Source organism: Saccopteryx leptura, chromosome 6 (genome assembly GCF_036850995.1).
Source record: "Saccopteryx leptura isolate mSacLep1 chromosome 6, mSacLep1_pri_phased_curated, whole genome shotgun sequence".
NCBI classification, from domain to species: Eukaryota; Metazoa; Chordata; class Mammalia; order Chiroptera; family Emballonuridae; genus Saccopteryx; species Saccopteryx leptura.
The window spans coordinates 67,791,270-67,855,631 of NC_089508.1; the positions used below are offsets into that span (position 1 = coordinate 67,791,270).

General features: G+C 42.6%; 1 protein-coding gene across 3 annotated transcripts; it reads right to left on the reverse strand.

Annotated features, from left to right (window-relative positions):
• Positions 1-8,044: 8,044 nt before the first annotated feature.
• On the reverse strand, positions 8,045-51,443 carry MAPK6 (mitogen-activated protein kinase 6). Of its 3 annotated transcripts, none has more exons than XM_066341390.1 (6): positions 51,277-51,443; positions 26,565-27,750; positions 24,604-24,748; positions 17,887-18,051; positions 12,845-13,046; positions 8,045-10,611 (listed from the first exon to the last, which is right to left on the reverse strand). In XM_066341390.1, exons 2-6 carry the CDS (start codon positions 27,117-27,119, stop codon positions 9,510-9,512), a joined length of 2,169 nt encoding a protein of 722 aa, XP_066197487.1. In that variant the 5' UTR covers positions 27,120-27,750; positions 51,277-51,443; the 3' UTR covers positions 8,045-9,509. The 3 variants fall into 3 exon arrangements, with proteins under 3 accessions (XP_066197487.1, XP_066197489.1, XP_066197488.1); XM_066341392.1 differs by having other exon boundaries at positions 51,263-51,443; XM_066341391.1 differs by lacking the exon at positions 51,277-51,443 and adding an exon at positions 50,605-50,754.
• Positions 51,444-64,362: the final 12,919 nt, after the last annotated feature.

The window sequence follows — 64,362 nt, forward strand, 5'->3', positions numbered from 1 at the left end:
TGGTAAGCAAAGCAGTAGAATGCGGTTTTGGGTTTAGTTTGGATCTGACCCTGAAGCATGTGTGCTTAAAGACTTCGCAATACCGCAAAGTTCAATGTCTCATTTGGCAGCTGAGGTCATCTCTAAGGTTCAAGTTAGGTAGGAGTGGGAACGGTAAGCACAGTCAGAAGCGAGGTCCAAGTATACAGACAAAAATGGATCCAAGTTTGTGGGTTGAGCTGGGCAGGAAGAAACAGGCTTGGGCTAGAGTGAGAGCCCAGGACCCGGCATAGCAACAAGGGCTAGGCGAGGCTCTGCAGAGGGGGACAGGGTCATGGAAGGTCAATGTTCTGCTTGGCTGGATTTGTAACACAACCACTGCCCCCATCACCAAGGCAGGAAAGGTAAACATGCAAACCTTTAGAATCTGCTGGACCTCTACATTGGAACTGAGCCAGGGATCCAACACAGGTGATCAAACACCCCTCTTCTGTAAGATACTTGTTCCATATCAACCACTGGAAGAGCTCACAAAGATTCCCCTCTTCCCTGGCTTATTCAGGGAGACTGCCCCAGGCACTATGAGGAAAGAGCCGGTGAGTTCACACTGCTCTTTCAATGTAAACAATCTTGGGGTTCCAATACTTCTGTCTCTACCAGTCAAGTGGTAAGGGTGCACCCAATGAACACGTAATTTCATTCTCAATCTGCTTAAAAAGCACATTAATGCACCCAGTCCAACGTAACTGTTATACTGGTAAAGTCTAATCATTATGACAGGAGTTGCTGGGTGGATCCTGGTCACAGCGCATGTAAGAGTTTGTCTCACTATCTCCCCTCCTCTCACCTGGAGGGGGGAAAATATATATATTATATATTATATATATAATACATATATAAATGGATATACTGCAACACAGCAATTAATGGAATTAGAGCTGTATGTATCAACATAGTTAGATTTCAGAAACACTGAAAATGAAAACTGCAAAAAGATATGAAAAATATGCCATAACATTTTAAAACACAAAATAGTATGTTTACAAAATCATATAAAGTAAATAATAAAACCATGCATGAGAATGATAAGCAGAATCAGAAAAGTATCTACCTGTGAGGAGAAAGGCAGAGAAATGAGATGTGGGAGGTTTCACTAAGGGGGTTAGCTGTATTCTGTGTTTATCTGATGAAAATCAAAATCAGATGAACTGACAAAGGAAGTGATGTATACTTTTCAAAAATTCATATTTTCGGCCTGACCAGGCAGTGGCGCAGTGGATGGAGCGTCAGACTGGGACGCAGAGGACCCAGGTTCGAGACCCCGAGGTCACCAGTTTGAGCATGGGTTCATCTGGTTTGAGCAAAAGCTCACCAGCTTGAGCCCAAGGTCGCTGGCTTGAGCAAGGGGTCACTCGGTCTGCCGTAGCCCCTGGTCAAGGCACATATGAGAAAGCAATCAATGAACAAATAAAGTGCTCAATAAAAAATTGATGCTTCTCATCTCTCTCCCTTTCTGTCTGTCCCTATCTATCCCTCTCTGAGTCTCTGTCAAAAAGAATTCAAAAAAAAAAAATCTTATTTTCTATATGCTTGAATCTCATTAAAAAAACAATGAAGAAAGTCAGCCCTCAACACAAGGGTTTATAAAAAAAATTTTTTTATATAAAAAAAAAATTAAAAAAAAAAACAACTAAGGGGGGGGGGGCTCCAAATTAAGCTTAATATCCAAGCTTCAGAAATAGCTCTAAAATTGCGATTGCCAAGCAAACCTATTGACAAAGACCATACCAAAAGTCTGAAAGCTTCATAGCAGCCGGACATTCCTCTAAGTCAGAATCAGTCATTTAAAAAGTAAATTATTTTTGGACATACGCAATACAATATCAATCTAATGGTATATGGTCCATAAAGCCTTTAGAACTCCAAAAACCAGTTAGGAAGTCACAGTAACCCAGACAACCTCAACGCCAAAAATAGATACATTGAAATGGGTAAAAAAAACTATTTCATTTCAATCATGTCAGCCCCTCCCCCAAGCCAGCATAGCTCACGATTAGGAGGAAAAGCCCACCTCACAGCTTCTTCCTAAGAAAGGAAAGAGAAGAACTGTCCAATGTGCCAGGCTTTGCGAAGGCTCCCCAAGAGACTGATTTCAGTGTGACCTGACTCACAGCACTAACCTGGATGCCTGGGGACCACTGGGAAAGGTGAGCTCAGTAAGTTGTAGTGCCAGAGAACCCGAACTGTTTCCGATACCAGAAGAAGCAAGAGACTACAACCTTCAGAAAAAAGAAACTGTCAAGTCTGTTGGAGGAAAGACATCTCTAAGGTTCGAGTTAGGTGCGTTAGGGGAGTCACACATACAAATACAGAGATGACACATCCCCATAAAAGGTTTGAAATGCTCCAAGAATTTCTAGCTGGGATGCTTGGCGATGACCTTCCCCAGTATAGAGCCAGTGTGTAAACACAGGCAGAAGTAGCTGTTTTTACAAATGCAAAAATCACAACAAAAAATGAGGCACATGATGAAATAGGGAAACACGGCCCAAAGAAACAAAATAAATCTCCATAAACTAGCCAAAAATAAATGGAGATTAATTACCTGACAATGAATAAAATATTCAGTTTAAAGAAGCTCAATGTGTTACAAGAGAACACATAAAGAACTACACAAGATCAGGAAAACAATACATAAACAAAAGAATATAAAAGACACAGAAACTATTAAAAAAATTGATTAAGAACAAAACTTGGCCCTGGCCAGGGAGCTCAGTGGATAAAAGCACTGACCCAATGCACCAGACAGAGGTTGCAGGCTGCACCTACTGTCAGGGCACATATGAAAAGCAATTAGAGTACACAACTAAGTGAAACAATGAGTTGATGCCTCTCTCTCTCTCTCAAATCACCAGAGGAAAAAAGAACAAAATGAATATTCTGCAGCTGAAGACAAGAACTGAACTGAACTGAAAATTTCACTATAGGAGATCAACGTCACTTTATTAAGCAAAAGAATCAGCGAATTCTCAGTTTATTTGAACTGTCAAATTCAAGTAAGAGGAACAGAAGAAAAAAGAATGAACAAAAGTCAAGAAAACCTCAGGGACACATGAGACACAATCAAGTGGACCAATGCATATTATTCAGTGAAAGAAGCCAGTCTAAAAAGGCTACATACCATAGGATTCCAACTCTATGTATGACATTCTGGAAAAGGTAAGACTATGGAGACAGTAAACAGATTGTTGGTGGTCTGGGGGTGGGGAGAAGGAAGGACTAATAGGCAGAGCACAAAGGATTTTTAGGGCAGTGAAACTACTCTGTATGATACTTCAATGGTGAATGCAAGCATTATTCATTTGTATAAACCTAGTTATGTACACCACCAAGAGTAAACTCTAATGTGAACTATGGACTTTAGGTGATAAGGTTATATCAATGTAGGTTCATCAGTTGTAACAAATGCACCACTCTGGCCTGACCTGTGGTGGCGCAGTGGATAAAACGTCGACCTGGAAATGCTGAGGTCGCCTGTTCGAAACCTTGGGCTTGCCTGGTCAAGGCACATATGGGAGTTGATGCTTCCAGCTCCTTCCCACTTCTCTCTCTCTGTCTCTCCTCTCTAAAAATGAATAAATAAATAAAAATTAAAAAAAAAAACAATAAAAAACAAATGCACCACTCTGGTGGGAGGCTATGCATGTGTGGAGGCAGTAGGTATACTGGAAACTTCTCTACCTTCTGCTTAATTTTGCGGTGAACCTAAAAGAGCTCTAAAAAATAAAGTCTATTTAAAAATAAAGATCTGCCTGAACTGTGATGGTGCAGAGGAAAGAGCGTTGACCTGGAATGCTGAGGTCACTGGTTAGAAACCCTGGGCTTGCCTGGTGCTAGACAAACAAGTGTGTTAGGCTTGCTCGCTTGCACTTTGCCTGATTGGTGCACGAGCACGGGGCAGCACCATGTGTGTATAGTCTATGTAAGGCTGCAGGTGCTTGACCTCAGGGCAGCAGATTATAAATTGCAGATTACGGCCCTGGCTGGTTGGCTCAGTGGTAGAGTGTCGGCCTGGCATGCGAAGTCCCGGGTTCGATTACCGGCCAGGGCACACAGGAGAAGCGCCCATCTGCTTCTCCACCCCTCCCCCTCTCCTTCCTCTCTGTCTCTCTCTTCCCCTCCTGCAGCCAAGGCTCCATTGGAGCAAAGATGGCCCGGGTGCTGGGGATGGCTCCATGGCCTCTGCCTCAGGCGCTAGAGTGGCTCTGGTCGCAACAGAGTGACGCCCCGGATTGGCAGAGCATTGCCCCCTGGTGGGCGTGCCGGGTGGATCCTGGTTGGGCGCATGCGGGAGTCTGTCTGACTGCCTCCCGTTTCCAGCTTCAGAAAAATACAAAAAAAAAAAAAAATAAATAAATAAATAAATAAATTGCAGATTGCGCCTGACCAGGCAGTGGCGCGGTGGATAGAGCGTCAGACTGGGATGCAGAGGACCCAGGTTCGATACCCCGAGGTTGCCAGCTTGAGCACGGGCTCATCTGGTTTGAGCAAAAAGCCCACTGACTTGAACCCAAGGTCGCTGGCTGGAGCAAGGGGTTACTCAGTCTGCTGAAGGCCCGCAGTCAAGGCACATATGAGAAAACAATCAATGTACAACTAAGGTGTTGCAACGCGCAATGAAAAACTAATGATTGATGCTTCTCATCTCTCTCCGTTCCTGTCTGTCCCTGTCTATCCCTTTCTCTGACTCACTCTCTGTCTCTGTAAAAAATAAATAAAATTAAAAATAAATAAAAATAAATTGCCGATTGCCTGCCACCATTGGGAGGGGCCATTGTTTGCTGGAAAAGGGGTTTTTCCTGAGCCTATTTTGCTTGAGTCCTGAAGACAGAGAGGGAAGTGGTTTTCCCTGTTACTTGCTCATCTGCCATTGTGAGACTCTAATAAACAGAATGGCCCACCACCCTCCAGCCCCACAGTTCCTCTACCATCTGCCTGAATCCAATATGAATCTGCACAGCCACAGCCAATGGCCTTACACATGGTCAAGGCACATACGAGAAGCAACCAATGAACAGTTACAGTGAAGCAAGTACTTCTCTACCTCCTCTCTGTAAAATCAATAAATAAAATCTTAAAATAATAAGACCTCAAATCAATAATCTTAATTTACATACCAGGGGTCGGCACAGTGGATAGAGCATCTACCTGGGATAAGGAAATACCAAGTTGGAAACCCCGAGGTTGCCAGCTTGAGCACGGGCTCATTCAGTTTAAGCACAAACTCACCAGCTTCAGTGTATAGTAGGCAGCTTGAGCATGGGATCATTGACACGACCCTAAGGTCGCTGGCATGAAGCCCAAGGTCGCTGGCTTTAGCAAGGAGTCACTGGCTTGGCTGGAGCCCCCTGGTCAAGGCAGGTATGAGAAGCAATCAATGAACAGCTACAGCTATGCAACTACAAATTGGTGCTTTCATCTCCCTCCCTAAAAACAAAACAAAACAAAACAAAGAAACTAGCATGACCAGTTGGTGGCACAGTGAATCGAGTGGCGGCCTGGGATGCTGAGGACCCAGGCTCAAAACACCAAGGTTGCTGGCTTGAGTATGGGCTCATCCAGCTTGAGTGTGGGGTCACTGGCTTGAGCATGGGATCAGGACATGACCCCATGATCACTAGCTTGAGCCCCAAGCTTGCTGGTGTGAAGCCCATGGCTGCTGGCTTGAGCAAGGGGTCACCGGCTCGGCTGAAGCACCCCCAGTCAAGGCACATATGGGAAAGCAATCAATCAATGAACAGCTCAAGTGCTGCAACAAGTGATGCTTCTTGTGTCTCTCCCTTCCTGTCTGTCTCTCTTAAAAAAAAACAAAACTAGAAAAATGAAAGTTTTCAGAAGAAAGGAAATAATAAAAATTAGAGCAGAAAGAGAAAAGAAATCAACAAATCTTTAGCCAGACTAAGAGAAAAGACTCAAATAAATCAGAAATGAAAGAGACATTACAACATATAAAAAGACTATAAGAGACTATAATGAATAATTTTATGCCAACAAATTGGATTATCTAGAAAAAGAAAAGAATACATTTCTAGAAATATATAACCTAGCAAGAGTGAGTTGTACGCCTGACCAGGCAGTGGCGCAGTGGATAGAGCGTCGGACTGGGATGAGGAAGGACCCAGGTTCAAGACCCCAAGGTCGCCAGCTTGAGCGCGGGCTCATCTGGTTTGAGCAAAAAGTTCACCAGCTTGGACCCAAGGTCCCTGTTCGAGCAAGGGGCTATCAGTCTGCTAAAGGCCCGTGGTCAAGGCACATGTGAGAAAGCAATCAATGAACAACTAAGGTGTCGCAATGCACAACAAAAAACAAATGACTGATGCTTCTCATCTCTCCGTCCCTGTCTATCTCTCTGACTCTCTCTCTGTCTCTGTTAAAAAAAAAAAAGTGAGTTGTAAAAAATTAAAAATCTGAACAAATCTATAACTAGTAAGGAGATTAATAATCAAAAACCTCCCACAGAGAGCCTGACCAGGCGGTGGCGCAGTGGATAGAGCGTCGGACTGGGATGCGGAGAACCCAGGTTCAAGACCCCAAGGTTGCCAGCTTTAGCGCGGGCTCATCTGGTTTGAGCAAAAGCTCACCAGCTTGGACCCAAGGTCGCTGGCTTGAGCAAGGGGTTACTAGGTCTGCTGAAGGCCCGCAGTCAAGGCACATATGAGAAAGCAATCAATGAACAACTAAGGTGTCACAATGAAAAAAAAACACACAAAAACCTCCCACAAAGAAAAGCCCCAAACTAGATGGCTTCATTATAGAAGTCTGCCAAGCATTTAAAGAATTAAACCAATCCTTATCATACTCTTCTCAAAAACTAAAGAGTAGGCCTGACCTGTGGTGGTGCAGTGAATAAAGCGTCGACCTAGAATGCTGAGGTTGCCAGTTCAAAACCCTGGGCTTGCCCGGTCAAGGCACATATGGGAGTTGAAGCTTCCTGCTCCTCCCCCCTTTCTCTCTTTCTCTCTCTCTCTCTCTCACTCCTCTAAAATGAATAAATAAACAACAAAAAACTAAAGAGTAGGGAATACTTCCAAACTTATTCTATGAGGCCAACTTTATACTGATAGCAAAATCAAACAAGGATATGAAAAGAAAACCAAAGACCAATATACCTGAATATATCTAAAATCCTCAAAACAAACAAACAAAAAACTAGCAAACTGAACCCCACAATACATTAAAGGATTATACATCACAACCAAGCAGGATTCCTGCAATACAAGGATGGTTCAATATATAAAAATCAGTGTAAGACAACATATTATCAAATTGGAGGACAAAAACTATATGCTTCTCTCAATTGATACAGAAAAAGATTGACAAAATTCAACAACTTTTCATGAAAAAAAAAAGAAAAACTCAACATAATAGGAATAAAAGAAAATTACTTCAACATAATAAAGGCCATATGAAAATCTGTATCTAACACACCTAATGGTGAAAAACTTCAAGCTTCCCCTCTAAGAGCTTGCCTATTTAAGGTAACTATATATATTTTAAATTCACAACATGTGATAATATTTGTCCAGAAAATATTTGCATTTTTTAAAGCTTGTGAATTCAGATGAAATCAATGAATACGTCTTAGGCAGGAAGAAGTCCAGGTAACAGAACAGGCTCTATACAAAGTAAAGATGGAAGGCAAACAGAAAAGTGAGGTTAAAGGAAGAATGGTTTTATATTTGGATAGGTAAAAGGATGTTCTTGAGCAAAGGAAAGATGTACTGTAAAACAAACACATTTAAAGTAGTTTCCTCTGACTGTGTAGCTCAAAGATTCCACACATCTTACACTGAGGTTTTGAAATATAGTCATGTGCCATGTAACATTTCAGTCGACAGACCGCATGGAAGTCAGTGGTACGCCATACAGCCTTAGGTGCATAGTAGCTATATCAACTAGGTTTCTAATATGGAACTCTACAATGTTCGCGCAACAAAATCACCTAATGACGCATTTCTCAGAATGTATCCCTATCGTTAAGTTGCACATGACTACAGAAATCTTTAATTTTATTTAATTATGTGATGGTTAGTAACAAAAGATTTTTACAAAGAGACAACCTCTTTCTTTTAAGCCTTTTAGCTTGATATAATTTAAACTATAGCCACAATTCAGACACTGAGAATTGGAACTAGAAAAAGATTCTGCTAGTAATGCTCATTCTAGCAGGTAATTTTAATTATAATTATCTAAAGAGTTATACAGGAGCCATATTTGCTGGCCATGTTTTATTTGTCCTTTTTCTTCAAACAGGATAACCAAAGATACAGACAGTATTCAATAAAATAAAATGGATGAAACAAATTCTAAGAGACTGCAATGCCACATGCTACATTTAACCTAATTTTATTCATGCTTGCCTTGGGATGGAAATAGATCATTCAGTAAAAACATACAGTAAAAACAAAATAAGTCTTATCATGTACAACTTTTAAACTACAATAATGATGTACCTTAATTACTTCCATGCACACAAGTCTAACATTACAGTTTTTTTAAAAAATAAACACAATTAAGACTTCTAGGAGCATTTTATAATAAAGTAATTCCTAATTTTTCTTTGTAGATAGATCAAGCACCTCCAAAATACAAATTCCTATACACAGTGAGCACTTTACTTAAAATGAATACTTAAGTAAATTAAGTACATGGACAGCCTCAGGATAAGCTGACATTATATATTCAGCTAAGTAGGCAACAAACCATAGTGCCAAATGGAAAAAGTATATTTGCAAATAAATTTCAAAAACTAAGTTACCTTTTTATAATTAAATACAGAAAATATACTGATTTACTAAAATAAATAAGATGTGATGTAGTAACACTTCACTATAAAGAATGCATACCAGAACATTTATTAATGGTGAGTGACTCTTATTAAGAATAGTTTACTACAATAAACGCTGGCTAAATAGAAGTGCATATTGTGAAGCACTATGGGTGGTATATGTTTTGCCACATACTTTTGTTACCTTGAGGTAGATAACACATGTGTACCAAATTCGGCATTCATTTTCAGTTGCTGCTGGTATCATGTGTTTTAAGAAATGTGTACAGTATGAAAAACTTGAAAATACTCATGAATGAAAAATGTTTTAGGAAAAAAATAGATATTTTCATGCAATTATGTACAGTCTCACTGTGTAAATTTCAAGGCAAGATTTTTGTTTCCTGTAAAACAGATCATTGTTCTATGAGAGAATGTTTTTTACTTGTCTTAGTGCATATCTGTTGTTTCCTCCTGCATTGCATTATTTTGCTCTATTCTTTATTTTGTGTGCAAACGACATGCCAGTTAAAATGAAAACCATCTCACATGTAGAAAAAAAGTCTGGATTTTAAAAACCAAGAACTAATAAAATCCTTTCTAAATGACACCATCAGATTCAAGTAAAAAAATGACTTAAACACTAGTAATAAAAAAGACAAACACATTTCATGAATACAAAGAGAAATGTCTGCTGAGTGTTTTAGTTCAGATGTTTCAGAATGCTGCTGTATGCTTTATGAGGAATCTGAGGGGAAGATTTCATAGCAGAAGGTGTTAATGTGGCCTGTATTGACTTAAGTGGTGACCCAACTGGACTGTGAAACTGAGGGATGCCTATGGATTCAAGCTGCTTGTTAAAGAGGAACTCACCACTGTTATTCAGAAATCCTTCCTCATTTCCTCTCTCCCCAAGCTTCCCATCTTCTATAGACTCAGTTTCTAGCATTTCAGCATCTTCTCTCCTACTAAAGAACTTGTCTAAGTAACTGGTATAAGTGTTTTCCTTCTCAATTTGTTCATCCTTCCTTACCTCGCAACAAAACTGATTTATGAGAAAACAGTCCTCCCCACCACCCACAAACTGGCTATCCCAAGAAGATTGGTACAAGGCCTCTAATTGAGCCAAATTTGCCATTCCCTTTTCCTGTTTTTCTCGGCTTACCGACTTTGGTATCAAACCTTTCAATTCTAGTTGGGTCACTGAGCTATTCAAGTCATTTAACTTATCAACAACATCAGTAGGTTCATGTTGTGAACTAAGCTGAATAGTTCCTGCAATAAAGGAATCAAAGTCAAATCCCTGGTTCTTTTCCCTTTCTTTTCCAGCCAGTTGCTGTGATGCTTCCTCTAGAGCTATCTGGGCTTTAACCAATCCATTCCTTTCACATTTTGACTTGCCTTTCTTATCAGATTTTTCTTTGCTTTGTTCTTTCCAATTGGAAAGATCTATAATAAGCTTGGGTTCATAGTAATGGTTAACTTCACTCTCTCTCCAAACTAAGTTATCTAAATATGATGATGACCTCATTTTGTAGTTACAAGTATGGCTACACTCTAGATCACAATATTTGTTTTCATGATGATCTGGGTACTGCCAACAAGGCTCAGTAGAGTAATTGGTATCAAAAGCAGGATCCTCCAAATACTTTTCACGATCACCATCCAAATATTTTCGAGGGTCAACCTGTCCTTCTTCTTCATCAGTGACATCAGACAGAGCTCTTGGGTCACGCTGAACTTCATCAATATCAAAATTGTTGTGTATTGGCCAATCATGATCTGAAAATTGACAATCATGGTACCTAAAAAAAAAAAAAAATCAAAGTATTGCTGTTAGCCCAGGTGTCTTATTTCCTTTTTTAAAATGTTTATTGGTTTTAAAAAGAGGAAGGGCCCTGGCTGGTTGGCTTAGCAGTAGAGCATCAGCCTGGCATGTGGAAGTCCCAGTTTTGATTCCTGGTCAGAGCACACAGGAGAAGCGACCATCTACTTCTCCACCTCTCCCCCATCTCTCTCTCTCCCTCTCTGTCCTTCCTCCCGCAGCCATGGCTTGAATGGTTCAAGCAAAGTTGGCCCTGGGCACTAAGTATGGCTCTGTGGCCTTGCCTCAGGTGCTAAAATAGCTTGGTTGCTGAGCAATGGAGCATCACCCAGGTAGAGGTTTTGCCAGGTGGAACCTGGCCAGGGTGCATGTGGGAGACTGTCTCTGCCTCCCCTTCTCTCACTTAATTAAAAAAAAAAGAGGGAGGGAGGGAGGGAGGGAGGGAGGGAGAGAGAGAGAGAGAGAGAGAGAGAGAGAGAGAGAGAGATAGATAGATATGGGAACATCAATCTGTTCATGCATGTGCCTTGACTAGGGACCAAACCAGCACTTTGGGACAATGCTCTAGCCATTGTCCAGCCAGAGCCCAGGCATCTTATTTTCAAATTCACTGAATGCCTTTTATGTGAAAGCACTGTGATAGGCCTATGAGGGAATAACAGAAGTCTAAGTCATGAGCCTTTCTCCTGCCCTACAGGAACTTACTATAATCTTAATAGATAGGTATAGTCTGTAACCATATAGAACAAAATGAGGCAATATTTGGTAATTACTGATAAAGTATGTAATAAAACTGATTCTTCCATTCTTAAATAAGACCAATTATCATTTCACATTTATTTCCTCTTCATTCCATTTTTCACACACCTCAAACACAACTGCAGATAACAGATGAATGGCTGGTATGTCTATAGTTTAATTCTACAAGTTTCACCCACAGACAAAACATTTTATGGCCACAAAATGCAGATTTCTAATCTCAATCAGGTCTCTTACAGAGCTTCATTCTACTGGTAACAGACACACTAGAAAGAGAGGAAGGTTTCTCATCACCAGTGAATAGGAAAAAAACCAAAAACAACTCTCCATATATATGGAGACACTAAATGCAGTGTTCTCTACTGATACATCACAGCAAGGTGACCACCCTGTGCCCAGATTGAGGCAGATGGAGACACATGTATGAAACTGTTGGGGATGAGAAGGAGAGAACAGAAGAGAGATTAGATGACTTAACTGAGTATGATAGGAAATGTAGAGATTAGAACACATCTGGGTGCGTATGGGAAGAACTATATTCATGTGGTAAAAATGTTCATATGAAAGAAAAAGAAGGTGGTTGGCAGATGAGTGTAAACATATGCACAAATACCTCCACATTCTAGGAGAAAAAAAAATGAAAGGAGTAAACAAACATTTCAACAATAACTCCTTTAATTATTAACTGGCAATCATTTTTCTTTTAAAGACAGAAATACTTAAAATCCTGAAGTTAAGACTGTCATTAGTGATTCTCAAACCAGTCTAAACACCAAAATCATCTGACAATTTTAAATTATATTGATTCATTATTATATGCCACCACCCCACTTTGAAGCTGAATTATATACCAACTTCCTTAGAAAAGAAGAACTCCTTAAAGGAAGGAGGCTGAGGAAAAGAAATTCTTTAAACTGTATAATAATCATTTTGATGTTTTATACTGCTCACACTAGAAAAGTTCCTTATACTAAATCTATGTTAAACATCCCCAAATTAATTTGTCATGAAAAAGATTAAATATAAATAAATATAATTGATATCCTAAGACATAATGAATTATATATAAAAATTTGAGACACTATAGAGATACCTTATTATATAAAGTTGAGCTTTCTCATCCAACATCTTAAAAAAAAAACCTGTGACACTCATAAAAGGAATAGTTAACAATGGTTTTAGACTTTCAACCTTCAACCCTCACATTTAAAAAGAACATATAATTTCATTAACGTGACTCAATGGCTTTGAAAATGTTTCAAAGTAGCATTTAGCTTTTCCTATTATGTATATCCAAACCAGTAACTATTAAATAAGTTTAGCAGAAACCCAAAGAGACTTTCACTAAATTTTTTTAAGAATTCTGATTATAATATACAATTTAAAATTAAAACTCATTGTATTGTGGTTTATTAAAAATACAATAAATATTTTTCTAATTTAGGATCAATTACCTTTCCCAGTTATAAATGTGACTATGTGTTTCATCCATAAGCAAAATATCATCAACTTCATCTTCAATATGGAAAGGATGTCTGGAGATCGGCTCGTCCGTTGGAAAGGAGTATATGCTCATGTAAGAGTGGGAGAGCGCTTTCTCTGCTGTCAGCCGGTCCATGGGGCTAAACGTCAGAATCTGTTCCAGGAAATCCAGTGCTGCAAAAGAAAGGGATAAAAGTCCTTAACAATCCTGAAAGTCCACCATGTATACAGGGGGACACAAGGACTATACAATTCAAAGGTAAGTTAATTTAAGTTTTGTCAGAGAAATAAAACTAGCTTACCTGATTTATAGATTTAAAATAAAAATACATTTATTTAATAAACATAGCAAAAATTTGAAATGTACCCTGATCTCATTTTATGGCCAGTTATAAAAGAAAAGGAATATATTAATTAGAACCATATGAACCTACCATTTTTGTCGTCAAAAATGGTCAAATAACAGCAATTTCATGTGGCTCAACCTAACAGAGATGTCCTAATCCCAGCTCTGCAACTCACTAACTACACTCAATTATTAGGTTACTTAAATTTGCTGAAATTCAGCCCTGGCCAGAAAGCTCAGTTGGTTCGAACGTTGTCCTGATACTCAAAACTCATTTAGTCCTGTCAGGGCACATACAGGAACAGATCAATGTTTCCTTCTCTCTCTGAAACCAGCCAATAATTTTTTTTAATCTGCTGAACTTCAGGTTCTTCATGTATAAAAGATATCTAAAAAGATACATATCTTATAAGGCATAAAAAATTCAAACATAGTCTCTAGTGCTTATTAAAGACTTTCTCCTTTCTTTCCCTCATCTCACCAGATGTGATACTAATTTGTTGATCTCTGTTCACACCAAGCTCAAACCAGCATCTCATACAATGCACTTGATCATTTTAGGGCCCTGGTGGAACTACCATACACCCAATTCTTCCCACTAAGTCTGTCAGATCTTCCTATGCTCCATACCCAGCCTGAACTACCTCCTTACTCAGTTCCTCACAAGCCCAAAGGTTGCCATTACACCACCACACATTCGTGTAGGCTTTTTATATCAATCTTCAACTCTGAATCATTTCCACCATCTAATATGTCTAGGTAGCAAAGAATACTGATGAAAGCTAGACAGAAAGCCACATATATTGTATATCAAATCCATACTGCAGAATTTCAATCTGGCCTTTGCTATTTTGCTCAGCCATGTTCCACATCATCCTTTCATGCTCTCAATCTTCTTTATCACTTTCAACAGATAAACCTACTTCATTCACATTTACCTCAATTCCTAATTCTTTATTATGGTCTGTCACATATCCTCTTATTCTTACCTTCTATCTCAAAGAAAAGATAGCCCTTCTTTCTAAAACTAACTCTAGAAAAGACCCTATTCCCATGATCTCATTCAACCCTTTAATCAGCCCAATAAGACTGAAGAACTCATTGAACTCATGTCCCTCAGTGACTCAGGGCTGAGTTTCCTTCCTATGCTCTCCCCCTCTATTATATTACCCTAATTTAGGAGGTCATTTCATAATACATCACGCTGTTCTTGGCTTTCCTTCCAAAAAAAAAAGTCAGTCTTAATTAGTCCAGGGCCCACGTGGCTCAAGGCAAGAGAGAGTTGAAGGAACAGTTATGGATGGCTGACCCAGCACAGTCATCATTCTCAGAAATAGGGAGGAAATATATTCAGCTACACAAGTGGAATATATTGTAAAATCCCTAGCATTTGGAAACTGTAGGCAGCAAATAAAAAGAGAAAAAAATAAGAAAAAAACTAGCCAGGCTAAACTCTCAGTGTATACATATATAGCATATTTCCATAGTTCTGTTGGATAGCACTGCTCTAAACCAAATGGGTCTATCTGCAACAATGGTGTTGAAGTGTGCTAAGATATAAAAATATGTGGTAAACTAAAGAGAAAGGGAGGATGAGAGGTGAGTGTGGAGGGAAATGAAAAAGAGGTTATTCATCTAAAGAATTAACCACAGAAGGGTTCCTAATAGTCTTAATGTGTTGATTCATTTAGAGCACATCTATGAAGTAAATCTTTAGTCTCAGAAACTTTAAACACTCTGCATTGCACTTGTATGTGAGTATAGTTCTGTCACTTGTGAATACCAAGGATCTTTGCCCAATGGTTAACTTAATGAATCCATTATCAAAGACACTCTTTAAACACATTATGAATAAATCCCAGTCATAAGCCAAATATATAGGTTAGTTTGTAGCTGACTGAGACATGGTCCCCACCCTAAAGAGTGTAGGAAAAAAGAAGATTCAAATTTAGCTAATTACAAACGTTCAACAGAAATACCCTGTATTTCTTCTAGCTTGTCTCTTTTGATAAGACAGAGCAATAGAGGGAATGACTCACTCCAAAGCCTAACCATCTCATCCCTAAGCAGTATCTTTCAACCTTGCCGAGCAGGGCCATACCTGTAGAGGGTTTTAAAAATACAAATACCTGCCCTGCTCCCCATCCCACCTCTGGATTCTGACTTAATAGTTTGTCTTTTTAAAGAGTTCCCACAGAAAACTCTGAGGCACAGTCAAGTACTATGTGGCTGCTATCCAGTTATGAACAGGGATGCCATGACAGTGGCTATGAAGTTAGAAGCCTGAGAGCAAGCAATGGAATCCAATTTGTGAAGATAGACCCAAAGAGCATAGGAACATAGAACTACTTAAAAGGAAGCCCACAAAACCTGCTGAAATTAAATACAGCTGCTTCCTTTTTATTTAGGCACTTACTATATGAGTTCCAAGCATATATGGGGGAGGGGGAAGACATCAATATGATTTTGCATCTAGTGCTTAACTACTTCTCAAAACACTTGCTACTTTAAAACACTTGGACACATACTCACCTGAACCATATAGAATGATCAGAATTGGCGATATGAATAATGAATGTATTATATAATTCAGAGAAAGTTTAAGATGTTTAGGGGACTATATATCCACTAACTTTTTGATTCATAACAGAATTATTCAATCCTGAGATCGATGTATCTTAATACAGTATAATTTTAAAGATGTAAAATACAATCAACACTTTTGGGGTTTTGTGTGTGGGGGTGGGGGGGAGAGAAAGAAAGAGAGAGAAAGAGAAAGCATCAATTTGTTGCTTCACTTTAGTTGTTCATTGATTGCTTCTCATGTCTTAACGGGATCAGACCAGTGACCTCAGCTCAACTTGAGCCAGCAACCCCTTGCTCAAGCCTGAGACCTTGGGCTCAAGCCAGTGATCTCTGGACTCAAGCCAGTAACCTTGGGGTCATGTCGACTACCCATGCTCAAACTGGTGACCTTGGGTTTTGAACCAGCAAGCTCAGCATTACAGGTCAACACTCTATCCACTGTGCCACCACCAATCAGGCAGACACAATCAACTTTTTTTTTTGAGAGAAAGAGACAGGAACATCAAGCTGCTCCTGTATGTGCCCTGACCAGGGAATCAAACCAGCAACCTCCACACTCCAGGATGACACTCTACCCAACCAAGCTATCCAGCCAGGGCTTAATTTTTTTTTTTTTTTTTTAAGAGACAGGGGAGAGGGGTCCTGGCCAGTTAGGTCAGTCAGTTAAGAGTATCATCCAGCCCTGGCCGGTCGGCCCAGCGTGTGGAAGTCCTGGGTTTGATTCCCAGTCAGGGCACACAGGAGAAGCACCCATCTGCTTCTCCACCCCTCCCCCTCTCCTTCCTCTCTGTCTCCTCTCTTCCTCTCCCGCAGCCAAGGCTCGATGGGAACCAAGTTGGCCCAGGCGCTGAGGATGGCTCTGGTTGCACTGGAACAACAGCAACAGCCCAGATGGCAGAGCATCGCCTCCTTGTGGGCATGAATGGTGGATCCCAGTCAGGCACATGTGGGAGTTCGTCTGCTGCCCCCCGCTTCTCACTTCGAAAAAATACAAAAAAAAAGTGTCCTCTCAAAATGATAAGGTTGTGGGTTCTATCCCCATTCAGGGCACACATGGGAAGCAACCAAAGAATGCACAACTGAGTGGAACAACAAATGAACGCTTCCTTCCCCCTCCCTTCTCTCTCTAAAATCAATAAAAGTCAACCCCTGGCTGGATAGCTCGGCTGGAGCATGGTCCTGACCACGGAGGTTGCAGGTTCAATTTCCTGGTCAGGGAACATGGAGGAGCAGCTTGATGTGCCTGTCTCTCTCTCTCTCTCTTTCTCTCTCTCTCGCTCCCTGCCTCTCTCAAAAATAAAATATAATAAATAAATAAAATAAAGACAGAAAGGACGGAAGAGAGAGGGGAGGGGGAAGGGAAGCACTCAATTTTCATTCCACCCAGTTGTACACTCTTTGGTTGCTTCCTCTGTGTGCCCTGAATGGGGATAGAAGCTGCAATCTTGTTGTTTTGGGAATGACACTCAACTGACCGAGCTAACCACCTAGGGCCAACAAAGTTTTAATTCTCTCACGTTCCTAATTCTTTCAAGCTTGCACAAACTCTCTCTTTAGCACTCCCATCACCAATCCACAAACTCGAGTAATGTGTTTGCTCATTATGGAGTTTTGCTCATTCCTCCACCTCTTCCTGTCCTGAAGCCTTTGCCTCCCCCACTACACCCAACTCAATTCACTTTCTTATCTCTAAATCACATTCTTACCTACTCATACCTACACTTACTTATCATATATCCCACACAGAACTCCATTCCAGTTAAGTGAGAGCTAGGGATTCAGTATGTTCACCTATGGTAGATAATCAGAGATATAAGCTGGAAAAGTAAAAAGAGTTAGAACTAGAAGAGAGGGATACTCTTTTTCAAATCTGAAAAATTATCCAAAGGAGCAAAGAAACAGATCCAAACCTAAGTGCCAGGCAAAAAAAGGGAAAGTGAAAGTTTAAATGTTAGGTATACCTCAAGTATCTAAAGACTATTTGAGAGAAAGCCATACATCTAAGGATAAAAAGTTAAAGTGTCCTACACACACGCACACACACACGCTCATTTCATGATGGTTATTCTTGAGTCATAATACCTTCTCGACTAATTCCCGGAAGCAGCTGAGTTAAAGGTTTGTGTGGCTCAGTCATGTCATTTCTAATGTAAACTGGAATTACGTTGAGAAGCTCCTGACGATCTTCCTCATGTACAACAGGAATAGATTCTAAAATCAGCTGCATCTGTTCAAGTTCATGTGCACCTAAAAGAGATAAAAAAACAAACCACAAAATAGAATGTAAATAAGCATATTCCTCAATTTTACAGATGTGGCAATAAACATCCTAAAGCTAAAGTAAGTAACTTAAATACTGTAATTACCACTAATTGGTTTCAGTAAGTGGTTTTAATGAAATTAATTAGCAAATTTCATTGTTTTTGAATATCATCAATCTTCTCAAAAAGCCTATCTATTTCCATTTCTACTCATTAATCTATTTAGTTTTAGTTCCTTGTTTCCATAAGAAACTGACTTTTTTTTTGGTATTTTTCTGAAGTTGGAAACAGGGAGGTAGTCAGATAGACTCCCACATGCGCTCAACCGGGATCCACCCAGCATGCCCACCAGGGGGCGATGCTCTGCCCATCTGGAGCCTGCTCTGTTGCAACCAGAGCCATTCTAGCGCCTGAGGCAGAGGCCACAGAGCCATCCTCAGCACCCGGGCCAACTTTTGCTCCAATGGAGCCTTGGCTGCAGGAGGGGAAGAGAAAGACAGAGAGGAAGGAGAGGGGGAGGGTTGGAGAAGCAGATGGGCGCTTCTCCTGTGTGCCCTGGCCGGGTATCAAACCTGGGACTCCTGCACGCCAGGCTGACACTCTACCACTGAGCCAACCAGCCAGGGCCAAGAAACTGACTTTTGACATCTGGTATATTAAGTTATCACAAAGTACTGAAAAAATCAATGAGTTGGAATTCAAGGGACTTGGAGTCTAGTTTTAGCTGTACTGCTACCTAACTGTCTATAACTTTGGGAATACATACTTAACTTGGTGATGACTTGATTTCACTATCAATAAAATGAAAGGTCAAACTAGATTTTCAGAACAAAAAGTTTTCTAGTTATGTGTTACGCAGTAGCATTTCAGGACCACTATTAAAGAAATAAAGGAGGAAACTTTAGGCTAAATGGGCAACCAAAAAAACCAAAAAACATTCAGTTTGCTTTTCTGTCAACTTCTAGAAATTCATCCAACATTCAAATTTTTCTTTAGTGCCTATTCTGAGCAAGGCACTTTAGAATATAGCTGTGAAACAAAACAAACCAAATCCCTACCTTCATGAAGTTTACAATCTAGTGGAGGAAAACAGGTAACTGTAAACATTTATGTCAAATGGTGACAAATGCTATGAAGAAAAACAGAGTAAGCTAAGGGGTACAGAGGATGATTAATACAGAGATGATCAAGAAAGAACTCACTAAGAAGTTGAAAATTGCCTGACCAGGTGGTGGCACAGTGGATAGAGCACTGACTAGTACATGGAGGATCCAGGTTTGAAAATTCGAGGTCACTGGTTTGAGTGCAGGCTCACTGGCTTGAGCATGGGATCATAGACATGACCCCATGGTTGCTGGCTTGAAAGCCTAAGGTTGAGCAAGGGGTCACTTGCTCTTGTAGCCCCCTGGTCAAGGCACATATGAGAAAGAGATTGATGAACAACTAAGATGCCGCAACAAAAAACTGATGCTTCTCATCTCTCTCCCTTCCTGTCTGTCTGTCCCTATCTGTCCCTCTATCTGTCCAAAAAAAAAAAAAGGAAATCAAGGAACACTCCATACATTCATATGGAGGAAGGGAATTCCGGGCAGATGGGAAAAGGCACAGAGGCCCTGAAGAGAGAGTAGGCTTGGCATGTCTAAGAAACAATTAGGCAAGTGTGACTGCAGCAGAGTGGCTGGGGTGAAATAACAGATGAGGTCAGTGTGGTACCAGAACACAAGGGTCTGCTTTATCCTGAATTGGATAGGAAGCCATTACAGTTACAGCAGGAAAATAACATGATCAGATCTCTGCTTTCAGAGAACTACTATGGCTGCTATGTGGTAATGAGACTTAGACAACAAATACTGAGGCAGGAAAGCTAGTCAGAAGGTCGTGCATTAGACCAGGAGAGACATAATTAATGGTTGACTGAACTGGGGCGAAGGGGTGGTGACACAGATAATAATAAGCAGTTAAGATTCTGGATATATTTTAAAGGAAAAGTCCAAAGGATCTGTACTGACAATGGTGAAGGACAACTTGCCAAGATTTTGGCCTGAGCAACTAAAAAGTAGCTCTGGTTTACTATGATGAGAAAGACAGCCTAAAGACAAAGTATGAGGGAGAACTAACTATCAGGAGTTCCATAATTTGAGAAACTACTAGAAATCAAAGTGATATATTAAGTTGTACCAAAAAATAAGGCTAGGACACTTTCTATAGGTTAAAAATACACAGATTTCCAATGAATGCTTATCCTTGCCATTTATTGCTCAGTTCCTTTGAGGCCCATACCTAAAACACTTAGATCTCCCTTCACGCCACTTTTATTGAATGGTTCACAAACCTACCAACAAAGCATTAGAAGGAAACTATAACTGAATTTTTCAAATAATTTCACAAACAATTCCATTAAATGTTTAATGTTTACATGATTTCATAATCAAAATTATGTTATTTAGGGGTGGTTTTTCTAATCTAATTCTTTTTGTTGCTATGCATAAGCAATGTCTGAATATGCCAAATGAACATTTAAAATATGCTACCTTTTTTTGTATAATAAACAGCAGTAAATTCTGACCACATTTCATACACCTTGAAGCATGATCTAAATGACTTAAAATTAAACAAGTTAAATTTTTGCTTTCTTGATACAATACCATTGTGGTAGCCTTTAACTATGTCCATAAATACTTTGATACTCTTCCCTTCAAAGGATGGAATTTAATTCCCCTCCTCTTGAGTGTGAGGTGTATTTAGTGACTGGCTTCTTCATTTTTTTTTTTAAGGTGAGATGAGAGAAGATAGTGAGGCAGACTCCCATGCACCCCCATCTGGGGCTGATGCTCGAGTTCCAAGCTATCCTTAGCACCCAGGGCCATGCTGGAACCATAAAGCCACTGGTTGTAGGAGAGGAAGAGGGAAAGAAGGGGGGGGGGGAGAAGAATATGTTCATATCTCCTGTGTGCCTTGACTGGGAAGTGAACCCAGGATGTTCATACGACAGGTCAACACTCATTCACTGAACCACTGACCAGGGCTGTGACTTGTGAGTCTAAGTCACAAAAAGGTATTTTGCATTCATGGTCAACTGATTTTTGACAAGGAGCTCAAGGCAATTCAATGGTGAAAAAAATAATTTTTTCTACAAATGCTGCTGGAATAACTAGACAGCTACATGTAAAAGAATGAAGTTGGACCCCTACCTCACACCATACATAAAAATTAATACAACAGATCACAGATCTAAATTTAAAAGTTAAATCTATAAAACTCTTACAGAGGTTAGCAACAGTTTCATAGATATGACACCAAAAGCAGAAGTGACAAAAGAAAAACACAGATAAACTGGACTTAATCAAAATGAAAATCTTTTGTGTTTCAAAACATACCATCAAGAAAATAAAAAAATGATCTACAGAATGGGAGAAAATAACATGCAAATCATGTATCTGATAAGTCATTTGTATCCAAAATATGTAAAGAACTCTTACACATCAATTATAAAAAGGCAACCCAATTAAAAAGTAGGCAAGGAGGCCCTGGCCAGCTAGCTCAGCAGTAGAGCATCGGCCTGGTGTGTGGAAGTCCCAGGTTCAATTCCCAGTCAGGGCACACAGGAGAAGCGCCCATCTGCTTCTCCACCCCTCCCCTCTCCTTCCTCTCTGTCTCTCTCTTCCCCTCCCGCAGCCAAGGCTCCATTGGAGCAATGTTGGCCCGGGCGCTGAAGACGGCTCCATGGCCTCTGCCTCAGGCGCTAGAACGGCACTGGTTGCAGTGGAGCAACGCCCCAGAGGGGCCAAGCATCGCATCCTGGTGGGCAAGCTGGGTGGATATCGACTGGGTACATGTGGGAGTCTGTCTGCCTCCCCCCACCCCCGGCTTCTCACTTCAGAAAAATACAAAAAAAAAAAAAAAAAAAAAAGTAGGCAAGAAGTCTGGACAGATATTTCTCCAAAGAAGATATAGTAAATAAAAGTATGCTCAGCATCATTAGTCACTAGGGAAATGCAAATCAAAACCACAATGAAATACTACTTCATATTGCTACTTCACATCCAAAAAGACAGACAATAGGACAGGCTACACTTTAAATAAATATTGGTAAGAATATGGAGAAACTGGAATTCATATACTGCAAAGGAGAATATAAAATGGTATACCTGCTTTGAAAAATGGTATGGCATTTCTTCAAATAGTTAAGCACAGAGTTATTAAATGACATTACTAATGTTTACAGGGTATCTTCCAGGAGGCAAAAAAATGTTCTAAAATTAGATGGTTATAAGACCTTGTGAATACACTAAAAATATATTGAACTGTATATTTTAAGTGGGTGAACTGTATGGTATATGAACTATTATCTTTTTTTTTTTTTTAAGGAAGTAGGATTTATTTAGCCGGCGAGCTGCATGACCCCAAGAGGCAACAAAACAAGTGCTCTGTGAATTATTATCTTGATAGAACTTATTAAAAAAAGATATGTTAACATTCTTTGCTGTCTCTTTTGGATCATCAATTCCAGGGAAGCCAGCTGCTATACTGTGAAGAAACTCAAGCCTTCTGCTAAAAGTCATGTGAGTAAGCTATCTAGAAGCGGAACCTCCCACCTCAGGCAAGATGACTATGGATGACTGAAAGATGACTGTAACCTGAACCAACGTCTTGACTAAGCAAATCTGAGCTAGAACCAGCTAGCTAAGCCACTCGCAAATTCCTGACCAACAAAAACTGTGAGAGCCTGATCAGGTGGTGGCGCAGTGGATAGAGTGTCAGACTGGAATGCAGAAGACCCAGGTTCGAGACCCCAAGGTTGCCAGCTTGAGCATGAGCTCATCTGGGTTGAGCAAAAAAAACTCACCAGCTCAGACCTAAGGTCGCTGAGCAAGGGGTCACTCGGTCTGCTGTACACCCACAGTCAAGGCACATATGAGAAAGCAATCAATGAACAACTAAGGTGTTGCAGTGAAAAACTGATGATTGATGCCTCTCATCTCTCTCTGTTCCTGTCTGTCTGTCCCTATCTATCCCTCTCTCTGACTCTCTCTCTGTCCCTGTAAAAAAAAATATATAAAAAAAAAAACAACCTGTGAGATAACTGTTGTTTAAGCCACTAAGTTTTGAGGTAATTTGTCACATGGCCATGAATAATACAGTAATTATTTTATATAAGCCAGAAGGTACTTAAATATTAGGAATATGTCCTCTAATTATAGTGTTGTTCCTTGGGAAAAAATTCAGTTCACTTAACAATTTATAGTTTCCAGTGATCACTGGTATTTTCTCAGTTTTCTACAATGAAATTCAATCACTATCACACATCATGAAAGAAAATTTCAGATGAATTTAGAGAAAAAAATTACAAAGTATTGGTGAATGTTATATAAGCTGAGTGCTATAAGTATCAATATTTAAAAGATATTTAAGAGTATCCTTTCTTCAACAATGCTGTTATGCACCCTGATCTTTCTTTCATTAATGCTTTTTTTGTATGCAGACTGTTCCAATCCCTTCATTCTGCTCTTAGCACAAACTGGGAGGGCTACTCAAAGATTGGTTACAATGAAAAAAAAGTAAGTCAAAAGAGAGAAAAAGACCTACATCATCATCATATCACTTCTCTAACCAAAAAAATCACCAGTAACCTACTAGTTCCTAGTTTTTAAAAGAAAACCCCTTTGCCTACTTTCTAAGTATTCTGGCCCCATCAGATTCATAAATATATTCATTATTTAGCACTCTGCTTTCATCAAACTTTTCTCACTGATTCATCAACATACCAGGCTCATGCCCTTATTTATACACATAACCTTAAATAGATTCCACTTTTTCTCTCTCTTTTCACCTATCAAAATTCTTCACTATTCCTATGTAGTGAAAAACCCTTTGACTCCTTTATGTCTTCTGTTCCAGCCATCACTAATTAGCTAAGCTTGCAGTTCTCGTAGTCTGTGCTACTAATTTTATACATATACAAACTCATACTTCGCTTTATGATACTTGGTGTTTTTCACGGGTTGTTTGCCTCTTCCCATCTTAACTAAATTCTCTCTCACATTTTTAGACTCCTTCATAGCACTAAACTCAGCAAAAAATTACTTGTTTGGTTGTTTCTGAAAGGTCACACACAGTACAGGCAACGGGCTATGGCAGCCCAAGCAACAGGGATGACTGAGCAGCACAGGCAAAGAAAGAATTATTAGGTTTTCAGTAATAGCTAAAAATTTCACCAGGAAGTGATGAAAACTGACAGAACTAGGCAACTCACATGTCATTTAATACAGATTACCAACAAGTATTATGGATCTATGAAACACAAAATTATATTTATTAATAAGATATACAAAACATTAGAATTCTGACTAAATTTACTGAGTGAGCAATTCAGTGAACATGTGAATAAGTTCTCTCAATTTTTTAAATATTAAACACATCATTTTATCTTTAACATTTAATACTATATAACAAATTGTTTCAAATCTTATATCTTTCTTCAGAGACATGCAAAATTATTTCTCTTACGAATGTTCCCCATATATTTTAAATTTCTAACCTGCAAAGAGGGTTTTACCAGTCAGCATTTCAGCAAAGATGCAGCCCGCAGCCCACATGTCAATGGCTTTAGTATAATTATTAGGAGAAAGTAAAAGACGTGGAGATCTGTACCATTTAGTAACCAATCCTTCAGAAAGATGACCCTGCAAAAGAAACAAAAACATACTTTAATTTTTTTGTGAAGAATAATACACAAAACTTGATTCATTAAATAATCCTTGGCCCTGGCCGGTTGGCTCAGTGGTAGAACATCAGCCCAGTGTGCAGGAGTCCCAGGTTCAATTCCCAGCCAGGGAACACAGGAGAAGCACCTATCTGCTTCTCTACCCCTCCCCCTCTCCTTTCTCTCTGTCTCTCTCTTCCCCTCCCACAGTCAAGGCTCCATTGGAGCAAAGTTGGCCTGGGCGCTGAGGATAGCTCCATGGCCTCTGCCTCAGGTGCTAGAATGGCTCTGCCTCAGGCGCTAGAATGGCTCTGGTTGCAACGGAGCAAAGCCCCAGATGGGCAGAGCATTGCCCCCCGGTGGGCTTGCCAGATGGATCCCAGTCGGGGTACATGCGGGGGAGTCTGTCTCTCTGCCTCTCACTTCAGAAAAATACAAAAAAAAAAAAATCCTTGATCTACAAAAAAATAACTGGGAAATCCTAAAACAATACTGTTAATTTCTATATCTTTTTTCAAGGCTCTTGCACTTATGAGGTTAAATGGAGATTAAACTCCCCCTGGGATATACCATCTATAAGATGATGTTCACATGAAGTCTGCTGACCAAAATACAAGATAACTCTAGGCCACACATTCAAAACATGTTTCAGAAAATGAGCTGTTTTTCACTTTAAGACTTAAGTTAACAAAGGAGCAGGCATGCTTCAAATCAGTGAGAGAAAGGTAGGAAAGTGTACCAGAGGTGCTACTTATAAACCAGTGCCAATCTCCTTACTGACAACCCAGGGACCAGGCTCTACTACATATCCCATTCCTAACCAACTTTATTACTTTGCATTTATAAAGCATCTGACAAAAACAGTTATACGTATGTTGCCTTATTTCATCCTCAAAGCCCTGAGAAATTGTGAAGGTAGGTATATTAACTCCATCTGCAAGGGTGATAGAGAGATTAAAGAATCTGTCTAAGGTCATATAGTTTAGTAAAATTGAACTTAATTTTAGATAGTATAACTCTGCTCAGTGTTCTATCCACAATACTTGTTACCCATCCATTTGATTTTAATACACAATTTCTGTGTTAAAGATTTTTAAATTAGATATCAGTAAGAGAGCCCACATCGTCTGTTAACTGGCTTCCACTAGGACCAAGAATTTCAAACACTTAATGTGACTGAAATGATTTCTTTTGGACACGTGCTAAGGGAAGCCAAGCAAGCAGGGCTCCTGGGGCTACTCTATAACCAAAGCAGCTCCGCTTGCATATTTTAAACATCAGAGTCCTATAAATCACTTAACTTGAAAACTAAAAGACCAAGATTTCACCTGGAAAATACAAACTTCTTATACAAAGGGAAGTCCTTTTGGCTAGTCTTACTGCCTATTTTATCTTTGTGTATTTAGATTTCAAACTAAATTAAGTTTGCCTAAACAAGGCATAACAGAATAGTATAGACTCAAAAGAGACAAAAGACCTAAAATTTGAAATAGCAACCTCTCTTACCTTCATAGGACATTTCTGCCCTAAACACATATTCCATTTTTAAATTAGGAAGAATTTCAATTACAATAAATAAACATGCACTTTTAGAAATTTGTATTTAATTAGGATCCCACTCGACCTTCATTTTAAACACAGAGGACTGTGAGTGGAAGATCTATATTAGAAAAAAGGTACTATGTAAAATTTAATACAACTAAAAATTCTGCCACAATATATGAAGGAAATACAAAAGTACCTATTCCTAATGATGTATATCAGTAAAGGTCTGTCTCAGCCGGCTTTCCACATACCTTATGGGAATAATGGGGATCCATGATCCGCGCAAGACCAAAGTCACCTATCTTCAGCACCAAGTCTTCAGTATTAATGAAAAGATTAGCTGGTTTGAGATCTCTGTGCAGTACGTTTGCAGAGTGAATATATTTGAGCCCACGTAGCAGCTGATACATGAAAAGCCGGGCATGCTCTTCCAGTAAAGGGCCCTGCTCCAGTACATTAGCCAAGTCTGTCTCCATGTATTCCTGAACAATGTAAACACTGTTCAGTTCAGTAAGAGAGCCCACATCGTCTGTTAACTGGCTTCCACTAGGACCAAGAATTTCAAACACTTTCACAATGTTATCATGGTCAAGTCTTCTAATAATTTTGATTTCACGCAGAGCATGTTTGACACTCTGGGGATCAGTGAGGACAATTTTCTTGATGGCTACTCTTTTGTCACAGTCATTGTCTACAGCAGAAAAAACCAAACCATTACCTCCACAACCCAATGGTTTTAAGTCCATATACCTAGAGCCCAGATCAAAACCATGAATGTTCATGAGACTTTCAAATTTCTCTGCCATTTTGAAACCCTTACTATTGCCTTTTCCTTTCGAATTGTTGAACTTGTGTAAACAAGAAAGAAAACTGGCATTAAAAGAAAAGATCTTTCAAAAGGGGAGAAGAAAAATAATTTTACTTCCACAGCAAAATGGTTTCTTGACGTTCATTGCATATGCCAACCAGGCCCATTGAGTTCCCCTTAGATGTAAAGCTCAGGAAGCTCTCCCCATATTGAGAATTAAAAAGATTGTAGTACTCATAGTTCAAAAAAGGGGCAGCAACTCTGCAGACATTTAAAAAAAACACTCGAGAAACTCAAACGGAATGAAATGACATACTATGCACTCAGATTTACTGTGCTAAACGATTTAACATTTAACAAAAATGTGAATAAATATGCACACAACAGGCTTCTATGAACATTCTCCTCACAGTGCAGATACATTCAGTGTTGGACTGGTCCTGAGCAGCATCATTCTAAGGTGCTGGTAAGCACTATTTCCGTTTTGCTTCTTTCTTCCTTTGTTGCTGTATATTTCAACAGGAAGCCCTGGCAGCTGTTGGTTAACAGATGTCTTTTGTTAGTGATCAGGTGGCTCCAGCTCACCACAATCACAATCAAAGCTACCGTCCATCTTACTCTGATACAACCTAGGGATGAGAAAAAAAGAATATAGTTACCACTGCAGGAAATGCTCTTGTCTTCAACTCTGTAAAATGACACAAATGGGGCATTTAGCTATAAACGACTACCGGTACATTGAACTTATTTTATAGTCACTATATGTTAAGAATACTTTCAAACAAAACAGCTACCCACGTTGTAAGCAATTCCAATGCGCTGGCTTTAACTCCAGATCCCACCACACTAGAGTCTCTATAATATTTAGGATCATTAGGTTATATCATTTCTTAAATACCAATGAGAAATGGAAATTCAAAGTATTTTTACAAAATTCTTTAGAATTGAGGGTTAAAACTTTAGTAACACAAAAGAATAGCACCCCTGTGAGTTGGCGATTTTTCTTCAAGAAAACTTCCTACAGAATGCTTGAAAATTAACTAACATGCAAAATGCTCACTTTTTTTTTATAACAGCAAAGTATTAAAAACAGCTAAACCTTTAACAACAGAATAATGAATTATAGTCATTTAGTGCAGTGGTCCCCAACCTTTTTTGGGCCATGGACCGGTTTAATGTCAGAAAATATTTTCACGGACAGCCCTTTAGGGTGGGACGGATAGATGTATCATGTGACCGAGACAAGCGTCAAGAGTGAGTCTTTTTTTTTGTATTTTTCTGAAGCTGGAAACGGGGAGAGACAGTCAGACAGACTCCGGCATGTGCCCGACCGGGATCCACCCGGCACGCCCACCAGGGGCGATGCTCTGCCCCTCCGGGGCGTCGCTCTGTTGCGACCAGAGCCACTCTAGCGCCTGGGGCAGAGGCCAAGGAGCCATCCCCAGCGCCCGGGTCATCTCTGCTCCAATGGAGCCTCGGCTGCGGGAGGGGAAGAGAGAGACTGAGAGGAAGGAGAGGGGGAGGGGTGGAGAAGCAGATGGGCGCTTCTCCTGTGTGCCCTGGCCGGGAATCGAACCCGGGACCCCTGCACGCCAGGCCGACGCTCTACCACTGAGCCAACAGGCCAGGGACAAGAGTGAGTCTTAGACGGATGTAACAGAGGGAATCTGGTCATTTTTAAAAAATAAAACATCGTTCAGACTTAAATATAAATAAAACGGAAATAATGTAAGTTATTTATCCTTTCTCTGCAGACCAGTACCAGTCCGCGGCCCAGGGGTTGGGGACCACTGATTTAGTGGACTGCTATATGATAGTAAAAATAGAGATGATTGAAATCACTAAATACACACAAAATTTGAAAAGCAAACTGCAGCCTGACTGGAGGTGGCTCAGTGGACAGAGCATCGACCCGGGATGCTCAGGTCCCAGGTTTGAACCCTCAAGGTTGCCAGTTGAGTGAGGCTCATTCAGCTTCAGCGCAGGTTCATCAATATGATCCCATGGTTGCTGAAGCCCAAGGTCTCTAGCTTGAGCAAAACAACTTGGCAGGAGCCCTGTACAAGGTACGTATGAGAAGCAATCAATGAACACTAGCGTGCCACAACTACGTGTTGATGCTTCTCACCTCCCTCCCTTCCTGTCTCCGTGTCTCGTCTCCCCTCCCCTTGGCTAATAAATAAATAAACAGCAAATTGCAGTTAAAAATGCGCATGCTGAAAAAAAAAATGTGCGTGCTGAAATCAGTTATAATAGGTTCATAGACAAGCAACATAATGCTATTTTGGGGTGCATATGTACGTATCAAAAGTATAAAAACCATATTAGATTGATAACATTCATAATTTCCTTAAAGGATGAGAGAAGGGATTAGGATCAGGGTGAGATTACACAGTATGCTTCAATATATCTTTAATGTGTTATTTCTTTTGGAAAAACTGAAGTATAACAAATTATTAGAATTTTATAGAGCTGAGTGGTACATATATGAAGAGCTCATACTATAGTGGGGAAGACAGGCTGACAAATAAGCAAAACATACATACAGGTCAGAAGGCAGAAAGTGGTGTGGAAAAAATAAAACAAAGGGGACAGGGAGGGTAGCTAGGAAATAACTATTCCCAACAGAGGGGCTACTAGCACTGGGGGTGAGTATGCATCTCATGTCTGAGAAACTACTACAGATGTCAATGTAGTAGCTCACTTAAATGTTTATGTAAATAATATAGCCTAACCTCTAAATGGAAAGGCTTCCTGTTGCTGACTTTTGATCTAAAATGTGGTACAGGGGCAAATTCCTTTATTTGAAGGGCCAATCATTTAAAGACAATGAGAAACCATATCAGAGTACAAAATAAAGCAGCCCATTCTGAACAGGAAGATGTGACAACTTTAATCTGTGGCTTAAGAGAACAGCTAGGCCTCTCAAGCACATCAGCTGTTTCAGTAGTAAATCTAACTTAAATTTCCCCTGCTTCATATTCCTACATACTTCACATGTGGAAATACAAGATTCTAAAAAAATATAATAAGGTAACAGCACTTGCCTCAAATTGAGTAAATCTTCAATTCTGTGAAATCAACTAACATGAAAAATTACACATGAAAGAGAAATTATGATACTAATAACTCAGAACAAAGTGAATAAATGATCCTTATGACAAAAGCTTTAACAAAAATTGACACTATTCCTCAAGTCTTTTAATAAATGAGCACTTCTTGTATCTGCTTTAATATTGTGAAGAAAAGCAACAGCATAATAGCTTTCTTTGTTTTACTATAACAGATGGTTTCTTACATTTGCAAGGCTGTCTGCTTCTCAGAAATCAGAAAAAAAAGCAGACTCCTAAAAATTCTAGCTTGTCAATTTGTAGTAAAAAGTTTAAAAGTTAAATACTTCAGACTTTAAAGGTTTTTTATTAATACTGTGTTCCCTGTCAATTTTTTCTATTTGTATACATGTTGATACTTGTGTTCCCTACCAAATATCCTAGAAAAAGTTATTTTTCAAAGGCTCCAGTACTTCTGAAATTTTTTTTCTAGTTTCCACCTGAAATAGAATGATTGTTCTACTTTCCTGCCCTACTGTAGAAAATTCCTTAAAGCTCAGTCAAGCTTTTACATTTTATAAATGTACATTTTAAGTCAAAGTTCTATAGACTTAACATAAGAAAAATAAAATCTCTAAGTACTCGCTTAAATTTCTAGTTCACTAATAGAGCAATTATAATCCAAAACAAATAATGCTTTGTCAAAAATGACACCACTAATATCTGACAGAATAGCACTAGTAGAAATTGCAGCCAGATTAGAGAGAGCCATGAGAATGAGATCTCTGCTCAAAAACCCCTCTCATCCATATCTGCCCCCTAAATTTTAGTGAGACCAAGAAGCATTATAGACCAGAAATAAGTAAAAGGGTGAAAACACCTTTTCAGAAATCTCAGTGAGTGATCAGCACTAAAAGGGGTAGACCGTGGGTAAAAATTCATCTTTGGGGCCCTGGTTGGTTGGCTCAGTGATAAAGCATCAGCCTGGTGCGTGAATGTCCTGCATTTAATTACCAGTCAGGGTACACAGGAGAGGCAACTATCTGCTTCTCTACCCCTCCACTTTCTCTCTCACTTTTTCTCCCACAGCCATGGCTCAATTGGTTCAAACACATTGGCCCCAGTGCTGAGGATGGCTCCATGGAGCCTCAGGCACTAAAAATAGTTCGGTTGTGAGTATGACCCCAGCTGGGCAGAGCACTGGACCCAGACAAGGGTTGCTGGGTGGGAGTCTGTCTCTATCTCCCCTCTCACTTGGAAAGGGGTGGGACCATCTTGGGGAAGATAGGAGCTTGTGCTTATGCTGAGAACTGCAGAGTCCTCATTATAAATTCAGATGAGGACTACATTGAAAGCCCTGAACAGACTTTAGAAATATGAGACCATTCTAAAGAGAGAAGGTAATCTTTATCAATATAACTGTAATGCCAGGCCCTGGCCAGCTTGCTCAGAGGCAGAGTGTCAGCCCAGTGTGTGGAAGTCCTGGGTTCGGTTCCTGGCCAGGGCACACAGGAGAAGCGCCTATTTGCTTCTCCACCCTTCCCCTCTACTTTCTCTCTGTCTCTCTCTTCCCTTCCTGCAGCCAAGGCTCCAAAGGAGCAAAGTTGGCCTGGGCGTTGAGGATGGCTCCATGGCCTCTGCCTCAGGCACTAGAATGGCTCCTGTTGGAAAGGAGCAACGCTCCAGATGGGCAGAGCATCACCCCCTGGTGGGCGTGCCAGCTGGATCCAGGTTGGGCGCATGTGGGAATCTGTCTCTCTGCCTCCCCGCTTCTCATTTCAGGAAAAAAACCAACCAAACAAACAACAAAACACACACACACACACACACACACACACACACACACACACACACACACACACACACAAACTGTAATGCCACTAGACAGTGAGGACTGCACCAATAAAAATATTTGGGAAAATAAAGAACCCATTATTTACAACAGCAGTGATCTGCCTCATTGTTCTATGAGTAGTATTCTTTAAAATCCTTCTTATCCAGGCCCTGGCCGGTTGGCTCAGCAGTAGAGCGTCGGCCTGGCGTGCGGGGGACCCGGGTTCGATTCCCGGCCAGGGCACATAGGAGAAGCGCCCATTTGCTTCTCCACCCCTTCCCCCCTCCTTCCTCTCTGTCTCTCTCTTCCCCTCCCGCAGCCGAGGCTCCATTGGAGCAAGGATGGCTCCGGGCGCTGGGAATGGCTCCTTGGCCTCTGCTCCAGGCGCTAGAGTGGCTCTGGTCGTGGCAGAGCGACGCCCCGGAGGGGCAGAGCATCGCCCCCTGGTGGGCAGAGCATCGCCCCTGGTGGGCGTGCCGGGTGGATCCCGGTCGGGGGCATTCGGGAGTCTGTCTCTCCCCGTTTCCAGCTTCAGAAAAATACAAAAAAAAAAACAACAAAAAAAAATCCTTCTTATCCATTAGACCAGGGGTCCCCAAACTACGGCTGGCAGGCCGCATGCAGCCCCGAGGCCATTTATCTGGCCCCCACCGCACTTCCAGAAGGGGCACCTCTTTCATTGGTGGTCAGTGAGAGGTCCACATCCTGTGCTCCTGGAGTTCTGTATGTGGCAGTGCCGCAAAGCTCAGCGTCCCTCACGTACAGTACTACTTCTGGTGTCGCAGGACGCAAGTGTCACGGCTCCAGAAGTGCATCATATCACTTGTTACGGCTAGCAGTGACAAATATGGAACCTGACATTGACCATCTCATTAGCCAAAAGCAGGCCTCTAGTTCCCATTGAAATACTGGTCAGGGCCCTGGCTGGTTGGCTCAGTGGTAGAGCGTCAGCCTGGCGTGCAGGAGTCCCGGGTTCGATTCCCAGCCAGGGCACACAGGAGAAGCGCCCATCTGCTTCTCTGCCCCTCCCCCTCTCCCTCCTCTCTGTCTCTCTCTTCCCCTCCCGCAGCCGAGGCTCCATGGAGCAAAAGATGGCCCAGGCGCTGGGGATGGCTCCTTGGCCTCTGCCCCAGGCGCTAGAGTGGCTCTGGTCGCGACAGAGCAACGCCCCAGATGGGCAGAGCATCGCCCCTGGTGGGTGTGCCGGGTGGATCCTGGTCGGGCGCATGCGGGAGTCTGTCTGACTGCCTCCCCGTTTCCAGCTTCAGAAAAATACAAAAAAAAAAGAAATACTGGTCAATTTGTTGATTTAAATTTACTTGTTTATTTTAAATATTGTATTTGTTCCTGTTTTGTTTTTTTACTTTAAAATAAGATATGTACAGTATGCATAGGGATTTGTTCATAGTTGTTTTTATAGTCTGGCCCTCCAATGGTCTGAGGGACAGTGAACTGGCCCCCTGTGTAAAAAGTTTGGGGACCCCTGTATTAGATCAAAAGCTATTGGAGCACCTTTTCATCCAGGAGCTTGGCAAGTAACCCCCACCTTCATCAGAAAGGTGGAGTTAATGTTATAACTCTGCAGGATGAATAAAGTAGATCCAATAAATGTTTCAAATTTAGTCACACTCCCTCCATTCAGCAACTATTTGCTAATTATATATTATGTACTGATCGATATACCTGGGATAAAATGGTAAGTAAAAATAGACTTGAGCCCTGCCCTCATGGAGTTTATGGTATGCCTAGAGACAAACAATAAAGTAACACAAGAAAGAGAGGAATGCTTAGGGGGCAAGTGGTACCAAGGAATGGTACAAAATGCTGTGAGAGCATACACATTCGGGATCTGTCCTAATTGGGGGCGGGGGGGGGGGGGGGAGTCAGGATGTGTGTGTGCCTCTAAGAGCCATAAAAAAAGGCAGAAGCTTCCCATGCTCAGTTAGTGAATGACCATGAAAACAGCTTGCTCCTTATCCAATTGACCCTCATAGTAGTTACATTCCAAATCCTGATCTCTCCAACCACCTCCAATTTTCACATCAATCACAGAGCTCCTTGGCATCACTAAAACATGCAGATATGACTCAACTGTACCAGCAAGTTACCAATCAGAGCATTCTCCATCTACATCAACTTCTAGAAATGTCCCCACCTCCTTTCATGTTTAACTTCATAAAAGCAAAGTTCAAGGCTTACACTCAAGAAAATGTTAAGGCTCTGTATTACTTCTGCACTTTTCACTACATGTCAACAAGGAAAGAAAAGGAAAACGATGATGGCATAGTAACTTAAAATGACCCTTCCAGCATCTTTCCAATTTCTCTACCTCCAAATGTTATCCATTACTACCAACCTCAGTGCATACACCGTGTTGCTTGGAGAGAGATCATTAAGTTTTAATTAGCTAAGTCAATGTTGTTTTGCTTTTAACAATTTAGTGAATAAAATGAAGTGCAAGCAATGATTTTTAAGAACAAAGTTGGCTTTATACTTTACCAGTGGTCTTCTTTCACTGATCCACCACATGGAAATAAAAGCTCTCTATGAAGCCCAGTCTGGTTACCAGCTTCCTATGTTTATAAGACAGTTCCCTGAAACTGTATTAGACACAACTATCTCATCAAGTACTCTTCTCTTCCCTAAATTACCTCCTGCTTTCTGTCATTTAGCATAGCCTCCAGACCAAGAGAAATACAGGTACTATAAGTCAAGCCTAATTGTATGAAGTAGAATTATAAAATGCAAAAGTAGTAAATAAAAGAATAACTTCACTCTGCGCCATCACCCCCAATCACCTCCATTCTATAGAAAAAGGATTTTTCCCCCCCTCTTATCCAGTTACAACTTGGCCTGTAGCCAGTAAAGGAGACTGGATATGCAAAACAAACTTCAGATGAGGGCCTTAAACATAAAGGTTACTTTTCTGGTTCTCTCTTCCATCTTCCACTCTGGAGCTTCTCAGGTTAAATGCTGATATGGGTCATCTGGCCTGATCATACTCAGTGACAGCTCTCCCCCTCCTCCCTCAACAACTCTTGCCTATTTTGCTCTTCTCCAGGGTCAAGTGAGTAATTTGAGTTAACTGGAATCCAGCCAGCTTCATATCTTCTCAGCCAAAATCCAGTTGCTATTGGAGAGAAGGGAAAGGTTGGGTTCTACGTATATTCACCCAGGACTATCTCCTAACCCTGGCACTGAGAGACGTTGTTACAGAAAATTTGTTCTTCCCTAAAATCATGTCTCAAGCTCTCATTAAAGTTGCTAAGTTTCTAGGGCAGAGAAGGCAAAGGCTACAGCTTAACTGCTTGCTCATATGCATTCTTGACAAAGCCCTTGCTCTTAATGTAGAATAGTTCTAGGAGTTATCAGGAATCTCTCTCAGGATTTGGACCTCAAGGAGGCCCAGGGCAAATCAGTTTTAGTGAATGATCTTAGGAATCTGGGGTGGCATGTAGGACCTTAAAATTAAAACACCAGCCTGGCCTATGGTGGCACAGTGGATAAAGAATCGACCTGGAACGTTGAGGTCACCAGTTCAAAACCCTAGGCTTGCCTGGTCAAGGCACATATGGGAGTTGATGCTTCCTGTTCTTCCCCCCTTCCTTTCTCTCTCTCCTCTCCAAACTGAATTTTAAAAAAGTAAATGTGCAAAACTTAAAAAAAATAAATTAAAACACCAGGCCCTGTGGCTGGTGGCTCAGTGGACAGAGCATCAGCCCAGTACATGAACATCCTGGATTAAATTTCTGGTAAGGGCACACAGGAGAAAAGACCATCTGCTTCTCTGCCCCTTCCCCTCCTGATTCACTCTCTCTTCCCCTCCCCTCCCACAGCCATGGCTCAAGTCCTTTGAGTGCATCAGCCCCAGGCACTGAGGATAGCTCCATGGAACTTCTGCCTCAGGTGCTAAAAATAGCTCAGTTGTGAATATGGACCCAGATAGGCAGAGCATTGGCCCCAGATGGGGGTCACCAGGTGTATCCTGGTTGGGGTGCATGCAGGAATCTGTCTCTCTATCTTTCTTCCTCTAACTTGGAAAAGAAGAAAAACAAAATTTCTGTAGCAGTCAGGATAGGCTTGTAACAAGTAACTCCAAAATCTTAGTGACTTAAGTCTAGCTCATGCAATAAGTCCCACAAAATGGTCATCCAGGCTGTTGAAGTAGTTACCATCTCTACCACTGCCACTCAATGTGAGGGAAAGAGACAGCGAAAATATCTCAATGGTGCCTAAAGCTTACATCCAAAAATGACACACCACTTCTAGTCACATTTTATTTACCTTTGGTCACACAGTCACTTCTACTTCCAGGGAGTGGGGAAATGCATTCCCAACATGGTCCCAGAAGCAGAGAAAACCAAGATGTTTTCAACAACTTTTAGTAAAACAGCTTTAATTCTTCTATCCATCCATTACATATTTTTATTCAAAAAACTTACTAAGTGCTTACCATATGCCAGACATTGTTTTAGGCATTAAGCTATATAGCAAGGGCTAACAAAAAGCAAAACAGACAAATAAGTCTAACCTCATGGGCTGCATTGTCCTAGAGCATCATAGCAGATTCCTCCCTGTCCCACTATTTCTTTCTCCTCTCTTTTCTAGTATTTTCCTTTTCTTGTCTTTTGCCATCTTCCCCAATCTAATTTAATCACCATTCTTCAGATCTTCTATTCTTCATTTTCCAGGGCACCATTCCCTCTCCCCTTTGTTGTAGCTCTATTTTAAAATGGTTTGGGATTAAGTAATTTTATTGACATTTTCTGAGCACAGTACCTGGTACTTGGTAAACAACTTAAAAACTACTGAATGAACTAATGTAAGAAGCGTATGCTTCTTTTAAATTATTATTGGTTTTAGAGAGAGAAGAAGGAAGAGAAAGAGAAACATCGATTTGTGTTCCACTTCTTTAGGCATTCATTGGTTGATTTTTGTATGTGCCCTGACCAGGGATCAAACTTGCAAACTTGGCATATCAAGATGGTGCTCTTTAATCAACTGAACTACCCGGCCAGGGCCAGCATACACTTCTTGACAGCAGGAAGTTTGGAAAAGACAAGCTCTACCCTCAATTTTTTGAGAATCTGATCATTCTGCCTACCATGGGGAAACATTACTGATGACTTCTAGATATGTTATTTTCTTTTCCAGGCACTCCCCCAGAAGCCACACCCTATGGTGAACACATATGTCTGCCACACATGAAGACAACAATTGATTTCAACCCCCTCAGACTGAAGAAACAAAAACATTACAGTTTGCTATAGCCTATTTGTTCCGCTGAGGTAATGGAGAAGGACTGTGCCACTGAAATAGTCCTAATAATCAGACAAGTGGGATTCTATAAAAAGTCCTATCAGTGCTTGACCAGATGGTGGCGCAGTGGATAGAGCGTCTAACTAGGACACAAAGGACCCAGTTTCGAAACTCCAAGGTCGCCGGCTTGAACGCAGGCTCATCTGGTTTGAGCACAGCTCACCAGCCTGAATCCAAGGTCGCTGGCTTGAGCAAGGGGTCACTTGCTCTGCTGTAGCCCCCCAGTCAAGGCACGTATGAGAAAGCAACCAATGAATAACTAAGGTGCCACAACAAAGAACTGATGCTTCTCATCTCTCTCCCTTCCTGTCTGTCCCTATCTGTCCCTCTCTGTGTCTGTCACACACACAAAAAATAAATAAAAATCCTATCAGTGTTTGTTATATCAAGTAGGTATCATGAAGACACATAAGACCTTGGCATTACTGATTTTACTATTCTTCAGTTCATCCTAGCAGGGTCTAGGGCAGGGGTCCCCAAACTACGGCCCGCGGGTCGCATGCGGCCCCCCGAGGCCATTTATCTGGCCCCCGCTGCACTTCTGGAAGGGGCACCTCTTTCATTGGTGGTCAGTGAGAGGAGCATAGTTCCCATTGAAATACTGGTCAGTTTGCTGATTTAAATTTACTTGTTCTTTATTTTAAATATTGTATTTGTTCCCGTTTTGTTTTTTTACTTTAAAATAAGATATGTGCAGTGTACGTAGGAATTTGTTCATAGTTTTTTTTATAGTCCGGCCCTCCAACGGTCTGAGGGACAGTGAACTGGCCCCCTGTGTAAAAAGTTTGGGGACCCCTGGTCTAGGGTATCTAGCATCACAGCTTTCCAGACAGCATATCAAATATAATTTTGAGCCAACTCTGGTGAGGATCTAAAGGCTACATTGTATAAGGCTACAGAAAACATTTCTGAACTCTGATCAAATGAACAGAAAGAACCACCTGCTTGGTTGGAGAGTCCCCTATTTAAAGATTTTTTTTTTATTTTATTTATTGATTTTTAGAGAGAGAGGAATGAGAGAGAGAGAGAGAGAGAGAGAGAGAGAGAGAGAGAGAGAAGGGGGAGGAGCAGGAAGCATCAACTCCCATATGTGCCTTGACCAGGCAAGCCCAGGGTTTCGAACCGGCAACCTCAGTGTTCCAGGTCGACGCTTTATCCCACTGTGCCACCACAGGTCAGGCGAGAGTCCCCTATTTAAAAAAAATAATTTAAAAAACGGCATATAACTTTTCTGGAATATCCTTCCTCCTTTGTTTATTTTCTCCAGACCTGATAAAAGCTTGCAAATAACAATAATAACAGTATAAGTTCCCTCTTAGATTCACACTAGAATCTGGTGCTTTGAAAAATTCCTGTCTGATTTCACTAAGCCCATATTAAAAGAAAAAAAAAAAAGAGTCAAAAAGATCTGCCATCTAGGCCAGGATCTGTGACTAATAAGCTGGCAACAAAAACATTTCACATTCCTAGGTCTCATTTCCTCATCAGATAAAGTATGTAGCTTAAGACTATATGATATCGTCTGACCAGGGGTGGCAGAGTGGATAGAGTGTCTACCTGGGAGGCTGAGGATCCAGGTTTAAAACCCTGAGCTCGCTGGCTTGAGCACGGGCTCATTTGGCTTAAGCATGGAATCACTGACATAACCCCACAGTCACTGGCTCAGCTGGAGCCCCCTGGTCAAGGCATGTATGAGAAGCAATCAAAGAACAATTGAAGCGCCACAACTACAAGTTGATGCTTCTCATGTCTCACTCTTCCTGTGTCTGTCTCTCTCTCTCTCCTGTAAAAACTATAAAAAAAAAAAAAGTAAAAACTATGATTTCTACAGTCTCTTCTAGCTCTAAATTTTATGACTTTAATGAAAGACTCAGGATTCCCATTTCTAATTAGAACGCTGAATGGTAAAAGACACCATTACGCTCACCTTATTTACGCTCACCCTTATCATGACAAGATAAGTAAACTACAAAATCAATTTTGTGCTCTAGCCAGTTGGCTCAGTGGTAGAGCATCGGCCTGGCGTGCAGAAGTCATGGGGTCGATTCCCGGCCAGGGCACACAGGAGAGGCGCCCATCTGCTTCTCCACCCCTCCCCCTCTCCTTCCTCTCTGTCTCTCTCTTCCCCTCCCGCAGCGAGGCTCCATTGGAGCAAAGATGGCCCGGGAGCTGGGGATGGCTCCTTGGCCTCTGCCCCACGTGCTAGAGTGGCTCTGGTCGCAACAGAGCAACGCCCCAGAGGGGCAGAGCGTCGCCCCCTGGTGGGTGTGCCGGGTGGATCCCGGTTGGGCACATGCGGGAGTCTGTCTGACTGTCTCTCCCCGTTTCCAGCTTCAGAAAAATACAAAAAAAACCCTGCCAGGAATCGAACCCGGGACTTTTGCACGCCAGGCCGATGCTCTAACCACTGAGCCAACTGGCCAGGGTGTGTGTTTGTTTTCAGGGACAGAGAAGAGAGTCAGAGAGAGAGGGATAGACAGAGACAGACAGACAGGAACGGAGAGAGATGAGAAGCATCCATCATCAGTTTTTTGTTGTGAGACCTTAGTTGTTCATTGATTGCTTTCTCATATATGCCTTGACCGCGGGCCTTCAGCAGACCGAGTAACCCCTTGCTCGAGCCAGCGAGCTTGGGTCCAAGCTGGTGAGCCCTGTTCAAACCAGATGAGCCCGCACTCAAGCTGGCAACCTTGGGGTCTCAAACCTGGGTCCTCTGCATCCCAGTCTGACGCTCTATCCACTGCGCCACCGCCTGATCAGGCCAAAATCAGTTTTTTAATAAATCTTTTTTTAAAAAAGACTTTATTGATGTTTTAGAGAGAGAGAGAGAGAGAGAGAGAGAGAGAGAGAAAGGAAGGAGAAAGAAGGGTAGAGGAGCAGGAAGTACCAACTCCCATATGTGCCTTGACCAGGCAAGCCCAGGGCTTTGAGACAGCAACCTCAGCATTCCAGGTCAATCCTTTATCCACTGCGCCACCAGAGACCAGGCACAAAATCAGCTTTTAAAACACCCTAGCATGGGCCTGACCTGTGGTGGCGCAGTGGATAAAGTGTCAACCTGGAAATGCTGAAGTCGCTGGTTTGAAACCCTGGGCTCACCCAGTCTAGGCACATATAGGAGTTGATGCTTCCTGCTCCTCCTTCCTTCTCTCTCTCTCTCTCTGTCTCTGTTCTTCCTCTCAAATGAATAAATAAAATCTCTCTAAAAAATATATATATATATATATATATTTTTAAAAAAACAACAAAAATACCCTAGCATGTGGTGGCACATGGACAGTGTGTTGACCTGAAACGCAAAGGTCACCAGTTTAAAACCTTAGGCTTGCCCAGCCAAGGCACATATGACAAGGAACAAGCAAACAACAACTGAAGTGAAGCAACCATGAGTTGATACTTCTCGCTCCCCGTCCCTCTCCTCTCTCTGTAAAATCAGTAAGTAAATTTAAACTAGTACAAAGAAATAAAAATAAAACAGCTAAGGATGCAAAGAAATCTAAATAAAATTTCAGAAAATGTCAAGTTCTTCATAAGAGAAGAGACCATGGCTATTCTCATTCTTAGCAAAGTGGCAAGAGAACAAAGAATTTCCACTAATAGAATTAAGAAGAAACCAGACAACCTGACCTGTGGTGGCGCAGTGGATAAAGCATTGACCTAGAACACTGAGGTCACCAGTTCGAAACACTGGGCTTGCCTGCTTAAGGCACATATGGGAGTTGATGCTTCCTGTTCCTCCATGCCCCACCTCTTCTCTAAAATGAACAAATAAAATTTAAAAAAAAGAAGAAGCCAGACAAATTTATAACCAACTTTTAATGGCTACATGTAAATTCAGGTAACACATTACAAATCAATTCAGAGAAGGACCAGTTACAAGCCACCCTGCCAACTATTCCCCATGGGTCTTCATTGAGTGCAAAAGGCTATAGGTGCCTGGTCTGTGGTGGTGCAGGGGACAGAGCACCAACTTGGAATGCTGAGGTCACTGGTCCGAAACCCTGGGCTTGCCAAGGCACACACAACAAGCAACCAATGAACAGCTAGAGTGAAGCAACTACTTCTTGTACCCTACCCCCCAAAATCAATAAATAAAATCTTTAAAAAAGAAAGGGAAAAAAAACAGTCTAAGGGCATGGCAGGAAAGCTGAGGGCATCTCATGAAGCATAGGAGCCTCCACCATGTCCAAGGCAGATACCCTCTAAAGGTGGGGGACAGCAAAAGGAAGCAGGAGATAAATCCCTTGAGGCACTCTGAAAAGGCAAAGAAATACACTGACTTGGCAGGACAAACATACAATACAAACTACAGATGATGTATTATAAAGTTGTACACCTGAAACCTATATAATTTTACTAATCAATGTCACCCCAATAAATTAGTAAAAAGGAAACACTGCAAAAAATGTGAGGTAAAGAAAACCTAAGGTGGGACTGGAAAACAAACAAACAAAAAACCTGTCTAAGTAGTCCAAAGAGCTGGTAGCTACGGCTGAAAAGCAGAGTCCCAATGTTCAGAAAGCTGATGGAGCAAAAGTATATAAGTATATAAAGAAAAAATAAACAAAAACTATCTAAAACTGATAAAGGACATCAACACATACACCCAGAAAATCAATGAACCTAACAGGATAAATACAAAGAAACCCATACAATAAGCACATCATAATCAAACTTGAAAATGGGGGAAGGGCAGAACAAGCAACTCAAAAGCAATCAGGGAAAACAGAAAAAGTACATACTAGGGAAAGACAATAGGAGTGACGACTGACGCATCACTAAAAGTAGTGAACATCAGAAGACAATAGAACATTACGGTTTAAGTGACCAAAAAAAAGAAAGAGAAAAAAAAAGAAACCATCAATCCAGAATTCTATATCTAGGAAAAATGTTTCAAAAATGAAGAATTAAAGATATTTTCAAAAACACAAAAGCAGAATTTGTCTTCAGCAGACTTTCACTACAAGAAATGCTAAAAAAGCCTGACTAGGTGGTGCTACAGTAGATAGAGCATCGACCTCAGATGCTGAGGACCCAGGTTCAAAATCCTGAGGTCACTAGTTTGAGCACAGGTTTGAGCATGGGATCATAGACATGACCTCCATAGTCACAGGCTTGAGCAAGGGGTCACTGGCTTGGCTAGACCCCCCAACCCCCAGTCAAGACATGTTTGAGAAGCAGTCAAGTACAACTAAAGTGTCACAACTACCTGACCAGGCGGTGGCGCAGTGGATAGAGCATCGGACTGGGATGCAGAGGACCCAGGTTTGAGACCCCGAGGTCGCCAGCTTGAGCACGGGCTCATCTGGTTTGAGCAAAAAGCTCACCAGCTTGGACTCAAGGTTGCTGGCTCGGGCAAGGGGTTACTCGGTCTGCTGAAGGCCCACACTCAAGGCATATGAGAAAGCAATCAATGAACAACTGAAGTGTCGCAATGAAAAACTGATGATTGATGCTTCTCATCTCTCTCCGTTCCTGTCTGTCTGTCCCTATCTATCCCTCTCCCTGACTCTTTCTCTGTCCCTGTAAAAAAGAAAGAAAGAAAGAAAGACTAACAAGTAAAATAACATAACATCAGATATGATCAAGTGCTGATTATGTGGCTGGGAAATTGCCATCTAAGGAGCTGAAACCTAAATGAGAAGGTACTAGCAGTGCTAAGAAGTGGGAGAAGAACATTCCAACAGAGGAAGCGGCAAAGACAGAACCTGGTATTTTGAAGAAAAAGAAAAGATGCCAGTGTAACCACAGCAACTTGAAGAAAGGGAGGGTGGACTAATGTGGAGGTAAGATTGGATAGGCTGAAAGGAACACATGGGGCAGGAATCTAAATTTTATAACTAAGAGATAAGGAAAACTTATTAAAGGGCTTTAGGCAATTGACATGGTTTCATTTACATTTTTAAAAGATGATTCTGGCCTGACCAACGGTGGTGCAGTGGATAGAGCATCAACCTGGGATGCTGAGATTCCAGGTTCAAACCCCAAGGTTGCCAGCTCTAGCGCAGGGTCACCACCTTGAGAGTAGGATTATCGACATGTTCTCATCATGGTCACTGAATTAAAGCACAAATATCAATGGCTTGAGCAAAGGGTCACAGGCTTGGATGGCAAACCCTACGTGTCCCCCCACCCCCATCAAGGCACATACATATGAGAAGCAATCAGTGAACAACTAAAGTGATGCAACTAGGAGTTGATGCTTCTCATCTCTCTCCTTTTCTGTCCCTCTCTCCAAAAAAAAAAAAAGTCTGGCTACTGGGAAGAGAATGAACGGAAGATAGTTTAATGAAAGCAGAAACCAGTTAAAAGCTCTTTCAGTAGGTCCATGAGATGATGGTGGCTGAGACTAGGCTGGTTGAAATAAAGATGTCAAATAGGAGACAGATTCAAATGATATTTTGGAGATCAAGAAAACTTAACAATCGAGCCTGACTGTGGTAGCGCAGTGGATAAAGCGTCGACCTGGAAATGCTGAGGTCGCTGGTTCGAAACCCTGGGCTTGCCTGGTCAAGGCACATACGGGAGTTGATGCTTCCAGCTCCTCCCCCCTTCTCTCTCTCTCTGTCTCTCCTGTCTGTCTCTCTCTCTCTCTGTCTCTCCCTCTCCTCTCTAAAATAAATAAAAAAATAAAAAATAAGAAAAAAAGAAAACTTAACAATCAAGTAGATAAGAGGAATAAGAGATCAAAAGGATTGATTCAGGTGTAACTCCTGGGTGCCAATTACTGAGATGAGGAAGACAGGAGAAGAACAATAGGGAAGAAGATCTATTTTGGAAATGTTAAGTCTATTTAGATAATGTCTATTTACATAACTGAGTGGTAAAATCAAACAGGCAATCAAATACTGCAAGTGTAGCTCAAGCAAGAAGTCTAAACCAGAAATAAATTTGAGAATTAGCCATGTGCATACTATATTTAAAACAATAAATTGAATGAGACCACCTGGGAAAGAATTTAGAAAGAGAAGGGACTAAAGCCCAGAATTGAACTCTAGGATATACCAATACTTAGAAGCAGGAAAGGAGAGAAGCCTCTTAAAAAGTATGACAAGGTAGTCTGACCTGTGGTGACACAATGGATAGTGTCGACCTGGAACGCTGAGTTCACCAGTTTGAAACCCTGGGTTTGCAGGATCAAGGCACATACGACAAGCAATCAATGAACAACTAAAGCAGGGGTCCCCAAACTTTTTACACAGGGGGCCAGTTCACTGTCCCTCAGACCGTTGGAGGGTTGGACTATAAAAAAAAACTATGAACAGCCCTGGCAGGTTTGCTCAGCGGTAGAGCGTCGGCCTGGCGTGCGGGGGACCCGGGTTCGATTCCTGGCCAGGGTACACAGGAGAAGCGCCCATTTGCTTCTCCACCCCCACCCCCTCCTTCCTCTCTGTCTCTCTCTTCCCCTCCCGCAGCCAAGGCTCCATTGGAGCAAAGATGGCCTGGGAGCTGGGGATGGCTCCTTGGCCTCTGCCCCAGGCACTAGAGTGGCTCTGGTCACAGCAGAGCGACGCCCCAGAGGGGCAGAGCGGTCGCCCCTGGTGGGCGTGCCGGGTGGATCCCAGTCGGGCGCATGCGGGAGTCTGTCTGACTGTCTCTCCCCGTTTCCAGCTTCAGAAAAAAAAAAAAGCTAAAAAAAAAAACCTGAACAAACCCCTATGCACATATCTTATTTTAAAGTAAAAAAACAAAACGGGAACAAATACAATATTTAAAATAAAGAACAAGTAAATTTAAGTCAACAAACTGACCAGTATTTCAATGGGAACTATGCTCCTCTCACTGACCACCAATGAAAGAGGTGCCCCTTCCAGAAGTGCAGCAGGGGGCCGGATAAATGGCCTCAGGGGGTTTCATGCAGCCCGCGGGGGCCGTAGTTTTGGGACCCCTGAACTCGTAAAGCAACTACGAGTTGATACTTCTATGTTGATACTTCTCATTCCCTCCACCTCTTTCCTCTCTGTAAAATCAATAAATAAAATCTTTTAAAAAAGTTGATGCCTGACTGGGCGGTGCCTCAGTGGATAGAGCGTAGGACTGGAATGCGGAAGACCCAGGTTTGAGACCCCAACGTCACCAGCTTGAGCGCGGGCTCATCTGGTTTGAGCAAAAGCTCACCAGCGTGGACCCAAGGTCGCTGGCTTGAGCAAGGGGTTACTCTGTCTGCTGAAGGCCCGCAGTCAAGGCACATATGAGAAAGCAATCAATGAACTAAGGTGTCGCAACGAAAAACTGATGATTGATGCTTCTCATCTCTCTCTGTTCCTGTCTGTCTGTCCCTATCTATCCCTCTCTCTGACTCTCACTCTGTCTCTGTAAAAAAAAAAGAGAGAGAAAAAAAGTTGACAATGTATGAGGTAAGAGAAAAACAAGAAGACCAGTCTCAAAAGCTAAGAGAAGCAATAAATAGGCAGAAAACAGTGGTCAACTATAATGAATGCTGCAAGATCCTGCAATGTGGATTTGGTTAATGTAATTCACTGCTAACCCTGACTAGAACAATTTCAGTGGTGAGATGGTGCTAGAAGCCAACCTAGAGTAGGCTAAAGAGCAAAGAAATGCGGAGAAAGCATACAAAGACAACTCTTGAAAATGTACTTGAGGCCCTGGCCAGTGGCTCAGTGAATAAGAGCATCAGCCTGGCATATGGAAGTCCCAGGTGTGAGTCCCAGTCAAGGCACACAGTAGAAGTGACCATCTGCTTCTCCCTCCCCCGCTCTTCCCCTCCTGCAGCCAGTGGTTCAATGGTTGGTACCATTTTACCAATAAAATGAAATATCAAATTTAAATGAAAATCAATGGAAAAAAATGTTATTTACTATATAAATATTCAATCTCTGTACAACTTTTCAGAAATGGATTTAAAAGGCTGGCATGCATGAAAGACAAACATTTAAAAAACTATCAGAGGGGCACACTGAAGTTTCCAAATATGCAGTTCACGGAGAAAAAAACAATGCAGATGGCAGCCTACACTGCTACCTTAAAAGCATCAGCTCCACATAAAAAACAACTCCCTGGAAAAAACCGTTAACTACAATAACATTATTGTTGTTTTTGCCATCTCAGTAATGGCTCTGAGCAATAAACTGACCAAAATCCCCATAACACTAGTAGACTATAGAGTGATGTAACAGCCCACAAAACAGGCTGAAGGAGCTGACAGGAGACAGCCAACAATGCCACAAAGAATTTACTTTTGAGGCATCTTCTATTTCAACAGAGGCCCTAGAAAAACACATGATTCAAGTAGGCAACTGGAACAAGGAACCAGATAGCAGTGGTAAGGTTCACCATTTCATAAGGCAATATACCTCACAGAAAAGAGACAGGCTATGAATCCAGTTTGTTTTTGAATTCTGTATTATGCATACAGCTAACAACCTATACTCTTAAAACACAAACAATGGAAGTGGTTGTTTAATCTCTAAGTGACAGGATGCTTTGAAAATCTATAATGCTTTTATGTTTGTATTTCCATTAGTAGAAAATATATTTTAAAGTATGAGTTAAACTGGCCCTGGCCGACTGGCTCAGTAGTAGAGTGTCATCCTGGCTTGTGCATGTCCTGGGTTCAATTCCCAATCAGGGCACACAGGAGAAGCAACCATCTGCTTCTCCACCCCTTTCCCTCTCGCTTCTCTCTCTCTCTTCCCCTCCTGCAGCCAAGGTTCCATTGGAGAGTTGGCCCCAGGAACTGAGGATGGCTCCCAGCCTCCATCTCAGGTGCTAAGAAGAGAGACTGGTTGCTGAGCAACTGAACAACGCCCCATATAAGCAGAGCATTGCCCCCTAGTGGGCTTGCTGGGTGGATCCTAGTCAGGGTAGAGTGGGAGACTCTCCGCCTCCCCTCCTCTCACCAAATTAAAAAAAAAGGTTTGTGTTAAACTTTATTAAAGTTCCTCTATACAAATCATACAATGCTCTTCCAGAATCTCTCCAAAGTTTTAAGAGACATTAAAAATACACAGACAAAGCCCTGGCCAGCTGGCTCAGTGGTAAAATGTCGGCCCCACGTGTGGAAGTCCCAGGTTCGATTCCTGGCCAGGGCACACAGGAGAAGCACCCATCTGCTTCTCCACCCCTCCCCCTCTCCTTCCTCTCTGTCTCTCTCTTCCCCTCCCACAGCCAAGGCTCCACTGGAGCAAAGCTGGCCCAGGCACAGAGGATGGCTCTATGGCCTCTGCCTCAGGCTCTTGAATGTCTCTGGTTGCAACAGAGCACTGCCCCAGACAGGCAGAACATCACACCCTGGTGGGTATGCCGGGTAGATCCTGGTTGGGCACATGTGGGAGTCTGTTTCTCTGCCTCCCCACTTCTCACTTCAGAAAAATTAAATAAATAAATAAATATTAAAAATTACACTTTATTGCCCACAAAACTCTTTAAGTCACTTTGAGAAAACATAAAATGAAAAATGAGGAAATGGGGAGTTTTTTCTTTTCTTATTTTTAAAACTGCTATTCTTAATTTTTTTTTCCTCAATCTTATTTTAAGCCAACCTGCTATATAATTACTTTTTTAAAATCAGTCAAATGTCATAATTACCAAAGTTGGGTGTATGCCCTAAATTTGGAAACTGTACATTCAGCTTATCTTTTAAAAAGACTGATGAAAACAGTGCCGCCTGACCAGGCAGTAGCGCAGTGGATAGAGCGTCAGACTGGGATGCTGAGGACCCAGGTTCGAGACCCAGAGGTCGCCAGCTTGAGCGCGGGTTCATCTGGTTTGAGCAAAACCTCACCAGCTTGGACCCAAGGTCGCTGGCTCAAGTAAGGGGTTACTCGGTCTGCTGAAGGCCCACGGTCATGGCATATATGAGAAAGCAACCAATGAACAACTAAGGTATCGCAACGCGCAACGAAAAACTAATGATTGATGCTTCTCATCTCTTCGTTCCTGTCTGTCTGTCCCTGTCTATCCCTCTCTCTGTTTCTGAAAAAAAAAGAAAAAAGAAAAAGTACCTATAACAATACCCATTTCAAGCTGTTTTTATTAAAACTGAAAATTCATATAGATCAGAAGGAAATACTATGTATCATATAAATCCATCAGAATGAAATGCTCATGTTTGGATTAAATACTTCTGTACTTACACCACTTAAATGAATTCCTAAATATTATAAAGATAACTTTTACATTACCAATGAAAACATAAGATTAATTTCTACTCACACCATAAAAGTACTATCTGTCCTTTGTAAATACAAATCTCTCTCAATAATAATCAAAAGAACTGTTAGGATCCAACATTTAATTGTAGCAACTGACCAGCAATTTTATCTTTCTTCTCAACAAATGTTACAAAATTCCACCTGTGGGATATACCATAACCTCCTAAAATGCAATTTAAGAAGCCATTATTTTTTTTTTTAAAGAGAAACTGTGGTTCCTCCCTGTGTGAGAATTATAATGTGGACAGAAACATTTTAGCCTATCATTAAAAAAACAACAACAAGAAACCCAGTGTATTTTAAAAGGCCAGTAGCAGTCAGTTGCGTGATGAGTCACCACGCAACTCAGACTTGCAGCACTTCAAGTTTCCTCCTACCTGACCCCAATCCGTTCAGCAATGTACCCTGAGTCAGCAAACTTTACCATTTTGTCAGTTATGAATTCTCACAATGCTTAAATGAACTTATGCAAAACACTGTAAAACATTTAGTACAAGCACTTGTTATTAGATCATGTGCTTTTTCTATTGCAAAATTAACTGATCTTCAAATTGATCTTCTCTAGATTCTTACACAAAGTAGTCAAACACTACTCTTAATCTTCTTTTGCAAATGAGTGAACTCTGGCCCTGGCCGGTTAGCTCAACGGTAGAGCATCAGCCTGGCATGTGGAGGTCCCAGGTTTGATTCCCAGCCAGGGCACACAGGAGAAGCACCCATTTGCTTCTACACCCTTCCCCCTCTCCTTTCTGTCTCTCTCTCTCTTCCCCTCCTGCAGCCAAGGCTCCACTGGAGCAAAGTTGGCCGAGGCGCTGAGGGCAGCTCCATGGCCTCCACCTCAGGTGCTAGAGTGGATCCAGCCACAGCAGAGCAACGCCCAAGATGGGCAGAGCATCGCCCCCTGGTGGACATGCCGGGTGGATCCTGGTCGAGCACATGCAGGAGTCTGACTGCCTCCCTGCTTCTAACTTTGGGAAAACACACACACACACACACAAAAAAAAACAAAACAAAAAAAAAAGCAAATAAGTGAACTCCAAAATATGGTGATACATAAAGGTTTCTCCATTTCCCAGAGGGTATTTTTTTCTCTCTTCTGAATGGTAATACCTGGATGATAAAACACATCCTGCTCAAATCTGGCATTTCCTAGATTTTAGGATACCAATAGCAATTTTACAAGTTTCACAAGGCAATACTTAAGTGATGTAACATATATACATATGTGAAAGGATTTTACAGATCTTGGCACACAGCAAGCCCTTCATAAACATGTTTAAACAACTATGTGCTAAAGATATGTGAAGTTTATTCCACCCAATTCAAACTTATTTTCCCCAGTCAGGGAACATACAAGAACCAACCAATGAATATATAAGTGGAACAGTGGAACAACAAATCGATGTTTCTCTCTCTGTGCGTGCATCTCTCTCTCAAATGAATAAATAAAAATTTTTAAAAGATGTTCAATCTCCTATTTGGACCCTACATTCATCTAGTCAGATTATTTTTTCTGTCTGTTTCCCAACGTTGAAAGAGAGGTATCAGAACTTTAAAAAATATCAAGGCAAGAATCAAGCAATCAGAAAACTATTTTGAAGCTGTTTGCACTCCATTTTGTTTTCTGTTAATTTTTTTTTAACATATCATATCATCTTGTAACTGTAAAAAAAAAAAGTTAATATTGAGACTTATTTTAAGGGCATGTTTATCATTGATGGAAAGAATACGAATTTTTCTGCAAATCTGCGCAGTAGGCTTTCAATTCCACATCACCAGTTCCCTCCACTGGAGTTTTCCCCAATAAGCAAGCAAAGGAAAAAACAGAAAAGGCATCGAAAAGATCGTGCTTCACAGAGCTCCTACCTAACCTAACACCTGAACCAGTCGAGTCTTAGTGAAACGAGGAACAAAGGGCGGCCAAACACCTCTACTTTTCAACGCACCTCACCAATCAGATAAAAATGCACAGCGACGGCCCTTTTTATAGAGAACTGAGAAAACAAGTTTCATCTGGATACTTTCACAGATACGCTCACGGTCCCCAACGCGGCTACGGAAAGGCTGCAGTAGAGGGCAGGGAGGAAATTAAGAATTAAGACTCACGAGTTTTCTGGATCGCATTTAGGGACAGACTCAAAACTTGGGCAGAGGACCTCAGGGCTCTAAGACGAGCCGGGTAAGCAGCGCGCGCTACGCAGTGTGCCGAGTCCAGTGGAGACTTTGCCCGGCAGGAGTCAGCTGAGGCCGAGTCACCGGAACGGGATGGGGGAGGAGACGCGGGAGCCTGTCGACAGGCAGCGTGCCAGGAAGGCGAGACTCCACGCCACCTCATGCTCCCCGGGCCGCCCCTCCCGGCCGCCGCCCCTAGCCCGCCGCGGCCAGGCCGGGCTTCGAACCTGCGGAGCCGCCACGGGCAGAGGTGCCCCAGCCAGCACGTGGGGCTCCAGGGCCAGCGGGCGCGGCGGGGACCAGGACCGGCTACCGGCGAGGGGCGTGCCGGGTGGGAGGGGCGCGCCGGCCGCTCTGCCGGCCCCACGCGGGGACCCCGGCCCGCCGGCCCGCGCGGGGATGCGCCGGCCAGGCCCGAGCGGGCGGGCTGGCGGGCGGGCAGGGAGTGCGCGGGAGATGGAACAAAAGCGCCTTTGTTGAGCGGCGGCCGCCGGAGGGTCACACACAATGGAGGAGGGAGCCGGCTCCGCCGCCGCCGGGCCCGCCGCGGCGCCCTCCCGAGCCGCCCGGCCAGCGCGCCCCAAACACGTACACACACACACTCACGGGACTTCTCCGACTCATCCGGGGAGTGCGGGGCCCGCGGACTGCCCCCAGTGTCGGCTCAGGTCTCCGGCTGTGCTGGCGGCAGCGGCGTCTCCGAGGCTCTCGCTTTGCCGCAGTCGCCGCCATGTAACCCCGAACCGCGAGAGAGGACGAGGGGAAGGGGCGGGGTCTCCTGGCGCCACGCCCCCCACGTCACAGGCTCACTCCACGGGTTCCCCCGCCCCCGGCCAGCCTCTCTTGTCTGCACGCGCTGGAATTTCCAACGCCGGTGACTGGGCCTCCCGCGCCGTGGGGGTGGCGGGAGAGGCACGCAGGCCGGTCAGCCACATGGGCTAGGGCTGGGCTAGGGCTGGGCTTGGGGCTGGGACTGGGCGAGAAGGTGGAAAGACGGGCTGTTGGGCAGATAAAATGTATTATGCTCACTTTGTTAAAGATAACATGAGGAAGCCGTCACCCAGGTGATAGCAATGTGTGTTGGGGTGGGCTAAAGGCAGGCGGAATCCTTGTAGCCTGGGGCTTGGTTTTGGGATTAAGCCTTTCCTACCCTTTTTGATGTGGGGTGGTGCAATCCAATCATGCCTCAGAAGGTGACTTTGGGTTGGAGACTTCCCTACTTTGTATATTGGATTAGAGGTTGTGAAGCTACAGTATAAAGTGGGGGCAAAACGGGATTTTGGGCTCTTGGTTCCTGAGATTATCATTAGAAGAGAGAGCAGAGGAGAGCAGAAAAAGGCCACGTGGAGGAGGCCAGGAGAAACAGCCAAGATGGTGGAGTGCTGAGTGAGATGCCAGTTTGTGTAGAGTTTGTATTTGGGATAAGAAAGAAGATGGGGAACTGAGGAGAATAAGTCTGGTGAGCTAGAAACCTTTGATTCTAGGAAACTCGGATAAATCAGTAGCTTTGTGAGCACTGAATGTGACTGGGTTTTGGAGCCCAGTGTGTATTTTTACTTGCCCGCCGGGTGCAAGCTAGATTAAAGACTATGGCCCACCAGTTTTTTGGCTCCATGGTTTCTTTACCGACTGTCCGAATCCAATGCGAACCTGCATGGGCTGGGCGGCTGTGATGGTGGCCGTGGCTGTGGTTCCTGGCTTTACACGGGCCTTCTCTGTGCTGCTAGTTCCCCCCCGCACTAGAGCACGGGGTTCCAAACTCCTTATGACACTTTACTGCGCAGCATGCGCAGGCACTGGTCATCCAAGAGGCATAGGCCTTCGTCCCAGTACCGGGGATGGGACGGGAACAAGAAGGCTGGACTGGGAAGATGGATTGGCTACAAGGCAACAGCCGATTTACAGGGCAAACGTGTTAGAGACCAAGTGCTAAGAAGGCCATTAATTCTGCCTGAGGGTATGGAGGAAGGCATTAAGTGAGGTCGCCACGGGTGACCTTTCAGCTGGATGAAAAGGAACCCATACTGAGGAGGTGAGGGGGAGGGTATTCCTGTGATGGAACAGGGTGAGCAAAGACAGGAGGAGGAGAGCACTTGGGGGTGGGGGTTGTTGCGGGTACTGGGACTAGGCTAGTTTGACAAAAGTGTAGAATTTGCAAAGAGGTGTACTGGAAGACGTAACGAGAAGTGGGGATTGGTGACTTCTTGGGCCACTTGGATAAAAAGCAAACTTACTTTATCATGGCTTACCGAGTCCAAGGAGTCTTTCCAGTGTTTATGTGAAATTTATGTAGGTGTTTATGAAAATAGAGACGCAGGTCAACATAGATGTTTTTTTCAATGACTTAATCACCATTTCCTGAATGAGAACCAAGTTTGGCAGCCCTTATCCATTCTTATGCCCATCTTCAATTTCAAACGTGAGGTTAAGATCGCTTCATAGATCACATAGTGTTAAGTGGTTGGGATGGAACTGAAATGTTTTATATAATTTATATATATATATATAATGTTATATATTTTTTTATGTATTTTTATATGTACATAAAACAACACCATCTGAGTATCTGGTGGTAAGAGGAGATGGTGAGTTGATAAAACCAAGAGAAAAGGGAGGCTTGTCTGACCTGTGGTGGTGCAGTGGATAAAGCCTGACCTGGAATGCTGAGGTCACCAGTTGGGAAAACTTGGACTCGCCTGGTCAAGGCACATACAGGAAGCAACTACTACGAGGTGATGCTTCCTGCTTCTCTTCCCTCTTTTTCATTCTCTTTCTCCCTCCTCTATCTAAAAATCAATAAATAAAAAATTTTAAAAAAAGAAGGGGAGGCTTGTTCTAACTGCAATATCGCTAATTTGTGAATACAGCCTCTGCTACAAGAGCTCCTTACCTACCTGCAATCACTATGTATCCATTACTGCCCCTGCTCAAGGCTCCCCTCATTACCAATACACCTTTCCTCCCTCCACCATCAATGTTGGATGACCAGGAGGAAGCGGGGAGGAAAATAAATAACAAGCACTGTGTCTTTCCTCAAGGAGCTTAAAATGAGCCCTGGATGGTTGGCTCACCGGTAAGAGTGTTTGCCTGGCATGTGGATGTCCAGGGTTTGATTCCCAGTCAAGGCACACAGGAGAAGCGCCCATCTGTTTCTCCACTCCTCCCCCTTTTGCTTCTCTCTCTCTCTCTTCCGCAGCCATGGCTTGATTGGAGCAAGTGTGCCCCCGCCCCGCCATGCTGGAAATGGCTCTATGGCCTCTACCTCGGGCTAAGAAGGGCTTGGTTGCTGAGCAATGGAGCAACACCCCAGATGCACAGAGCATCGCCCCTTAGTGGGCTTGCTGGGTGGATCCCAGTTGGGGCCTATGTGGGAGTCTCTCTGCCTCCCCTCCTCACTGAATAAAAAAAAAAGGAGCTTAAAATGTAGTGCCAGCTCCTTGCAACAAAGACCACCAAAATAACCCGTTGATCAAGCAAAGCCAGGTTTATTGCTCACCAAAGAGAAACTACTATGTTGATAGTCTTAGTAGTGTCTCAAAGAGGGAGGTCAAGAAGCACGCCTGGAAGAGTAAACAGTTGTTTGATAAACATAGTGGAGTAATCTTGTTGAGGAGGAGACTCTTTACCCTGATGAAGGTGAGGTCAGTCCGCATGAGGTCAGTCCGCATTCTATTGTTCAGAAAAATGGGCTTAGAGAAAGTTCCTGAAACTGCAATTGAATTATTTGCAAAATCTTGAGCAAGAACTTCTTTTTTTTTTTTTTTTTGTATTTTTCTGAAGCTGGAAATGGGGAGAGACAGTCAGACAGATTCCCTCATGCGCCCGACCGGGATCCACCCAGCACGCCCACCAGGAGCAATGCTCTGCCCCTCCGGGGCGTCGCTCTGCCTCAACCAGAGCCACTCTAGCGCCTGGGGCAGAGGCCAAGGAGCCATCCCCAGCGCCCGGGCCATCTTTGCTCCAATGGAGCCTCGGCTGCAGGAGGGGAAGAGAGAGACAGAGAGGAAGGGGGGGGGGGTGGAGAAGCAAATGGGCGCTTCTCCTATGTGCCCTGGCCGTGAATCAAACCCGGGTCCCCCGCACGCCAGGCTGACGCTCTACCGCTGAGCCAACCGGCCAGGGCTTGAGCAAGAACTTCTTGAAATTAAAGTCATGTTTATGCAGATGGTTGCATTGTAAAGTATGTAGTCATCTTATTTTTTAATTCTATTGTACGGCTGTAAAAAATTTCAGTTCTCAGTAATTTTCCACAACTTCATTAGTGAGTAATGAATTTATTTTGGTGGATTATGACCTGCATTTTCTTCTTAATGAAACAGAGCAAAAAACTAGAGAGCATCACCCATAACAAAGGGTAAATGGTTTTTTTTGTTTTTTTGTTTGTTTGTTTTACAGAGACAGAGAGTGAGTCAGAGAGAGGGATAGACAGGGACAGACAGACAAGAATGGAGAGAGATGAGAAGCATCAGTCACTAGTTTTTCATTGCACGTTGAGACACCTTAGTTGTTCATTGATTGCTTTCTCATATGTGCCTTGACCGCGGGCCTTCAGCAAACCGAGTATCCCCTTGCTGGAGCCAGTGACCTTGGGTTCAAGCTGGTGGGCTTTTGCTCAAACCAGATGAGCCCGCGCTCAAGCTAGCAACCTCAGGGTCTCAAACCTGGGTCCTCTGCATCCCAGTCCGACGCTCTATCCACTGTGCCACCACCTGGTCAGGCCAAAGGGTAAATGTTGTTTTGAATAACTTTTGTTTCAGTCATGTACCAATTTCAACAACTCTACAGCGTCATAAATTATGATAATGCCATTATTTTATGTGCTATTGAGAAAGCTAAAACTCTATCAAAATATGATAGCCTATTGCTACATTCCTGACTTCAGAGATATTAAAATGGAAAAAGTACTTAAAATTAATGAAATATAAGGTATATACAGGGTGAGGCAAAAGTAGGTTGACAGTTGTGAGTATGCAAAATAGTTCATTTTCATATTATTAATAATTATTGTATTTTTAGATGAACAACTGAAAACCTACTTTTGCCCCACCCTCTATAAGTGTGTCAGTCAGATCACAACATAAAGTGTATTTCTCTTTATTGCTAAGTACTGCTATGTTACAGTGCTATTGTTAAAGGAGTTTGAAAGCCCTGTTTTAGTAGAGTGCAGGAGAGGAACAGATAAGTACACCACAAGGCAGCTTGAGATGAGTGCTTCCTGAGCAGAGATGCAAATTACTTGCTCTTTTTGGAAGGAACAGTTGTTGACAACTGGAGACATCAGGAAAGCTTAGATGGGAAGAGAGAATATTTGAGCTGGGCTTGATTCCATCAGGAAGTATCAGGAAAAAGATGTTTCTGGATGAGAGCGCAGAGTATACAAAGGCATAAATGTGCAGGGCACACTTTGGAAAAAGGGACAGGTCTGACAGGTCCCAGAGAATGAAGACAAGTTAGCACTAGATTGAGAAGGCCTTGACTGGATGCCAGAACTTTTGGATTCATGCTAAAGGTAGTAGGAGAGGAATTTAGATGATATAATTAGTTTTTTAGAACAATAATTCTGGCATGAATGGGATAGATAGATTAAATTGGAGACAGGGAAAGGCTAAAAGAATTTGTTTTTTTCTACCCTGCATCCAGTCCACTTACCCTGGTAACAATACTCTGATGTTCTTTAAGGAACCGCCCTTTTCTGTGTACAGTAGCCCCTCCTTATCCACAGTTTCCCTTTCCATGGTTTTAGTTACCATGCTCCCAAAAATATTCAATGGAAAATTCCAGAAGTAAGTATTCATAAGTTTTAACTTGTGCACTGTTTTCGAGTAGCATGGTGAAATCTCGGGTCATCCTGCTCCATCCTGCCAGGGATGTGAATCATCACTTTGTCCAGCAGATCAATGCTATATATGCCTCCAGCTACCCACCCTTTAATCACTTAGGAGCCATCTAGGTTATCAGAGGCACTGTTAGGGTATCACAGCGCTTGTGTTCAAGTAACCTTTATTTTACATAACAATGGCCCAAAAGCCAGTCACATAACTTTTATTACAATAGATTGTTAGAATTGTTCTATGTTTTCATTATCTTTTACTGCACCTAATTTAGGAATTAAATCACCATAGGTATGTATGTATAAGAAAAAACAGTATATATAGGGTTCAGTATTATCTGTGGTTTTAGGCATCCATGGGTGGTCTTGGAATGTATCCCCTGTGGGTAAGAGGGAATTACTTTATGAGCTACAAAACTGAAATTGTGTCATTTGGGTGATTTAAAAATTTTTTGCCTGACCAGTGGTGGTGCAGTGAAGAGAAGGTCGACCTAGAACGCTGAGGTCATCCTGCTTGAGAGCAGGCTCACCAGCTTGAGCACGGGGTCGCTGGTTTGAGCGTGGAATCATAGACATGACCCCACGGTCACTGGCTTCAAGTCCAAGGTACTGGTTTGAGCAAGGGGTCACTGGCTTGGCTGGAGTTGCCCGCCCCCCCCCCAGTCAAGGCACATATGAGAAGCAATCAATGAACAACTAAAGTGATAGAATTATGAGTTTATGTTTCTTATTTCTCTTCCTTCCTGTCTCTCCCCCCTTGCTCCCTCTCTCTCTGTCTCCCCACCTCTCTCTCTCTAAGATAAAATTAATATATATATTTGATTTAGAGAGAGAGAAATAAAGAGATATCAATTTGTTGTGCCACCTATTTATGCATTCATTGGATTGAACCGCAACCTTGGCGTATTGCGATCACTCTCTAACCTACTTTCGCAGACCCGCAGTTGAAAACCACTGCTTTAACCGACTGAGCTACCCGGCCGGGGCCAGGCCATCATTGGGGTGATTCTACATGGGAGTCAAGTGCTCTTATAGTTATATTTCAAACTGACATTGTCCAATTAAAAAATTAATTCTAAAATTCATGCTAATAACTTAAATTTTTATTTTTTCTTACTTAGAATATTAAATAGTTATCACATTTATAATACGTCAAGAGAGAAACTGGAAGAAAGGAAAAAGCTCTATATTTTCACTCTTTAGCCACATTTTTTACTACTTTTTGAACAAGGTGCCCTGAACCCCCCCCCCCCCACGCCCTTCCTGGAAGAATCTCAACAGTTCTACTCTGAAGAAGGTGGGTCAGGGAAGCATTCCCACCAGCGTTCATCCCCCTCACTGATGGGTAGGGGCAGCGAGGTAAGAGAATGGACACATCTTTGTCCAGTGAATAAGGTGTCCAAGGCCACAGCGCCCAGCTGCCCACACTCAGGTGCTGCGTTTCCTCTAGTAAACACACTAGAGTCATTATTCGCGGAGGTAGGAGGTGGGGGAGGAAGGAAGACCTTGTTCTGCTGCTGGGCACATTTTCCCACAGAAACAATGTTCTGGGTCACAGTTCTCGTCCTCTCACGGTCAAGCTGCTTGTGGGCTAAATAGGCTTCTAAGAGTTGGCCTGAGCATTTATCACATTGTTTCTCTGGGGAAAATGGATTTTCACTTTCAAACAACCAAGTTAGAAATCAACTTTTGGGATTATAACTCAGTCACACAGGGACTCTCTCTGTACCTTTCTAGCTCAGAGATGCTGAGACCATAGAGAAGAATGGTGTCTGCAGACCCAGGTAAACAACATTAATGAGAAGGTTATGAAAAGCCATAACTTCACTTTATCCTCTGGGGGGTACGAGGAGTCCAGTCCCTCAGATTCATAGCCTGAAGAACTTGATTGCAGGTTCACCAGGGTTTATTGGTCTCTGGCCACCAACACCCACCAGCCAAACCCCAGAGACTATGCACTATAAACCAGATGCAAATCCATTAAGAACACAAGAAAAGCTGTGCTGAATTGGACAAAAGATTCATCCAGCCTGGTATTCTCTGACAATGACTGTGAACTTCCGTTTTACTCATTGTAAGCTCTGGTATTAAAACATTGTGCCTGAATATAATGTTCTCTCAATAAATGTTTGTTGAAAATTAAGAGTTTTTTGTCACTGCAATTGCTTTCTATGACATAAACTTCAAAAAGGCGAGTAAGGATTTCCTCCAAATATTCACCTTTCTGAATTTTTTTGTGTGTGTGTGACAGAGAGAGAGAGAGGGACAGAGAGAGGGACAGATATGGACAGAGAGACAGGAAGGGAGATGAGAAGCATCAATTCTTCATTGTTGGCACCTTAGTTGTTCGTTGATTGCTTTCTCGTATGTGCCTTGACCAAAGGGGGGGGGGCGCTACAGCAGAGCAAATAACCCCTTGCTCAAGCCAGCAACCTTGGGCTCAAGCCAGTGACCTCAGGCTTCAAGCCAGCGACCTTTGGGCTCAAGCCAGCAACCCCACACTCAATGGGGAGCCCACATTTGAGCCGGATGGGCCCATGCTCAAGCTGGCACCTCGGGGTCTCGAACTTGGTTCCTCTGCATCCCAGTCTGACTCTATCCACTGCGCTACCACCTAGTCAGGCTGAATTTATTTTTTTTAATGTTTATTTCATTGATTTTGGAGAGAGAGGAAACATCAATATATTCCTGTATGTGCCTTGACCAGGGATTGAAACAGCAACCTCTGTGATTTGGGATGATACTCTAATGTACTGAGTCATCCAGTCAGGGCAACTGAAATTTATAGTACTATTTTTAAAGCAGCTTCCTGCTTAGGTTATTTTAGTTGCCCTTTTCTATGACCTGGTGTATTTAGTAGACTTTTTTTTTAAGGGTTTGGGGCAGAATTATATAAATGATTCCAGATACAGCTTCATTACCATTTTGTCAAATACAGGACAAAACAATTTTGTCAAAAGCTTTCAGTTTGTTTTTCATGTTTTTAGCAACACAGCCTAGCATTTTACTGTTATATGCAAACAACAACAACTCATGGTTCTCTTTCTTGGAATAAAACAGCTCCAAGCTCATCTTCATTTAAGTGTACTTCAGACTAACAATCCTAAATGCATTATCCAAAATCAGGGCAAAATCAAACTTATTTGCTATACTTTGTTCATCCACATAGCTTTGTGCAATTATCTTTAATTTAGATACATCTGTTTTGTATTTACTACTGTGGAGAGCTTAAGGACATCCCAGCCCAGTGATTTTTCCTCTATTGAGTCCACATTCAAACAGCCCATGAACATTTTAAATAAGACAACCCCACCAGCAGCAACCCCTGAGGGCTGCACTCTGAAACGGAAAGAATCCTGTCCTGTTCTGGCACACACAGTAGTCAGCAGACTTGGGGACTGGCCCCAGCTCTGCCACTTAGTGGTTAGACTCCAGGCAAGTCATTTAATCTTATCTTTTCAATGTTATAAAATTTATACTATAATTAACACCTACCTCACCTCCCGTGCAAGATTGTTCCAGGGATTACATGAGATAATGTGTTTGAAAGCACTCTGAAAATGCTTATCAACTATACTGTATAAATAAGGGGTGTTATTAATGTTTGCATTCAGAGGCTTGCCTACTTAAACCCTGATTTCCTACAGCTAAGCCAGCTCACTCTTCTTTCATTCAGTTTTTTGCACAGATATTCTTTAAGAGCTTTTTTTTTTTTTTTTGTATTTTTTCTGAAGCTAGAAATGGGGAGGCAGACAGACTCCCGCATGCGCCCAACTGGGATCCACCTGGCATGCTCACCAGGGGGCGATGCTCTGCCCATCTGGGGCATTGCTCTGTTGCAACCAGAGCCACTCTAGTGCCTGAGGCAGAGGCCATGGATTCATCCTCAGCGACCAGGCCAACTTTGCTCCAATGAAGCCTTGGCTGTGGGAGGGGAAGAGAGAGACAGAGAGGAAGGAGAGGGGAGGGGTGGAGAAGCAGATGGGGCTTCTCCTGTGTGCCCTGGCCGGGAATCGAACCTGAGACTTCTGCACACCAGTCTGCTGCTCTACCACTGAGCCAACCAGCCAGTGCCTTTAAGTGCTTTTATCCAAGATAGAACTTTCCTGAGGTCGCCGGTTTGAAACCCTGGGCTTGCCTGGCCAAGGCACATATGGGAGTTGATGCTTCCTGCTCCTCCCCCCTTCCTTTCTCTCTCTCTCCCTCTCTCTGTCCTTTCTCTCTAAAAATGAATACATAGCCTGACCAGGTGGTGGCACAGTGGATAAATCATCGGACTGGGATGCTGAGGACCCAGGTTCGAGACCTCAAGGTCGCCAGCTTGAGCGCGGGCTCATCTGGTTTGAGCAAGGCTCACCAGCTTGGACCCAAGGTAGCTGGCTCAAGCAAGGGGTTACTCCATCTGCTGAAACCCTGCGATCAAGGCACATATGAGAAAGCAATCAATGAACAACTAAGGTGTCGCAATGCGCAACGAAAAACTAATGATTGATGTTTCTCATCTCTCCATTCCTGTCTGTCTGTCCCTGTCTATCCCTCTCTCTCTGTCTATGTAAATAAATAAATAAAAATGAATAAATAGCCTGACCAGGCGGTGGCACAGTGGATAGAGCGTAGGACTGGGATGTGGAGGACCCAGGTTCGAGACCCCGAGGTCGCCAGCTTGAGCGCGGGCTTATCTGGTTTGAGCAAGGCTCACCAGCTTGGACCCAAGGTAGCTGGCTCGAGCAAGGGGTCACTTGGTCTGCTGTAGCACCCTGGTCAAAGCACATATGAGAAATCAATGAACAACTAAGGAGCCGCAACAAAGAATTGATGTTTCTCATCTCTCTCCCTTCCTATCTGTCCCTCTCTCTGTCTCTGCCACACACACAAAAAAAGAATAAATAAAATCAAAAGAAAATAAACCACAAGATAGAACTTTCTTCACACTTTCTTGGTAGCATAGGGCTTATTTTCAACATTTAACGTTCAAATTGGTAGAAAATGTTTTTGAAAAGTGTAGTATTCCCTGTTTTCATGCTTATTTATTCCTCAACGAAATGTGGTCAAATAGTGAAACTTGAGACGCGCTCAAGCATGTTACTGCAAAGATAGAAGGCCTCCATCTCCCCACAGAAAGCCAGAGTGCCTTCTACTTTCAGCCTAGGAGAGGGAGAAGGGGGAGCCCCGAGGGGACCCAGCTAAGACAGCAAGAAGGGGATGAGGAGTAACTGTATCTAACCTCTCAGATCCCAGCAATCAGGATTATCATTAATACATTTACTTACATGACAGCAGTTTAAGTCAATCTCCTTTAATTTAGCCTATGGCCCATTCATCAAAGAAAAATGTCTTTTATTTTTTAGAAGCCTCAGATGAAGGTCTATACAATAGATACTGTTCCAAAGGAAAAATAAAAGGCAAACAATTCTGAAAGAAGAGGGAAAAAAACAATTTTAAGAATGATTTTGCCCTGGCCGGTTGGCTCGGTGGTAGAGCGTCGGCCTGGCGTGTGGAAGTCCCGGATTCGATACCCGGCCAGGGCACACAGGAGAAGCGCCCATCTGCTTCTCCACCCCGCCCCCTCTCCTTCCTCTCTGTCTCTCTCTTCCCCTCCCGCAGCCGAGGCTCCACTGGAGCAAAGTTGGCCTGGGTGCTGAGGATGGCTCTGTGGCCTCCGCCTCAGGCGCTAGAATGGCTCTGGATGCAACAGAGCAACGCCCCAGAGGGGCAGAGCATCACCCCCAGGTGGGCATGCCAGGTGGATCCCGGTCTGGTGCATGCGGGAGTCTGTCTGACTGCCTCCCCGTTTCCAGCTTCGGAAAAATGAAAAAAAAAAAAAAAAAGAAAGAAAAGAATGATTTAGTTGTACAACAGGCTATGAAGGAGGGGAAAAAAGAAGAGATTAAAATGGTTCTTTCTCTCCTCTCTCTATGACTCAGAAATTAAGCCTAAAAATAATCATCACAATGTGGGGAAGCTGAACAAAGACACACATCTCCACATTGCAACTTCTACGATGGCCTTGGAGAGGAAAGGAAAAAACGGCAGAGGGAGATAGAAAATACCTATTAAAGATAGTCTGGAGCCTGACCTGTGGTGGTGCAGTGGATGGGACATCATCCTGGAGTGCTGGGGTCACCAGTTCAAAGCCCTGGCTACATACCAGTTGACGCTTCCTGCTCCTCGCTGCTTTCTCTCTCCGCTCTCTAAAAATCAGTAAATAAAATCTTTTAAAAAAAAATAAAAAGTGGCCTGACCTGTGGTGGCGCAGTGGATAAAGCGTCAACCTGGAAATGCTGAGGTCGCCGGTTCAAAACCCTGGGCTTGCCTGGTCAAGGCACATATGGGAGTTGATGCTTCCAGCTCCTCCCCCCCCTTCTCTCTCTCTCTCTCTCTCTCTCTCTCTCTCTCTCTCTGTCTCTCCCTCTCCTCTCTAAAATGAATAAATAAAAATAAAAAAAATGGCCCTGGCCGGTTGGCTCAGCGGTAGAGCGTCGGCCTGGCGTGCGGGGGACCTGGGTTTGATTCCCAGCCAGGGCACATAGGAGAAGCACCCATTTGCTTCTCCACCCCCCCCCCCTCCTTCCTCTCTGTCTCTCTCTTCCCCTCCCGCAGCCAAGGCTCCATTAGAACACAGATGGCCCGGGCGCTGGGGATGGCTCCTTGGCCTCTGCCCCAGGCACTAGAGTGGCTCTGGTCGTGGCAGAGTGACGCCCCAGAGGGGCAGAGCATCGCCCCCTGGTGGGCAGAGCATCGCCCCTGGTGGGCTTGCTGGGTGGAGTCTGTCTGACTGTCTCTTCCCGTTTCCAGCTTCAGAAAAATACAAAAAAAAAAAAAAAAAAAAAAAAAGTAAAAATAAAAATAGTCTGGAGCCCTGGGCAGGTAGCTCGGTTGGGTAGAGTGTCATCCCAATAGGCAAAGGTTGGTCCAATCCCTGGTCAGGATACAGAGGGAAACAAACAGATTGATGTTTCTGTCTCCCTCTCTGCCTCCCTCTCTCTCTGAAGTCAATTTTAAAAAAAGAAAAAAGATAATCTGGAAAAGACTTGACTCAGAAGTGGTGAAGTGAAATTGGAGCCCGGTCTGTGATGCAATGGGCATTTTCTCTTCTTGTCCTATTCTGAGGTATGTTGCATCAGCAAGGATGCAGCCTCAGCTTGCCTTTCCCATCTTACCTCCCCCTGACTCTCCTGGTGATCCATATTTTACCCATTCAAATGAATTTTCATCTTCCAACACCATACCCCTTTCTTTATATCAGCAGCAGAAGGTTCTTTCTTTAGGTGTTTTCTTAGTCACAATTTAAGTACGTTCCTTTAAAACAAAGTTCCTTGTTTTGAAAGTATTTCAAACTTACAAAAAAGTTGCCTGACCAGGCGGTGGCACAGTGGATAGAGCGTTGGACTGGATGCGGAGGACCCAGGTTCGAGACCATGAGGTCACCAGCTTGAGCGTGGGCTCATTTGGTGTGAGCAAAACTCACCAGCTTGGACCCAAGGTCGCTGGCTCGAGCAAGGGGTTACTTGGTCTGCTGTAGCCCCATGGTCAAAGCACATGTAAGAAAGCAATCAGTGAACAACTAAGGTTTCACAACAAAAAACTGATGATTGATGCTTCTCATCTCTCACCCTTCCTGTCTGTCTGTCCCTATCTATCCCTCTCTCTGACTCTCTCTCTGTCTCTGTAAAAAAAAAATAAAAAAATAATACCAACCTTAAAAAAAAATTGTACACATAACATAATTAACTTTTCTTTTTACCTGACAATTTGAGAGTAAGTTGATAACATGGTACCTGTGATGGACATTGAGATGTATCAACCAACTGCCCTTTAAGGAAGGACTTGTTGCCCAGATGTGGGAACTGTGGTCCACATAC

Excerpts from the sequence above, each read along its gene's own strand:
- MAPK6 (XM_066341390.1), bottom strand. The coding sequence starts at position 27,119 with ATGGCAGAGAAATTTGAAAGTCTCATGAACATTCATGGTTTTGATCTG. Across the intron at positions 18,052-24,603 it reads TGGTAAAACCCTCTTTGCAG|GTGCACATGAACTTGAACAG; the intron begins GTTAGAAATTTA and ends TATCTCTTTTAG. Across the intron at positions 10,612-12,844 it reads CACATTTATAACTGGGAAAG|GTACCATGATTGTCAATTTT; the intron begins GTAATTGATCCT and ends TTTTTTTTTTAG.